The 72,089-nt window shown below is 44.8% G+C and overlaps 2 protein-coding genes across 3 annotated transcripts in view; one reads left to right on the top strand and one right to left on the bottom strand.

Annotated features, from left to right (window-relative positions):
- Positions 1-974, bottom strand: part of LOC110498312 (homeobox protein not2-like) — a 1,325-nt gene extending 351 nt beyond the window's left edge. Inside the window, exons 1-3 of the mRNA XM_021574945.3 lie at positions 512-974; positions 217-395; positions 1-62 (exon numbers count right to left, since the gene is read on the bottom strand). The exon at positions 1-62 is cut by the window's left edge and continues 351 nt beyond it. Of these exons, the coding sequence (XP_021430620.1) occupies positions 1-62; positions 217-395; positions 512-893 (623 nt within the window). The 5' untranslated portion in view covers positions 894-974. The remainder of the gene's footprint in view (positions 63-216; positions 396-511) is intronic.
- Positions 975-25,284: 24,310 nt separating this feature from the next.
- LOC110498311 (M-phase inducer phosphatase 2) lies at positions 25,285-52,822 on the top strand. 2 transcript variants are annotated; one of them, XM_036955435.2, is made up of 10 exons: positions 25,285-27,042; positions 27,704-27,789; positions 28,199-28,250; positions 30,986-31,027; positions 31,189-31,498; positions 31,669-31,860; positions 36,816-36,998; positions 39,643-39,804; positions 41,859-42,203; positions 51,757-52,822. In XM_036955435.2, exons 1-10 carry the CDS (start codon positions 26,837-26,839, stop codon positions 51,895-51,897), a joined length of 1,719 nt encoding a protein of 572 aa, XP_036811330.2. In that variant the 5' UTR covers positions 25,285-26,836; the 3' UTR covers positions 51,898-52,822. The 2 variants fall into 2 exon arrangements, with proteins under 2 accessions (XP_036811330.2, XP_090065802.1); XM_090209676.1 differs by lacking the exon at positions 36,816-36,998 and having other exon boundaries at positions 26,499-27,042.
- Positions 52,823-72,089: the final 19,267 nt, after the last annotated feature.

The following is a 72,089-nucleotide window of genomic DNA, read 5'->3' as shown; positions in this document are numbered from 1 at the left end:
TGCTGTTGCTCCAGACTCTGCTTGCGCCATTTGATGCGTCGATTCTGGAACCACACTTTAACCTGAAAATAAGAAAAGGAATTTTGGTTTTAAGGATTTTTTTTACGTTATAAACGTCAGTGCCAATCCTATTATCATTCTTTAAAAAACTATTAAATTGGGGCTTTGCTTTAGTTCAAAGAAAGTTTGCAGTTTGAGTTGGAATCTGGTTTGTACCTGAGCCTCTGTGAGCTGCAGACCCGACGCCAGAAGGAACCTCTCCGAGCCGACCATGTACTGCTGCCGGGAGAACTCCTTCTCCAGACGGTCCAACTGCTCGTTGGTGAAGCTGGTGCGCATCCGCTTGGATTTCCCTTCCTTGTGTTTGAATGAGTGGGACATTGATAGACCTGTTTCTGTGAAGGAAATAGATGGACAACAGTTTAAAACCCATGTCGGACTTTTCTTTAGGCCATTGTGTTTAGTTTGGATCATTGAATAAGTTAGAATGGCACGTTAGATTGACATTTACCGTGTGCGTAAAAGGCCCCATGGCATGAGAACGGCGGACAGCAGTAGACAGAGTATCCGGGTTGTGTGTGACTGTGCACCGGCGTGTGCAGCATGTTGGGCGAGTAGAGGTACTGTGGCAGCGCTGAGCTCATCTGGGTCTGGAAAGGATGTAGTGGCGCTGTCGGTTGGTATTTGAGTCTACAGTGAATGGGACTCGTTCGGTCTATGTGTGTCTCCGACGGCTTGGCGAGCAGGGCGTCAATGGTGAAAGATTTCCCGCTGGCAGGCTTGGTCGCCGCTGCGCACTGGCTACTGTTGCGCTGTGGATAGAGCGAAGCGTAATGGCGCATGGCGGAGTACCCGTACGCTCCCACTCCTGTTGGTCTGTTCGGTACTTGCATGCTGTCAGTCGTGATGGAAAAAAGAAAAGCGAGGAAAACAAAGTTAATGTATGTCCAACGTAGGCTGTTTCTCCTGGTGCAGTGAGGAGAGTAGTACTGCTCTCAACTGAAACAGGTCCCTCTTTATACCCTCCCCGGACCTCGAGGTGTCAACAGCCCCCCCAGCGGGTCTTTGTCTTTCTAAGTAGCAGATGAGAGGAACGAGCATCCCTACAACCTATCCAATTCATTGATGGTGTAGTACAAGCTGGGCCTGTCAAATACCCTAATAGGACAAGATTCTGGGAGCTCGAGCTCTGTGGGGGTGGGTAGGGGATCTCAGAGGGTTTAGTGGGATACAAATTCTTGCGTGGATCTGAGCTCCGAATGTAATCATTACCGCTGGGAAGGCCTTGATGTCACCAAATCATCTTATTTGGTCTCTTCTAAATCAAAGCTAGCCGACAGATGCTGCAAGCAGCGGAACAAATAGCTTCACAATTGGAGGGCGACTTTAAAAAAATGTGTAACGTTAAAATCACATTGTAGACAAGTCTGCTGCTCAATAGGAATTATAGGTAACAATGTCAGGACTTTATTCAGGGCTTCGTTTTGATTGAAGGAAATTACGTTTTTCCTAAAAGTTTGGAGAAAATGATCCGTTTAATTGTGTAGGTGCATTATATAGTTGTGTGATTTAGCCAATCACGTGTCTTTGTGCATGTACAGGCCTATGATGAGCAGTGGACTGAATCAAACAAAGGCCTACTAAAATAAAGAATAATTGACTTTTTTATAGCTATTTTCCTGAAACTATTCACTCTCTCTCTTTTTTTAAAAAGCTATTTTCCTGATAGTATTCAATCGCTCTCCTGAAACTAATTATAATTACATAAAGACTGGTCGCTGTCCAAAGTGTGTCTTTTTACAGTTGTGGTGTCACCCTAAAATGGAATAACTAGTGGGGTATTGCACCGGGGGCGACAGATTCAGCAGGTCGGGTGCGCTGACCGAGAGCCGCTGCTGGTTTACTTACACCTACGTCACTAATCGCGGTCAGTGCGTTAATCCACCACTTGATATCTTCATTAAAACACACACCGGTGACAGAGGGTTTCCCTGCGTTGTGCGTAATAACCGTTTAACTTGTATATAACAGTTACCACACAATAAAAAATATTCACTCTCATAACTTCTTTATTACATCTTTCTAAATGCATTGTAGTGATGACAAAATCCGTTATAGCCCACAATTTTAGATGACACATTTGGGCTGGGTTGACAGGAAATGCGCAAAGAGAGCAGCTCCCCATTATTGGTTCTTCATTAGAGACTTAAAAAGCCTAATGAAAAGCATCGCGGCTTCTTTAAAAGTACGTGATTTTCTTTCTTACACTACTTTAGGACAAAGCCTCCTCTTTCAACCCTGGATTATGACCCGCTCGGCAAACTCCAACAGATCGCTTCCATCGTTTGGAAGCAGCGGAGAGCGTCACTGTGAGCTTTACACAACAGTTAAAACACATTTGAACAGTGAAGAGAACCGTTAGTCACTTTGACTTCAGAGCCATTGTATTAATTCTATGTAGCTGACACTATGATGCCTAATGAACAAGGCAAACAGCGGGGTTTGTCAACTCGGCCTGAACAATGACGGGCAGACCACCCACCCCAGCGTAGTTTTCACACTAGTAGAGCCCAAAACATCTGGATCAATGTTTACTTAACCTTCATGGGCCTGAGAAAGTAGCATCAACTCCTCACACAGGCTTGTATCACAAATCACAATGATGTCAATGTCACTCAACTTCAGAATTGATCTTTAGTTGGACAGAGTAGACAGGCAGTCCTGTCCACTCAACTCACGGGCAACTATAATCCCTCCAGTGGGGAATCTGAGTCAGGACAGTGATGATAACAGTTTGGGATTAGTATGGTCAAATTAAGATAATATATGATGTTGTTTGATGTAAAATTAGTAATGGTTCCTATAGGCTACTGCCAATTCAGGGAGGAGCTACCGAAGTAGTGATCATAGTGTATTGGAGCCAGACAGGAAATACACTCTGGCCCATTGTTCAAGAGACCTCTTTTCATAGTCATGGCCAGGGGACGGCCTTAACCACCCAAACTCTGACTCCCTTAACCTCCTAAACTCTGACGCCCTTAACCACCTAAACTTTGACGCCCTTAACCACCTAAACTCTGACTCCCTTAATAAACTCTGACACCCTTAACCTCCTAAACTCTGACGCCCTTAATAAACTCTGACACCCTTAACCTCCTAAACTCTGATGCCCTTAACCACCTAAACTCTACGCCCCTAACCACCTAAACTCTGATGCCCTTAAGCACCTAAACTCTGACACCCTTAAGCACCTAAACTCTGACACCCTTAACCACCTAAACTCTGATGCCCATAACCACCTAAACTCTGACACCCTTAACCACCTAAACTCTGATGCCCCTAACCACCTAAACTCTGACACCCTTAAGCACCTAAACTCTGACACCCTTAAGCACCTAAACTCTGACACCCTTAACCACTTAAACTCTGATGCCCATAACCACCTAAACTCTGACAACCACCTAAACTCTGACACCTCTGATGCCCATAACCACCTAAACTCTGACACCCATAACCACCTAAACTTTGATGCCCATAACCACCTAAACTCTGACACCCTTAACCACCTAAACTCTGACACCCTTAATAAACTCTGACACCCTTAAGCACCTAAACTCTGATGCCCATAACCACCTAAACTCTGACACCCTTAAGCACCTAAACTCTGACAACCACCTAAACTCTGACACCTCTGATGCCCATAACCACCTAAACTCTGACACCCATAACCACCTAAACTCTGACACCCTTAACCACCTAAACTCTGACACCCATAACCACCTAAACTCTGATGCCCATAACCACCTAAACTCTGACACCCTTAACCACCTAAACTCTGACACCCTTAACCACCTAAACTCTGACACCCTTAACCACCTAAACTCTGCAACCACCTAAACTCTGACACCCTTAACCACCTAAACTCTGACACCCTTAATAAACTCTGACACCCTTAACCACCTAAACTCTGACACCCTTAACCACCTAAACTCTGACACCCTTAATAAACTCTGACACCCTTAACCACCTAAACTCTGACACCCTTAACCACCTAAACTCTGACACCCTTAACCACCTAAACTCTGACACCCTTAACCACCTAAACTCTGACGCCCTTTGTGTCTTTTTCAAAACACCAAAATGCAGCACATTATCTATGTAACTGTTTCCATCACCTTTTATGGCGTTTGTGTATTGTGGACTATATTTCTCTTTCAACTGCTCAGGTGAAAAGCAGCTGGAGACAGGTGGTATGACAACTAGTAGGATCCTCCCCAATTGACACGTGATGTAACGAGAAAGCCCAGAGAGGCACTCTGAAGAGAAAGCCCAGAGAGGCACTCTGAAGAGACAGCCCAGAGAGGCACTCTGAAGGGAAAGCCCAGGAAGGCACTCTGAAGAGAAAGCCCAGAGAGGCACTCTGAAGAGAAAGCCCAGAGAGGCACTCTGAAGAGAAAGCCCAGAGAGGCACTCTGAAGAGAAAGCCCAGAGAGGCACTCTGAAGAGAAAGCCCAGAGAGGCACTCTAAAGAGAAAGCCCAGAGAGGCACTCTGAAGAGAAAGCCCAGGAAGGCACTCTGGAGCACTGTCATCATTATTATCACGGTGCTGTAAGGGGCTGCTTTTGGCGCCTGATGGACACATTTAGCAGCCACTGTGACCAGGCCCTTTCTTGTCCATCCACACCTATCACTAACCATCACTAATGAGTTTATGAAGCCATTATAGAATGCCTCAGTGTCCAGCCTCTGTCACCTTACTGCTACTGTGGCCACTGGGTCGTTGTGCTGGGACAATAAGGAGCAATGGGCCTCAGGATTAAACTTGACTATGAATGGGCAGGTACGGTCCGTCTGGCTCCAATACACAACTGAACCCAGGCCCTGGCTCAACAGCTTTCAATTCTATTGAATACATTGGAAATCTTCTCTCCTCTCCACTGTTAGCTTTGATAGGACTTGATTTGAGGGTAAGCCATGATGCCAACATAAGGTTGTTGTTAACATGTGATATGTCATGACAGTTTATCACAACTGTTGTCGTATTGCTGGTCTGCACCATAAAGATTTTTTACAAAGCACGATAAAACTGAAACCTTATAAAGTGAAATTCTACACCCTTTTCCATCCGTCATGCTGGCTGTGTGGTTCAACCAGCTAGGTGATGTAAGTTGTAAAAAACTGGAATTACATTTTTTGGTGACGACAAAATGCTCCGTGTTTCACTTTGTGGAACTGTGAACTGTGAACTGTGAACTGTGAACTGTGGCTAGATTTTATTTTTGTTGCATGTTTGGACACGTAGCCACTGCCTACATAATTGTCCAAGCCCGAAGAACACTAATGGTATTTGACTTTTGTATGTTAGTGATACAAACATGTTCTAACATGCCAAGGTCACAGCGATAGATACAGGGAGTATGTAAGACAGGTAGTTATGAGGCATGGCAGAGGTCGGGTTTAAGGTTAGCCATGCTAGTATATTCAACCAGCTTTATCAAGGTGAGGCTAAATGGGATATGGTTAACATATTAAACCAGGTTTATCAAGGTGTAGCTAAATGGGATATGGTTAACATATTAAACCAGGTTTATCAAGATGTAGCTAAATGGGATATGGTTAACATATTAAACCAGGTTTATCAAGGTGTAGCTAAATGGGATATGGTTAACATATTAAACCAGGTTTATCAAGATGTAGCTAAATGGGATATGGTTAACATATTAAACCAGGTTTATCAAGGTGTAGCTAAATGGGATATGGTTAACATATTAAACCAGGTTTATCAAGATGTAGCTAAATGGGATATGGTTAACATATTAAACCAGGTTTATCAAGGTGTAGCTAAATGGGATATGGTTAACATATTAAACCAGGTTTATCAAGGTGTAGCTAAATGGGATATGGTTAACATATTTAACCAGGTTTATCAAGGTGTAGCTAAATGGGATATGGTTAACATATTAAACCAGGTTTATCAAGGTGTAGCTAAATGGGATATGGTTAACATATTAAACCAGGTTTATCAAGGTGTAGCTAAATGGGATATGGTTAACATATTAATTAAACCAGGTTTATCAAGGTGTAGCTAAATGGGATATGGTTAACATATTAAACCAGGTTTATCAAGGTGTAGCTAAATGGGATATGGTTAACATATTAAACCAGGTTTATCAAGGTGTAGCTAAATGGGATATGGTTAACATATTAAACCAGGTTTATCAAGGTGTAGCTAAATGGGATATGGTTAACATATTAAACCAGGTTTATCAAGGTGTAGCTAAATGGGATATGGTTAACATATTAAACCAGGTTTATCAAGGTGTAGCTAAATGGGATATGGTTAACATATTAAACCAGGTTTATCAAGGTGTAGCTAAATGGGATATGGTTAACATATTAATTAAACCAGGTTTATCAAGGTGTAGCTAAATGGGATATGGTTAACATATTAAACCAGGTTTATCAAGATGTAGCTAAATGGGATATGGTTAACATATTAAACCAGGTTTATCAAGGTGTAGCTAAATGGGATATGGTTAACATATTAATTAAACCAGGTTTATCAAGGTGTAGCTAAATGGGATATGGTTAACATATTAAACCAGGTTTATCAAGGTGTAGCTAAATGGGATATGGTTAACATATTAAACCAGGTTTATCAAGGTGTAGCTAAATGGGATATGGTTAACATATTAAACCAGGTTTATCAAGGTGTAGCTAAATGGGATATGGTTAACATATTAATTAAACCAGGTTTATCAAGATGTAGCTAAATGGGATATGGTTAACATATTAAACCAGGTTTATCAAGGTGTAGCTAAATGGGATATGGTTAACATATTAAACCAGGTTTATCAAGGTGTAGCTAAATGGGATATGGTTAACATATTAAACCAGGTTTATCAAGGTGTAGCTAAATGGGATATGGTTAACATATTAATTAAACCAGGTTTATCAAGATGTAGCTAAATGGGATATGGTTAACGTATTAAACCAGGTTTATCAAGGTGTAGCTAAATGGGATATGGTTAACATATTTAATCAGGTTTATCAAGGTGTAGCTAAATGGGATATGGTTAACATGAGCTGGTCTTTGGTTAGGTGACAGTGGTAGATTATGTATTTGGGTTACCTGAACTAGTTCACCTGAGGTTACCTGTACTAGTTCACCTGAGGTTACCTGTACTAGTTCACCTGGGTTACATTAACTAGTTCACCTGGGGTTACCTGTACTAGTTCACCTGAGGTTACCTGTACTAGTTCACCTGAGGTTACCTGCACTAGTTCACCTGAGGTTACCTGAACTAGTTCACCTGAGGTTACCTGAACTAGTTCACCTGAGGTTACCTGAACTAGTTCACCTGAGGTTACCTGAATTAGTTCACCTGAGGTTACCTGAACTAGTTCACCTGAGGTTACCTGAACTAGTGCACCTGTGGTTACCTGAACTAGTTCACCTAAGGTTACCTGTACTAGTTCACCTGAGGTTACCTGAACTAGTTCACCTGAGGTTACCTATAGGCCTGCTAGTTTGTCTGTTAGTGGGAGAGTTTGTAACATACAACATATAGTGTATTTTGGGGTCAGAGTTGGGCCATGCCCTGAGTTTCAGATCATCCCTGAGTCTCTGTCCTTAGTTGTATTGGTATTAGCATTAGGGGTACTCCCATTGCTGGCCACATCATTACCAAGTCAATGAGGGGTTATTCTCTCTATCTGAACAGTACCTGCCCCCAAGGACTTCCAATCACACAGTCTCCACTGGCGTTGTGTATTGGACCAGGGGGAAGATTAGTGATGTACTCCCAGTGTCTGAAACTTCATGGACCTCACCCTGCCTGCTAAGCATTGTGGGAAAGAGAACAACTGTGTCATTCATTTATCTGACATACACCAGAAAACCTTGTCATACTCTTCCAGCTATTCTCCCTGCTATTCTCCCTGCTATTCTCCCTGCTCTTCTCCCTGCTCTTCTCCCTGCTATTCTCCCTACTCTTCTCCCAGCTATTCTCCCTGCTATTCTCCCTGCTATTCTCCCTGCTCTTCTCCCTGCTATTCTCCCAGCTATTCTCCCTACACTTCTCCCTGCTATTCTTCCTGCTATTCTCCCTGCACTTCTCCCTGCTATTCTCCCTGCTATTCTCCCTACTCTTCTCCCAGCTATTCTCCCTGCTCTTCTCCCTGCTATTCTCCCTGCTATTCTCCCTGCTATTCTCCCTGATCTTCTCCCTGCTATTCTCCCTGCTATTCTCCCTACTCTTCTCCCAGCTATTCTCCCTGCTTTTCTCCCTGCTATTCTCCCTGCTCTTCTCCCTGCAATTCTCCCTGCTATTCTCCCTGCTATTCACCATGCCATTCTCCCTGCTATTCACCCTGCTATTCACCATGCTATTCTCCCTGCTATTATCCCTGCTATTCTCCCTACTCATCTCCCTGTTATTCTCCCTGCTTTTCTCCCTGCTATTCTCCCTGCTCTTCTCCCTGCTATTCACCCTGCTATTCTCCCTGCTATTCTCCCTGCTCTTCTCCCTGCTTTTCTCCCTGCTCTTCTTCCTGCTCTTCTCCCTGCTATTCACCCTGCTATTCACCATGCTAATCACCATGCTATTCTCCCTGCTATTCTCCCTGCTATTCACCATGCTATTCTCCCTGCTATTCACCATGCCATTCTCCCTGCTATTCTCCCTGCTATTCTCCCTGCTATTCTCCCTGCTATTCACCATGCCATTCTCCCTGCTATTCTCCATGCTATTCACCATGCTATTCTCACAACCATTCACCATGCTATTCACCATGCTATTCTCCCTGCTATTCACCCTGCTATTCACCATGCTATTTCCCTGCTATTCTCCCTGCTATTCTCCCTGCTATTCACCATGCTATTCTCCCTGCTATTCTCCCTGCTATTCACCATGCTATTCTCCCTGCTATTCACCATGCCATTCTCCCTGCTATTCTCCCTGCTATTCTCCCTGCTATTCTCCATGCTATTCACCATGCTATTCTCACTACCATTCACCATGCTATTCACCATGCTATTCTCCCTGCTATTCACCCTGCTATTCACCATGCTATTTCCCTGCTATTCTCCCTGCTATTCTCCCTGCTATTCACCATGCTATTCTCCCTGCTATTCACCATGCTATTCACCATGCTATTCACCCTGCTATTCACCATGCTATTCTCCCTGCTATTCACCATGCTATTCTCCCTGCTATTCTCCCTGCTATTCACCATGCTATTCTCCCTGCTATTCACCATGCTATTCTCCCTGCTATTGACCATGCTATTCTCCCTGCTATTCACCATGCTATTCTCCCTGCTATTCACCCTGCTATCCTCCCTACTATTCGCCCTGCTATTCATCATGCTATTGTAACCGATGTGAAATGGCTAGCTAGTTAGCGGTGGTGCGCGCTAATAGCGTTTCAATTGGGTGACGTCACTTGCTCTGAGACCTGAAGTAGTTGTTCCCTTGCTCTGCAAAGGCCATGGCTTTTGTGGCGTGATCAGGGTGCCTGACCCTAATCTCATAAGAGACAGTAGCAGCAACATTACGTACAAAACAAGTTACAAACAACACGGTTAAGAGCCAATACTTGTATTTTATTTAACTAGGCAAGTCAGTTAAGAACAAATTCGTATTTCAATGACAGCCTAGGAACAGTGGCTGTCGTGTTCAGTGGTAGAAGGACATATTATTTTTTTTACCTTGTCAGCTCAGGGATTTGATCTTGCAACTTTTCGGTTACTAGTGCAATCCTCTAACCACTAGGCTACCTGCCACCCCAATACTCTAACCACTAGGCTACCTGCCACCCCAATACTCTAACCACTAGGCTACCTGCCACCCCAATACTCTAACCACTAGGCTACCTGCCACCCCAATCCTCTAACCACTAGGCTACCTGCCACCCCAATACTCTAACCACTAGGCTACCTGCCACCCCAATACTCTAACCACTAGGCTACCTGCCACCCCAATCCTCTAACCACTAGGCTACCTGCCACCCCAATACTCTAACCACTAGGCTACCTGCCACCCCAATACTCTAACCACTAGGCTACCTGCCACCCCAATACTCTAACCACTAGGCTACCTGCCACCCCAATACTCTAACCACTAGGCTACCTGCCACCCCAATACTCTAACCACTAGGCTACCTGCCACCCCAATCCTCTAACCACTAGGCTACCTGCCACCCCAATACTCTAACCACTAGGCTACCTGCCGCCCCAATACTCTAACCACTAGGCTACCTGCCACCCCAATACTCTAACCACTAGGCTACCTGCCACCCCAATACTCTAACCACTAGGCTACCTGCCACCCCAATACTCTAACCACTAGGCTACCTGCCACCCCAATCCTCTAACCACTAGGCTACCTGCCACCCCAATACTCTAACCACTAGGCTACCTGCCACCCCAATACTCTAACCACTAGGCTACCTGCCACCCCATTAAACGGCAGCCCTCCCCTCCGGTGCCATTTTAATTTAATTTGGTATTAAATATACTTTAGTATCAAAAGTAAATGTAATTGCAAAAATATACTTAAGTATACAAAAGTAAAAGTATACACCATTTTATGCACAATTTTCTTGTTTTTATTTTATTTACAGATAGCCAGGGGCACACTCCAACACTCAGACATTCATTTACAAACAAAGCATTTGTGATTAGTGGGTCAGTGGGGATGACCAGGGATGTTCTCTTGACAAGTAGGTGAATTGGACCATTTTCCTGTCAAAATGTAATGAGTACTTTTGGGTGTCAGAAAAAATGTATGAAGTAAAAAGTATATTATTTTCTTTAGGAATGTAGTGAAGTAAAAGTAAAAGTTGCCAAAAGGATAAATAGTAAAGTACAGATACCCCAAAAAACTACTTAAGTGTTACTTTAAAGTATTTTAATGAAGTACTTTACACCACTGAATAAGTTCAGACTATCCCTAAGAAGTTTTTTAAACACTCAGTGGAATTCACTGTTTTTGAACGCCCTGAAGGGATCATAACGCCTGGGGTTCCCATCACGGTCCATAACTGGGATCATAACGCCTGGGGTTCCCATCACGGTCGATAACTGGGATCATAAGGCCTGGGGTTCCCATCACGGTCGATAACTGGGATCATAAGGCCTGGGGTTCCCATCACGGTCGATAACTGGGATCATAACGCCTGGGGTTCCCATCACGGTCCATAACTGGGATCATAACGCCTGGGGTTCCCATCACGGTCCATAACTGGGATCATAACGCCTGGGGTTCCCATCACGGTCGATAACTGGGATCATAACGCCTGGGGTTCCCATCACGGTCGATAACTGGGATCATAAGGCCTGGGGTTCCCATCACGGTCGATAACTGGGATCATAACGCCTGGGGTTCCCATCACGGTCGATAACTGGGATCATAAGGCCTGGGATTCCCATCACTGTCGATAACTGGGATCATAACGCCTGGGGTTCCCATCACGGTCGATAACTGGGATCATATGGCCTGGGGTTCCCATCACGGTCGATAACTGGGATCATAACGCCTGGGGTTCCCATCACGGTCGATAACTGGGATCATAAGGCCTGGGGTTCCCATCACGGTCGATAACTGGGATCATAACGCCTGGGGTTCCCATCACGGTCGATAACTGGGATCATAAGGCCTGGGGTTCCCATCACAGTCGATAACTGGGATCATAACACCTGGGGTTCCCATCACTGTTGATAACTGGGATCATAACGCCTGGGGTTCCCATCACGGTCGATAACTGGGATCATAACGCCTGGGGTTCCCATCACGGTCGATAACTGGGATCATAACGCCTGGGGTTCCCATCACGGTCGATAACTGGGATCATAACGCCTGGGGTTCCCATCACGGTCGATAACTGGACAGGTAATATAAACTGTTAGTGATGGGACTATTGATACAGAAGCTTTGACGTTCTCGAAGCAGTTTTCAAAACATTACTGATCCGACACAATGTACTGACACTCGTTTCAAGTAACAGGATCAATAACATCTGAAGCTTTGACGTTCTCGAAGCAGTTTTCAAAACATTACTGATCCGACACAATGTACTGACACTCGTTTCAAGTAACAGGATCAATAACATCTGAAGCTTTGTTCGATCATGTGGTTTTTCAAACCATGTGTTGAAAAATGTGAGATCCCACTGATTCCGCAGTGATTCCGGTAGATTCTTCGATTCCAAGTTGCTTTCAAACACCGACCTCTACTGGGAACAGTACTTACAATATTGTCAGGATGTTTTCATGCAGCATCACCTGTACAGTCGTGGCTAAAAGTCTTGAGAATGACACAAATATTAATTTTCACAAAGACTGCTGCCTCAGTTTGTATGATGGCAATTTTCATATACTCCAGAATGTTATGAAGAGTGATCAGATGATTTGCAATTCATTGAAAAGTCCTTATTTTCCATGCAAATGAACGGAATACCAAAAAAACTTTTTCACTGCATTTCAGCCCTGCCACAAAAGGACCAGCTGACATCATGTCAGTGATTCTCTCGTTAACACAGGTGTGAGTGTTGATGAGGACAACGCTGGAGATCACTCTGTCATGCTGATTGAGTTTGAATAACAGACTGGAAGCTTCAAAAGGAGGGTGGTGCTTGGAATCATTGTTCTTCCTCTGCCAACCATGGTTACCTGCAAGGAAACACGTGCTGTCATCATTGCTTTGAACAAAAAGGGCTTCACAGGCAAAGATATTGCTGCCAGTAAGATTGCACCTAAATCAACCATTTATCGGATCATCAAGAACTTCAAGGAGAGCGGTTCAATTGTTGTGAAGAAGGCTTCAGGGTGCCCAAAGAAAGTCCAGCAAGTGCCAGGACCGTCTCCTAAAGTTGATTCAGCTGCGGGATCGGGGCACCACCAGTACAGAGCTTGCTCAGGAATGGCAGCAGGCAGGTGTGAGTGCATCTGCATGCACAGTGAGGCAAAGACTTTTGGAGGATGGCCTGGTGTCAAGAAGGGTAGCAAAGAAGCCACTTCGCTCCAGGAAAAACATCAGGGACAGACTGATATTCCGCAAAAGGTACAGGGATTGGACTGCTGAAGACTGGGGTAAAGTCATTTTCTCTGATGAATCCCCTTTCTGATTGTTTGGGGCATCCGGAAAAAAGCTTGTCCGGAGAAGACCAGGTGAGCGCTACCATCAGTCCTGTGTCATGCCAACAGTAAAGCATCCTGAGACCATTCATGTGTGGGGTTGCTTCTCATTCGAGGGAGTGGGCTCACTCACAATTTTGCCTAAGAACACAGCCATGAATAAAGAATGGTACCAACACATCCTCCGAGAGCAACTTCTCCCAACCATCCAGGAACAGTTTGGTGACAAACAATGCCTTTTCCAGCATGATGGAGCACCTTGCCATAAGGCAAAAGTGATAACTATGTGGCTCTGGGAACAAAACATCGATATTTTGGGTCCACGGCCGGGAAACTCCCCAGACCTTAATCCCATTGAGAACTTGTGGTCAATCCTCAAGAGGCAGGTGGACAAACAAAAACCCACAAATTCTGACAAACTCCAAGCATTGATTATGCAAGAATGGGCTGCCATCAGTCAGGATGTGGCCCAAAAGTTAATTGAAAGCATGCCACGGTGGATTGCAGAGGTCTTGAAAAAGAAGGGTCAACACTGCAAATATTGACTCTGCATCAACTTCATGTAATTGTCAATAAAAGCCTTTGACACTTATGAAATGCTTGTAATTATACTTCAGTATTCCATAGTAACATCTGACAAAAATATCTAAAGACACTGAAGCAGCAAATTTTGTGGAAATTAATATTTGTGTCATTCTCAAAACTTTTGGCCATGACTGTATCTATTAATACATACACTGAGTATACAAAACATTAGGAACACCCTCCTAATATTTAGTTGCTTCCCGTTTCCCCTCAGAACAGCCTCAATTCGTCGGGACATGGACTCTACAAGGTGTTGAACGCGTTCCACAGGGATGCTGGTCCATGTTGACTCTACAAAGTGTCTAAAACGTTCCACAGGGATGCTGGTCCATGTTGACTCTACAAGGTGTTGAAAGTGTTCCACAGGGATGCTGGTCCATGTTGACTCTACAAGGTGTTAGGCGTTCCACAGGGATGCTGGTCCATGTTGACTCTACAAGGTGTTGAAAGCGTTCCACAGGGATGCTGGTCCATGTTGACTCTACAAGGTGTTGAAAGCGTTCCACAGGGATACTGGTCCATGTTGACTCTACAAGGTGTCTAAAGCGTTCCACAGGGATGCTGGCCCATGTGGACTCTACAAGGTGTCTAAAGCGTTCCACAGGGATGCTGGCCCATGTGGACTCTACAAGGTGTCTAAAGCGTTCCACAGGGATGCTGGCCCATGTTGACTCTACAAGGTGTCTAAAGTGTTCCACAGGGATGCTGGCCCATGTTGACTCTACAAGGTGTCTAAAGCGTTCCACAGGGATGCTGGCCCATGTGGACTCTACAAGGTGTCTAAAGCGTTCCACAGGGATGCTGGTCCATGTTGACTCTACAAGGTGTTGAAAGCGTTCCACAGGGATGCTGGTCCATGTTGACTCTACAAGGTGTCTAAAGTGTTCCACAGGGATGCTGGTCCATGTTGACTCCAATGCTTCCCACAGTTGTGTCAAGTTGGCTGGATATCCTTTGGCTGGTGGACCATTCTTGACACACACAGGAAACTGTTCAGCGTGAAAAACCCAGCAGCGTTGCAGTTCTTGACACAAACTGGTCTACCTGGTACCTACTACCATACCCCGTTCAAAGACACTTAAATATTTTGTCTTGCAAATTCACCCTCTGAATGGCACACATACACAATACATGTCTCAATTGCCTCAAGACTTAAAAATCCTTCTTTAATGTGTCTCCTCCCCTTCATCTACACTGATTGAAGTGGATTTAACAAGTGACATCAATAATGAATCATAGCTTTCACCTGGATTCACCTGGTCAGTGTTTCATGGAAATGAGGTGTTCTTAATGTTTTTTCCTCTCTGTACATCACAATAAACATTCAGTTATATAATATATCAATATATTACTAAATACATACACACTTTAATCGATAGTGTAGAACCCTGCATACAACAGAATTGGACCGGGTAACAACCCAGTAACTAAGTTGGGTAGACCGAACATAGTACATTTAAATCCGAGACACTCCAATTTAGTAATGCTATGTTTCGTGTGGTATATGTTACAAATTACAATTCCTACAATACTGTATGTTACGAATTTCAATTTGTAAAATATGTTACTGATTTTCAAAACATATGATATGTCACAAATTCCAATTGGTTGGGTCTAATGTTGGCTAGGTGGCCACCCATCCTACCTGCCTCCATTCCGTCCTCCCTATTGTCGTAAGTAACCTGTCTTATATAACCATACCAAATGTAACACATGAACCCATCTCCGATTCCCGAGATTAGGTTTACTATGTTACGTCTAGTCTATGAGACCAGGCTGCAGTAACACGGGATAAATCGAGCTTCAAAGACCACAGGCCTGGTTTCAACACCCCTCCTGATACAGTACAACAGGAAGAAATATTTCACCTATTCAAGTGACGAGGTTGTCATGTAGATCTGACCACATTGAGAATCATGTAGATCTGACCACATTGAGAATCATCTATATCTGACCACATTGAGAATCATCTATATCTGACCACATTGAGTCATCTAGATCTGACCACATTGAGAATCATGTAGATCTGACCACATTGAGAATCATCTATATCTGACCACATTGAGTCATCTAGATCTGACCACATTGAGAATCATGTAGATCTAACCACATTGAGAATCATGTAGATCTGACCACATTGAGAATCATGTAGATCTAACCACATTGAGAATCATGTAGATCTGACCACATTGAGAATCATCCAGATCTGACCACATTGAGAATCATCTAGATCTGACCACATTGAGAATCATGTAGATCTGACCACATTGAGAATCATCCAGATCTGACCACATTGAGAATCATCTAGATCTGACCACATTGAGAATCATGTAGATCTGACCACATTGAGAATCATCCAGATCTGACCACATTGAGAATCATCTAGATCTGACCACATTGAGAATCATGTAGATCTGACCACATTGAGAATCATCCAGATCTGACCACATTGAGAATCATCCAGCTCTGACCATATTGAGAATAATGTAGATCTGACCACATTGAGAATCATCCAGATCTGACCACATTGAGAATCATCTAGATCTGACCACATTGAGAATAATGTAGATCTGACCACATTGAGAATCATCCAGATCTGACCACATTGAGAATCATCTAGATCTGACCACATTGAGAATAATGTAGATCTGACCACATTGAGAATCATCTATAGAATTGGAGAGCGCTTGATTTTTAAAAAAATGGTTCCAAACAAGACAGTTTAGTAGAAATATTGACAGTAGAAATATTGCTCAAAATTCAAAATGAGAACGTTTAATAGGTTTTGCTCTAAATTCAAACTTTCAATCATCTGGTTTACATCTTGACCCTAATTGGACCAACTCTAGTATATAATGACATGCTGTGGTAACCTGTTAGTGAATGAGACTCTGTGGTAACCTGTTAGTGAATGGGATTCTGTGGTAACCTGTTAGTGAATGAGACTCTGTGGTAACCTGTTAGTGAATGGGACTCTGTGGTAACCTGTTAGTGAATGGGACTCTGTGGTAACCTGTTAGTGAATGGGACTCTGTGGTAACCTGTTAGTGAATGGGACTCTGTGGTAACCTGTTAGTGAATGGGACTCTGTGGTAACCTGTTAGTGAATGGGACTCTGTGGTAACCTGTTAGTGAATGGGATTCTGTGGTAACCTGTTAGTGAATGAGACTCTGTGGTAACCTGTTAGTGAATGGGACTCTGTGGTAACCTGTTAGTGAATGGGACTCTGTGGTAACCTGTTAGTGAATGAGACTCTGTGGTAACCTGTTAGTGAATGAGACTGTGGTAAACTGTCATGACAGCCTCCTCCCAGGTGGTCTGGGGGTTCTACATATAAACAGCATTTAATGGAGGTGAGAATTGGAGGGCTGGACTTTAACACCACACTTGTGTTGACACTTCCTGTGTGAGCCAAATGGCCCCTATTACCTTCATACTGCACTCATTTTGAGCAGGGCCCATTAGTGAACTACTGTATATAGGGAATAGGATTCCATTTGGGATACACCCTGTCTACTAACTGTCCAAGCCTCCTGTAGGGCTCTGTAGTGAAAGGACAGAGGCATCACCCTGGAGATGAGAGCTGAATGCTCTGTCCTTCTCTAACTAGGATTATACTGGAAGGCCATTTCCTCCCTTCACATTCTCTGTCTGCTTATATTATATCCACACGTCACTTCCTGTCTCTCTTTCCCCTGTTTGGGTTTATAGTGAAATAAGGCTTCTGCATTATTCAGCATGGATAACAGATTACATTATGGTCATCATGTCAACCTTTTCATTATTCAACATGGATAACAGATTACATTACGGTCATCAAATCAAATCAAATCAAATCAAATTTTATTTGTCACATACACATGGTTAGCAGATGTTAGTGCGAGTGTAGCGAAATGCTTGTGCTTCTAGTTCCGACAATGCAGTAATAACAAGTAATCTAACTAACAATTCCAAAACTACTGTCTTGTACACAGTGTAAGGGGATAAAGAATATGTACATAAGGATATATGAATGAGTGATGGTACAGAGCAGCATAGGCAAGATACAGTAGATGGTATCGAGTACAGTATGTACAAATGAGATGAGTATGTAAACAAAGTGGCATAGTATAGTATAAAGTGGCTAGTGATACATGTATTACATAAGGATACCGTCGATGATATAGAGTACAGTATATACGTATGCATATGAGATTAATAATGTAGGGTAAGTAACATTTATATAAGGTAGCATTGTTTAAAGTGGCTAGTGATATATTTACGTCATTTCCCATCAATTCCCATTATTAAAGTGGCTGGAGTTGAGTCAGTGTCAGTGTTAGTGGTGGCTGTTTAACAGTCTGATGGCCTTGAGATAGAAGCTGTTTTTCAGTCTCTCGGTCCCAGCTTTGATGCACCTGTACTGACCTCGCCTTCTGGATGATAGCGGGGTGAACAGGCAGTGGCTCGGGTGGTTGATGTCCTTGATGATCTTTATGGCCTTCCTGTGACATCGGGTGGTGTAGGTGTCCTGGAGGGCAGGTAGTTTGCCCCCGGTGATGCGTTGTGCAGACCTCACTACCCTCTGGAGAGCCTTACGGTTGAGGGCGGTGCAGTTGCCATACCAGGCGGTGATACAACCCGCCAGGATGCTCTCGATTGTGCATCTGTAGAAGTTTGTGAGTGCTTTTGGTGACAAGCCGAATTTCTTCAGCCTCCTGAGGTTGAAGAGGCGCTGCTGCGCCTTCTTCACGATGCTGTCTGTGCGAGTGGACCAATTCAGTTTGTCTGTGATGTGTATGCCGAGGAACTTAAAACTTGCTACCCTCTCCACTACTGTTCCATCGATGTGGATAGGGGGGTGTTCCCTCTGCTGTTTCCTGATGTCAACCTTTTCATTATTCAGCTCCATGGAACATAAAGCAAATATATTTTCACCAGAAATCGAGATGGAAACGTCATTATAGATTTAATATAGAGTTCCCTATTGGATATTGGCCTTGGATAAGAATGAGTTGAACGATGATCAGATCTTGGCGTTAATAACCAGATATACCCTGATATAAGTGGACACCTGCGAGACTTACGATTGTGTGAGGGAGAATGAATCTCTCTCTCTCTCGCTCTCTCTCTCCGTCTCTCTCTTTCACAGGCATGCATGCACACACGCACACCTGATTGAAAGACACCTGTCCTGTGTAAAGGGTGAGGAGGTGGAGGGTGAGGAGGTGCAGGAGGTGGTGGAGGGTGAGGAGGTGGAGGAGGTGGTGAAGGGTGAGGAGGTGGAGGTGGAGGGTGAGGAGGTGGAGGAGGTGGAGGAGGAGGTGGAGGCTGAGGAGGTGGTGGATTGTGAGGAGGTGGAGGAGGTGGTGAAGGGTGAGGAGGTGGAGGAGGAGGTGGAGGGTGAGGAGGTGGAGGGGGTAGTGAAGGGTGAGGAGGTGGAGGGTGAGGAGGTGGAGGAGGTGGTGGAGTGTGAGGAGGTGGAGGGTGAGGAGGTGGAGGAGTTGGTGGAGGAGGAGGTGGAAGGTGAGGAGGTGGTGAAGGGTGAGGAGGTGGAGGAGGGGGTGGAGGGTGAGGAGGTGGAGGAGGTGGTGGAGTGTGAGGAGGTGGAGGGTGAGGAGGTGGAGGAGGAGGTGGAGGGTGAGGAGGTGGAGGGTGAGGAGGTGGAGGAGGTGGTGGAGTGTGAGGAGGTGGAGGAGGTGGTGGAGTGTGAGGAGGTGGAGGGGGTAGTGAAGGGTGAGGAGGTGGAGGAGGAGGTGGAGGGTGATGAGGTGGAGGAGGGGGTGGAGGTGGAGGGTGAGGAGGTGGAGGGTGAGGATGTGGAGGGTGAGGAGGTGGAGGAGGTGGTGGAGTGTGAGGAGGTGGAGTGTGAGGAGGTGGAGGAGTTGGTGGAGGAGGAGGTGGAAGGTGAGGAGGTGGTGAAGGGTGAGGAGGTGGAAGAGGGGGTGGAGGGTGAGGAGGTGGAGGAGGTGGTGGAGTGTGAGGAGGTGGAGGGTGAGGAGGAGGTGGTGGAGGAGGAAGTGGAGGGTGAGGAGGTGGTGAAGGGTGAGGAGGTGGAGGAGGTGGTGGAGGGTGAGGAGGTGGTGAAGGGTGAGGAGGTGGAGGAGGTGGTGGAGGGTGAGGAGGTGGAGGAGGTGGTGGAGGGTGAGGAGGTGGAGGAGGAGGTGGAGAGTGAGGAGGTGGAGGGTGAGGAGGAGGTGGAGGGTGAGGTGGAGGAGGACGTGGAGGTGGCAGGCAGGAGGAGGTGGAGGGTGACGTGTTACATGATGGGTGATGTTACACTAATCCATTGAAAGTGACAGAATACTGATAGAATTAAAAGAAGAGAACACAGATGTGACCCTGCTCATTGTGGTTCTGAAAAGATTTCATAGATGCATATCAAGTTGCACTTGGCATTCACAGAAATGTGTGAACGATCTCAATGAGCATTGTCTTTCCATAGACCCCAGTCTCAGTCCATAGCTAACTATCTTTAGGTGCACATAAACCACTGCATCCTGCTGAGAGACCAAGGTGTTCCTTTGATCCAATCAGGACACTAGGAAGATCAAATACCCTGTATCCATGGAGAAAACTGCTACATTCCGCTGAGACAAAGGTGTCCCTTTGAGCCAATCAGGACACTAGGAAGATCAAATAACCTGTATCCATGGAGACAGACTGAAATTAATGTTCTATCATGAACAGGCTGACAATGATAGGTGACTACTAGCCAGTCTGTCGTCAACACAGACAAGACAACAGGCCTGATAACAGGCCTCACAACAGGTCTCATTATGTTGCTGGACCCCAGGAAGAGTAGCTGCTGCCATGACAGGAACTAATGGGAATCCATAATAAACCCCAGGAAGAGTAGCTGCTGCCTTGGCAGGAACTAATGGGAATACATAATAAACCCCAGGAAGAGTAGCTGCTGCCTTGGCAGGAACTAATGGGGATCCATAATAAACCCCAGGAAGAGTAGCTGCTGCCTTGACAGGAACTAATGGGGATCCATAATAAACCCCAGGAAGAGTAGCTGCTGTCTTGGCAGGAACTAATGGGGATCCATAATAAACCCCAGGAAGAGTAGCTGCTGTCTTGGCAGGAACTAATGTGGATCCATAATAAACACAAATACCAGAGGCCATTAGAAAGGGACAATGGCTAATGAGTATTTAGGAGGAAGATGGTGGTCACTAGTTTGACATTAAACAGGACCACACATGCTGAGCTGGCTAAAGGACCTGCTTTTAGATATCTAGTGACATCTACTGGCCACTGTAAGAGAAGACGGGAAAGTCCAGGGTGCATCTCCTACTCTTCATCCTAATGCTCTAGAAGTCCTTCCCACACATTTCTAAGTATTGGATTGATGTAACTCTGGACTGGAGAGAGTTTCTCCATATCTCTTACACCACTTCTTCCCACACTTTGGGAGAGAGCATTTCCAGAGTGGTAGAGCTGAAGCGAGAGGTTTCACCTTTGGGACAGCGATAAGCCCTATTGTTAGGGAGGAGACATGAGCAACTCATCATTATATACAGATCTCTGGTGGTATCGGGTTGCACGGCAACAGTGGCTTCCTTTCCTGCCTCCATCAGGCCTCTAGGGATATCTAGTGGTCATAGTAGGAGACGACTGGCAAAGCCACACTAGACAAGGGAGCATCTCTATAGTCTACAGTGGCTTCCTCTCCTTGTCCCCTTGTCTCCTTTCCTCCATTGGGACTGAGATTAAATGCAGATTCCTGGTACCATCCACCATATTGCTTTCACCTACTCAGTGTTTTTTTTCAGATGAGCAAAATGTTGAAGTCCTGCAACCAGTGAGGTCTGACCTCCTGAGAACCTACCCACTCGACCCCATCCTCTCCTCCCTTCTCCAGACCATCTCTGGACACCTTCTCCCATTCCTCACTTCCCTCATCAATGCCATTGAACTTTGTTTGAACTTTGAAATTGTTACACTGGTGAAAGGTCATCCTTACCCCATGCAATCACTACCCAGTCCTCAGCCTGTGGAGAATATAAGGAGGTGCATCGAAACAAATTTAATTGAACTTTGAGTGCTTAAAATGACCAGTAAGTGGCGCCAGACAACGTGACATTGATTCTAACTATTCTGACCTGTCATAGAAGTGACATTGATTCTAACTATTCTGACCAGTCATAGCAGTGACATTGATTCTAACTATTCTGACCTGTCATAGAAGTGACATTGATTCTAATTATTCTGACCAGTCATAGCAGTGACATTGATTCTAATTATTCTGACCTGTCATAGCAGTGACATTGATTCTAATTATTCTGACCTGTCATATCAGTGACATTAATTCTAACTATTCTGACCTGTCATAGCAGTGACATTGATTCTAACTATTCTGACCTGCCATAGCAGTGACATTAACATAAATAACATGAGCATGTCTACTTCTGCTAAGCTTCCCAGTAAAGCAATGAAAACAAACCATAATAAAGCGCTACTCTGCCTTTTTACCAACACTATAAACAAGGCAGGTCCCAGAGGTCCTAGTTTCTACCTTTTTACCAACACTATAAACAAGGCAGGTCCTACAGGTCCTAGTTTCGACCTTTTTACCAACACTATAAACAAGGCAGGTCCTACAGGTCCTAGTTTCTACCTTTTTACCAACACTATAAACAAGGCAGGTCCTACAGGTCCTAGTTTCTACCTTTTTACCAACACTATAAACAAGGCATGTCCTACAGGTCCTAGTTTCGACCTTTTTACCAACACTATAAACAAGGCAGGTCCTACAGGTCCTAGTTTCGACCTTTTTACCAACACTATAAACAAGGCAGGTCCTACAGGTCCTAGTTTCTACCTTTTTACCAACACTATAAACAAGGCAGGTCCTATAGGCTCTAGTTGTGTTGCACCTGGACTACTGTCCAGTCGTGTGGCCACGTGCCACAAAGAGGGACCTCGGAAAATTACAATTGGCTCAGAACAGGGCAGCACGGCTGGCCCTTGGATGTACACAGAGAGCTAATATTAATAATATGCATGTCAATCTCTCCTGGCTCAAAGTGGAGGAGAGATTGACTTCATCACTACTTTTATTTATGAGAGGTATTTTCATGTTGAATGGACCGAGCTGTTTGTCTAAACTACTGGCACACAGCTCGGACACCCATGCATACCCCACAAGAAATGTCACCAGCGGTCTCTTCACAATCCTCAAGTCCAGAACAGACTATAGGAGGCACACAGTACTACATAGAGCCATGACTACATGGAACTTTATTCCACATCAGGTAACTGATACAAGCAGTAAAATTAGATTTAAAAAACAGAAAAATACACCTTATGGAACAGCGGGGACTGTGAAGAGACACACACAGACACACATCAAATCAAATGTATTTATACAGCCCTTCGTACATCAGCTGATATCTCAAAGTGCTGTACAGAAACCCAGCCTAAAACCCCAAACAGCAAGCAATGCAGATGTAGAAGCACGATGCCATACACATGATATGACACACACTTTACATACATGGACATGGACACGTGGATGTTGTATTGTAAATATGTGATAGTGGAGTAGTGGCCTGAGGGAACACACTTAATGTGTTGTGAAAAATGTTATGAAATGTCATGTAATATTTTAAATTGGATGTAACTTCCTTAATGTTGCCGGACCCAAGGAAGAGTAGCTGCTGCTTTGGCAGGAACTAATGGCGATCCATAATAAACCCCAGGAAGAGTAGCTGCTGCCTTGGCAGGAACTAATGGGGATCCATAATAAACCCCAGGAAGAGTAGCTGCTGCCTTGGCAGGAACTAATGGCGATCCATAATAAACCCCAGGAAGAGTAGCTGCTGCCTTGGCAGGAACTAATGGGGATCCATAATAAACCCCAGGAAGAGTAGCTGCTGCTTTGGCAGGAACTAATGGGGATCCATAATAAACCCCAGGAAGAGTAGCTGCTGCCTTGGCAGGAACTAATGGCGATCCATAATAAACCCCAGGAAGAGTAGCTGCTGCCTTGGCATGAACTAATGGGGATCCATAATAAACCCCAGGAAGAGTAGCTGCTGCCTTGGCAGGAACTAATGGGGATCCATAATAAACCCCAGGAAGAGTAGCTGCTGCCTTGGCAGGAACTAATGGGGATCCATGTTAAACCCCAGGAAGAGTAGCTGCTGCCTTGGCAGGAACTAATGGGGATCCATAATAAACCCCAGGAAGAGTAGCTGCTGCCTTGGCAGGAACTAATGGCGATCCATAATAAACCCCAGGAAGAGTAGCTGCTGCCTTGGCAGGAACTAATGGGGATCCATAATAAACCCCAGGAAGAGTAGCTGCTGCCTTGGCAGGAACTAATGGGGATCCATGTTAAACCCCAGGAAGAGTAGCTGCTGCCTTGGCAGGAACTAATGGGGATCCATAATAAACCCCAGGAAGAGTAGCTGCTGCCTTGGCAGGAACTAATGGCGATCCATAATAAACCCCAGGAAGAGTAGCTGCTGCCTTGGCAGGAACTAATATGGATCCATAATAAACCCCAGGAAGAGTAGCTGCTGCCTTGGCAGGAACTAATGGGGATCCATAATAAATCCCAGGAAGAGTAGCTGCTGCCTTGGCAGGAACTAATGGGGATCCATAATAAACCCCAGGAAGAGTAGCTGCTGCCTTGGCAGGACCTAATGGGGATCCCTAATAAATACTAATACATAACAACTGGTATTGTACCATCCATCAAACAAAACAACTGGTATTGGCTTGGCATTAGCTAATGGGGATCCTTAATAAATACAAATAAAATGATGGGGTATTCTGTGTAGATGGGTGAGAAAAATAGTCAATTTAATCAATTTTGAATTCAGGCTGTAACACAACAAAATGTGGTTTATAAGTCAACGGGTATGAATATTTTCTTTCTGAAGACACTGTGTTTTGTTTTACTGGATGTCTAGGCCACATTTTCCGTACTTGACTCACATGTTATTTGCTTTCCAACTACCTAAAAGCTAGCTAGTTGGAGTCTGTGTGTACTTCCGTTTGTGTACCACCATACGATGAAGCAATGCACGAGTTGAAAGTATTGAACGCACCGCAGCCAAGTGCGGCACTTCCAACTAGCGTTGTGGACTGCTCCATTGGCAATTAATGACTTCCTCCGGAACCACTGCATCTGGTGGACATGAGGCTTCATCTCAATATCTGCAGTGCTGCTCGTGGCAAACGTCATTTCGCTGAATACCTTTAACACACAGAGTATGATTACTGTGGCTAGTCAGATTAATATAATAGTTTGATTAAAATGTTTACATGCTTTGCAAGATGAACGATTTCCCTAATAATCCTGTTTACATGGACACATCTGCAATCAGACTACCTAAACGGCACTCTGATAAATACGGGAAATCGCCTATCAAAATAAACGTTTTACTACAGTGACCATGTTATTTTAGGGAAGAATATTTTATTTCTGAGTTCGGGCATATAGTTTGTCTGTGAAAACGACTCTTAACGCCTCATGTCCACCAGATACATCAAACTCTTTGCATTCCGGAGGAAGTCATTCATTGTCAATGGAGCAGTCCGGAACGCTAGTTGGTGCGTTATATGCGGTGCGTTATATGTACCACATGCGTCAATATTTTCAACTGGTGTGTTTCTTTACGGTGAGGTGGTACAAATGGAGGTGCAGACATGGATATTCTTCTAAAATGCATATTTGTGTTCAATCAAGCGTATAGCGAGAACGGAAGTCAACTGTCATTTTTCCAAGTGCGATTCCAAACATAAGAATGTGAAAAGTTGTTAATGTACTAAGTTTACCGGAAGTCCTATAATCATACTTGCGAGGTCTTGAAAACAAAGCACGCTATATCAAACTCTGTGCCTATAGTTGTTTCTTCGCCATATGAATGTTTTTTTTTCTGTGTGATTGGCTGTGTTGGTCATGTGGTTATTCTCCAACTGGCGCTTCAAATCTTCCGCGGGAAGAATGCGTTTATTATAGGCGAAGAGGAAGAGAGAGGCTCAACTCCGTGGAAAATCTGTCTCCCTTCAGCAGGTGGCGCTTTTTCGTTGTTTCGCCCACCAGTTTTTCTATGCAGATCAGTGGGTGTCGAATTTGGTCCCCCCTCCCAAAAAAACATATTTGCTACTTGAAGTTTATTTGTTCGAATATAAGTTTCGTAATGCTTAATTTGTCACGAATGAATAAGTAGGACGGGTGACAAACACTTGATATATAGGAGTTGTCTAGAGATACCCATGCTTATTCATGTAAGAGACTCGTAGTAAAGCGTCTCTCTCCGTTGAATAAAGGCGGTTGAAGTTAACAACCCTCAATTCATATTCTAAAATGCTTATCATTGGCTACCTGTCATGACTACGCTGCTGTCATGAATTTGATTGGTTCGTAGACGAGTATGTCATGGCAATGACATCCCATATTCATGATGAAAAGTCTCAACTGAATCCTTGGGACCTCCTAACTCCTACGTCACCCCATTAAAGTTGAAATTTAAAACGGTTAAGGTTATGATTGAAGGTTACGATTGATGTTAGGGTAAGGGTTAAGGTTATTGTATGAACGTCCCAATGATCCCAAATAGCACTAGCGATGTTCCTGCCAGACAACCTCGCAGAAAGGGAAACGCCTCTGATTGGACATGCAAGGATGTAACGACGTCTCTGATTGGACGTGCAAGGATGTAACGACGTCTCTGATTTGCACGTGCAACGATGTAACATCGTCTTTGATTGGACGGGCAAGGATGTAACGTCGTCTCTGATTGGCTGAAAGCATTGTGAGCATGTGAGCTTCTATTTTGAACGTAAATACAGTCAGCTGCATTTCCTTCCTCAGAGCTTGAGTGGTGCCTTGTCAGGGAGAGTACACAGCTGTGCAGCTCTCTGACAGAATATAAAATATGTACTTTTATTAGGACAAGATGTTGTTGTAAGTTTAGGTTTTTCCAAGACGGGGTCTGCAAACAACTTGCCGTGGTTGTTTTGTCTTTAGTACTCATTCTACAAAGTTTCCTAATTTGGTTAGTTAGCTTGATTTTTCGGCCTGTGTATATTCACCGATATTTTGGCCTTTCTAAACAGGCATCTAAATGTAATTCCATTCAAGGAACTATCATTGGATTTACCTTGTAAGGATGGATTTGGAAAACGTTACTAAAGATTTCGGTCCAGTCACCAGTCGCTTGACCAGCAGACCCGACAGAGTCCCGGGCCTTTCCTCCATGTCGGACACGGTGATGACCTCGCCTTGCATCAACCTCTTCTCTCCTGGACCCACACATCTACTGTCTCCCGTCACTAATCTGGCCCTAAACATGAACAATCTAGCTGGACTTGGGAGGTAAGAGTGTAATACAGTGTATGTTGCTATGCTATGTTGTTTTCAGCTCACCGTGCTTCTTCTACATCTGCATTGTTTGCTGTTTGGGGGTTTAGGCTGAGTTTCTGTACAGCACTTTGAGACATCAGCTGATGTACGAAATGCTTCATTTGATTTTGATTTGTGAAAGCTGCAGGACAACTACAATTGTGACATAACATCGGGAGTCTGTGTGTTTGCATTGTTCTGGTGGTTTGCGAGAGAAAGTAACCCCACCACCATATAGGCAGTTTCACCGCAAAAAAACGCTTCCTGTCAACAAAGGCATATATATATATATCTGTAGAAACGTAATCTTTATGATTCCTAACTAACTACAGTATTTACCAGGTGTGTGGGGGGGGGGGGGGGTGAATCCGGTTGTATTGTGGTAGGGTTATTTTATAACCACTAGTCCAGACCCGATCATTGGTCCAACCAGTCTCGCAACTAAACTAAAATAGCACAAATACAGGTAGGTCCCTCATTCGCTCCAGTTTAAGAAGCGTTTTGCAACAGAATCGGCATAATGAATACTCCCCAGCTAGCTTGGTAGTTAGCTAACTATTTCAAGCTAATGGTAATTGCTAGTTTGGCTGGTTGTTAGAAAAGTTAAGTGATTATGTAACCCGTTCCTTTACAGCCAACAGTGTGATACTCCAAAGCGGAAACAACGTCTTCCCCTTCTGAAGATTCCTTCCGTCGCCTCTGACTGCTCCTCTGATGCAGGTAAGACCACATCATAAGACGGCTGCAAATGTTTCACCCCAATAAGTGTCGATCAAATGCTGGCATTAGGAACTTGGCTTGCTATTTTAAAAGGTCAAATATATTTTAACCAGGTGTGTAGCCCTATAGGCCTTTATATTTTGTCCCATTTTATAATTCTGCTCTTTTCACTTGTGCAGTTTGACCACCTTGAATAACTGTAGGATATTTTACTTTTTTACCAGTACAGGACAATACATTAATCAGATGTTTAGTTATTAACAGGGCAGGAAAAAAGCCAAAATGTACATGATTAAATATTATCTCCTGTGTCACCGTGTAGACCTGTGGGGTAAATGTGTTCTGATTTTAACTAGTCAACTGTTTACGATCAGATGACCTGACGAGACGTTTCTCCATCTTCCTCCAGGTCTTGGTATGGATTCCCCCAGCCCCATGGACCCCATCCATGTTGAGGAGACGTAAGCAATAGGCCTCTTGTCTGTCCCAATCTTTCTCTCTGTTTCAGCAATGCTTACCCTCCCTTCCTCTGTACTAATCCCTCCTCTTCCTCATCCCAATGGAACACGGTTAGTGTCATCTGCTCAGCTGTGTTCTGGGATTAGGCGTTAGTAAAGATTCATTCATTTTCATAAAGCAGATTTACAGACAAGATGTTCTTATACTATAGAACTTTCCCTAGTAGAAGGATGGGCTCATTGGAGATGTTGAACACCACTGGGAAGTCCGTCCTAAGTCATTTATCACCCTAGTAGAAGGATGGGCTCATTGGAGATGTTGAACACCACTGGGAAGTCCGTCCTAAGTCATTTATCACCCTAGTAGAAGGATGGGCTCATTGGAGATGTTGAACACCACTGGGAAGTCCGTCCTAAGTCATTTATCACCCTAGTAGAAGGATGGGCTCATTGGAGATGTTGAACACCACTGGGAAGTCCGTCCTAAGTCATTTATCACCCTAGTAGAAGGATGGGCTCATTGGAGATGTTGAACACCACTGGGAAGTCCGTCCTAAGTCATTTATCACCCTAGTAGAAGGATGGGCTCATTGGAGATGTTGAACACCACTGGGAAGTCCGTCCTAAGTCATTTATCACCCTAGTAGAAGGATGGGCTCATTGGAGATGTTGAACACCACTGGGAAGTCCGTCCTAAGTCATTTATCACCCTAGTAGAAGGATGGGCTCATTGGAGATGTTGAACACCACTGGGAAGTCCGTCCTAAGTCATTTATCACCCTAGTAGAAGGATGGGCTCATTGGAGATGTTGAACACCACTGGGAAGTCCGTCCTAAGTCATTTATCACCCTAGTAGAAGGATGGGCTCATTGGAGATGTTGAACACCACTGGGAAGTCCGTCCTAAGTCATTTATCACCCTAGTAGAAGGATGGGCTCATTGGAGATGTTGAACACCACTGGGAAGTCCGTCCTAAGTCATTTATCACCCTAGTAGAAGGATGGGCTTATGGGAGATGTTGAACCCATGATGCACCATTCCCCTTGCTCGGATATAGAAGCAAACAGTTATAGGGGTGTTACGGATGGATATTTATACCTGACTTTTTTTCTTATAGAAGTGTTATACAGTTTCTAAAATGTTAATAAATTATTGTGGGAGGCATTATCTCCTAGCAGTGGGCTTCAGAGGAGTAATGGGAAAGTCATTCTGCTTTGAAAGTTGATAAACTTGTAACCTCACTTTTGAGAAAATGGCCTTTGAATGTTTTGGTACTACTACTGGAGAGCTGTTCTTTGTCTACCCCCATTCAGCATTATTTATACCGTCTTAACCCTTAAAGAGATGGGTGGGGCTAACCTGTGAGGCCATGTGCTAAACAGAGTGAGTAGTGTAGTAAACAACAAAATATTTAATGGTTAAAAGTGGGGAAAGTAGTAGCCTACAATAAGGGATAAACTCCAGGTAAAAATACACTATCTAGTCTTTGGCCTTTATCATAATCTGACTTTGGTGCAGGTCATGTTCCTCACATTACAGTCTCTGGTAAACACACACTATATCAAATCAAATCTATGTTTATTTGTCACATGCACAGGATACAGAAGGTGTAAACGGTTCGGTGAAGTGGTTATTTGCGTAATAGCTAATTCTACGGCACTTTTATTCTTGTTTTTCAATGAAAATGTTTTTTTCGGATTAGACTAGTATTACTACACAGATCATACAAGTAATAGAGAGCCAGTAAGCTAACGTTCGCTAGCTAGGTAACAGTACGCTTTAACTTGCAATGAAAATTACTTTCTGACCATGATGAATGAGTCACAGCAGAATGGAACCATTTAACACTGTTTTGTTTGAAGCTACATCTTGTTTGGCCAGCGGTGTGTCAAGTCACTGGTTCACACTGACTGTGGCCTGTGCAGAAAGTAGCCCATCACTTTTTCCTACTGATCTGTCGATGGCGACTGCCAAATTCAGGGCATCAATGTTGTAGAAAAAAGTAGCACAATTTTTGTAGTTCTCGAAGGCTAACGTTATGTTTAAAAAAAATTAAATAAAAAAGCCGTGGTAGAAAGCATTACCTACACATACTGAGCATCTCAGGTTATAGACAGAAGTATGCTACATGGCAGGGTTAGGCTAACCCAAACTCCTCTCCCGACAGTGTCCAGCCCGTCAATTATCTCAGCCAATCATGGCTAGCGGGAAGTTTCATGTCTTTCTCTGTAGCTACACTCATAATTTAACAATTCTTATTTGTGTTTACAGATGGAATAGAAGTGTGTTTTATTAAGGCACATGAGAGTTCACATGCACCAGAAGGAATTTCAAAATACAAAATGTTTGATAAACATGTCGAAGAGGTTCAAATGCCTCTCCGGTGAGGTAGTGACGTGCGATATACTTCTAGCTTCCTGAAACTAGTCACTTATTAGCAGCCCCCGCCCCCGTCGTCGTTCTCCTCTTGTCTCTTTCTGTCTGTGTACTCTCATCTCTTCCCCTCACTGCTTATTTAGCATACAGGCTCTGCTCTGTTGTACAGTGATAAGGAGAGACCACCTCTTGCCCCTCTCTGTCCTCTTCTTCAGTAGAGGCCTGTCCTGAGAAGGTCATTTAGTTGCAGACCTCTTCTGGCCTAGTTAGTGGCGAAGGCTTCCTGGGTCCTTTTTGCTGTGTAGGTCAGGGATCTCAATAAATTGGTGTGTCGCTGAATGTAAATGTTTCTCTCTGGCAGGTTTGAGAAGGCCGTTCTCCAGTCTGGAAGAGTTGTCAATGAGTAAGTGCTTAGTCCCTGGTGCTCAATGAATATCTTTTTAATATCCTTTTTTCTGGGGAGTCGTTTCCTCTTTTCAATGTTCATGATCCAAACTCCATATTGATTTAGTGACTGGCTCATCCGTGTTTACTGACGGTGTTGATCCTCTTCCCCACTTACAGAAACATGCCAATCCGAAGAATCAACTCTCTGCCACTGCAGCTGCTGGACTTCAGCCCGGCTCTGAATGGTCCGGTCCCAGGGAGCCAGAGTCAGCAGCGCCATGGGACCTTTGGACGGCTCGGTTCAGCCCAAGATACAGCCACCTCCTCTGGTCACGGTGGACAGGGAAACAAGGAGAACCAGGAGAGCTTTGAGTTTAAGAAGCCCACCAAGCCCATGTCACCCTGCCGTATGAGGTCCTTCCATAGTGAGGGAGAGGAGAACAAGGACTTTGCCCCCTGGCCCAAGGACTTTGGCCCAGCGCTCGTGGTGGGTAGCCCGGACACACACACACACACACACACACACACACACACACACACACACACACTTACTGACACTCCCACGTCATCAATATGTGACGGTGGACCAGAGGTTGTGTTGACGTTCAGACGACATCAAAGTTAACCCTTCCGTTGCTCCTGCTTTTCTTCCTGTAGCTATCTCCGTCCCAGCGCCTCAGCTCATTGGATGACAGAAGACCCATCTTCCCGCATCGCTGCTCCCTTGACGACGACGGTTTCCTTGACGTTCTGGATGACTGTGAGGAGGAGTGTGACATGCCCATGGGGATGTCCAGCCTGCTGACCGCTCCGCTTGTGAGGGACCGCACCACGCCAGGAGATGACTCGGTATGGATGTTTGGCCACCAGATGTCTGGTTTTAGTCTGGTTCTGATTTCTTAAAAGAAAGACAGGCAGTCATTTTACTTTTGAGTAATTTTTAAAGGAAGTTTACACCAAAATACAGTAATTCCAAAGTGATTCCTTACATTGAAACTCAGTTCAGTGGAATTTGTCGCCTCTCTCTCCCTGTAGTGCTGTACTGAAACTGCTTAAAAAATGGGTCATGTGACATTGCTAGATGCAAGCCTCTCTGCTCCTTTGCCTGTGAATTCATTATTCAGAAATCCCCGAAGTGTGAACATTAGTTGTTTTTATTGAAATCGTACAGAATAAAGTGCTCTCGGTTTTGAGTGAGGAAATGTGTACTTTTCCACATAAACCATTAACCACAGAAGGGGAGATGGGTAAGGGCTGCACATGTGCTCCCCTGTGGGGGAAACACTGCTATGTAGAACCGTCACCATACGCCCGTTACTGTAGTTCAGTGACCGGATCTGGAGCGCCCGTTACTGTAGTTCAGTGACTAGATCTGGAGCGCCCGTTACTGTAGTTCAGTGTCCGGATCTGGAGCGCCCGTTACTGTAGTTCAGTGTCCGGATCTGGAGCGCCCGTTACTGTAGTTCAGTGACCGGATCTGGAGCGCCCGTTACTGTAGTTCAGTGTCCGGATCTGGAGCGCCCGTTACTGTAGTTCAGTGACCGGATCTGGAGCGCCCGTTACTGTAGTTCAGTGACCGGATCTGGAGCGCCCGTTACTGTAGTTCAGTGACCGGATCTGGAGCGCCCGTTACTGTAGTTCAGTGTCCGGATCTGGAGCGCCCGTTACTGTAGTTCAGTGTCCGGATCTGGAGCGCCCGTTACTGTAGTTCAGTGTCCGGATCTGGAGCGCCCGTTACTGTAGTTCAGTGTCCGGATCTGGAGCGCCCGTTACTGTAGTTCAGTGACCGGATCTGGAGCGCCCGTTACTGTAGTTCAGTGACCGGATCTGGAGCGCCCGTTACTGTAGTTCAGTGACCGGATCTGGAGCGCCCGTTACTGTAGTTCAGTGACCGGATCTGGAGCGCCCGTTACTGTAGTTCAGTGACCGGATCTGGAGCGCCCGTTACTGTAGTTCAGTGACCGGATCTGGAGCGCCCATTACTGTAGTTCAGTGTCCGGATCTGGAGCGCCAATTACTGTAGTTCAGTGTCCGGATCTGGAGCGCCCGTTACTGTAGTTCAGTGACCGGATCTGGAGCGCCCGTTACTGTAGTTCAGTGACCGGATCTGGAGCGCCCATTACTGTAGTTCAGTGACCAGATCTGGAGCGCCAATTACTGTAGTTCAGTGTCCGGATCTGGAGCGCCCGTTACTGTAGTTCAGTGTCCGGATCTGGAGCGCCCGTTACTGTAGTTCAGTGACCGGATCTGGAGCGCCCGTTACTGTAGTTCAGTGACCGGATCTGGAGCGCCCGTTACTGTAGTTCAGTGACCGGATCTGGAGCGCCCGTTACTGTAGTTCAGTGTCCGGATCTGGAGCGCCCGTTACTGTAGTTCAGTGACCGGATCTGGAGCGCCCGTTACTGTAGTTCAGTGACCGGATCTGGAGCGCCCGTTACTGTAGTTCAGTGACCGGATCTGGAGCGCCCGTTACTGTAGTTCAGTGACCGGATCTGGAGCGCCCGTTACTGTAGTTCAGTGACCGGATCTGGAGCGCCCGTTACTGTAGTTCAGTGTCCGGATCTGGAGCGCCCGTTACTGTAGTTCAGTGACCCGATCTGGAGCGCCCGTTACTGTAGTTCAGTGACCAGATCTGGAGCGCCCGTTACTGTAGTTCAGTGTCCGGATCTGGAGCGCCCGTTACTGTAGTTCAGTGTCCGGATCTGGAGCGCCCGTTACTGTAGTTCTGTGTCCGGATCTGGAGCGCCCGTTACTGTAGTTCAGTGACCGGATCTGGAGCGCCCGTTACTGTAGTTCAGTGACCGGATCTGGAGCGCCCGTTACTGTAGTTCAGTGACCAGATCTGGAGCGCCCATTACTGTAGTTCAGTGTCCGGATCTGGAGCGCCCGTTACTGTAGTTCAGTGACCAGATCTGGAGCGCCCATTACTGTAGTTCAGTGTTTGTCCATCTGCAGCACCAGTCTGTGTTGAACCAGGGATGTGTTTGTCCATCTGCAGCACCAGTCTGTTGAACCAGGGATGTGATGGTCCATCTGCAGCACCAGTCTGTGTTGAACCAGGGATGTGTTGGTCCATCTGCAGCACCAGTCTGTTGAACCAGGGATGTGTTGGTCCATCTGCAGCACCAGCCTGTTGAACCAGGGATGTATTGGTCCATCTGCAGCACCAGTCTGTGTTGAACCAGGGATGTGTTTGTCCATCTGCAGCACCAGTCTGTTGAACCAGGGATGTATTGGTCCATCTGCAGCACCAGTCTGTGTTGAACCAGGGATGTGTTGGTCCATCTGCAGCACCAGTCTGTGTTGAACCAGGGATGTGTTGGTCCATCTGCAGCACCAGTCTGTGTTGAACCAGGGATGTGTTGGTCCATCTGTGTTTCCTGGGCTAGAGTGGTGGGGGCCACCTGTGTTTCACTTCCCTGCTGAAAGCCCCCTCGTCTGTGAATAAGGGCGTAACGTGACGTTTGTCCGTAACAAGGATTCCCCAGAGAGTGGTTACTCATCTCTACTGCTGTGGCAGTCGGCTACATAACAAGGATTCCCCAGAGAGTGGTTACTCATCTCTACTGCTGTGGCAGTCGGCTACATAACAAGGATTCCCCAGAGAGTGGTTACATAACAAGGATTCCCCAGAGAGTGGTTACTCATCTCTACTGCTGTGGCAGTCGGCTACATAACAAGGATTCCCCAGAGAGTGGTTACTCATCTCTACTGCTGTGGCAGTCGGCTACATAACAAGGATTCCCCAGAGAGTGGTTACTCATCTCTACTGCTGTGGCAGTCGGCTACATAACAAGGATTCCCCAGAGAGTGGTTACTCATCTCTACTGCTGTGGCAGTCGGCTACATAACAAGGATTCCCCAGAGAGTGGTTACTCATCTCTACTGCTGTGGCAGTCGGCTACATAACAAGGATTCCCCAGAGAGTGGTTACTCATCTCTACTGCTGTGGCAGTCGGCTACATAACAAGGATTCCCCAGAGAGTGGTTACATAACAAGGATTCCCCAGAGAGTGGTTTCTCATCTCTTCTGCTGTGGCAGTCGGCTACATAACAAGGATTCCCCAGAGAGTGGTTACTCATCTCTACTGCTGTGGCAGTCGGCTACATAACAAGGATTCCCCAGAGAGTGGTTACTCATCTCTACTGCTGTGGCAGTCGGCTACATAACAAGGATTCCCCAGAGAGTGGTTACTCATCTCTACTGCTGTGGCAGTCGGCTACATAACAAGGATTCCCCAGAGAGTGGTTACTCATCTCCACTGCTGTGGCAGTCGGCTACATAACAAGGATTCCCCAGAGAGTGGTTACTCATCTCTACTGCTGTGGCAGTCGGCTACATAACAAGGATTCCCCAGAGAGTGGTTACTCATCTCCACTGCTCTGGCAGTCGGCTACATAACAAGGATTCCCCAGAGAGTGGTTACTCATCTCCACTGCTGTGGCAGTCGGCTACATAACAAGGATTCCCCAGAGAGTGGTTACTCATCTCCACTGCTCTGGCAGTCGGCTACATAACAAGGATTCCCCAGAGAGTGGTTACTCATCTCTACTGCTGTGGCAGTCGGCTACATAACAAGGATTCCCCAGAGAGTGGTTACTCATCTCTACTGCTGTGGCAGTCGGCTACATAACAAGGATTCCCCAGAGAGTGGTTACATAACAAGGATTCCCCAGAGAGTGGTTACTCATCTCTACTGCTGTGGCAGTCGGCTACATAACAAGGATTCCCCAGAGAGTGGTTACTCATCTCTACTGCTGTGGCAGTCGGCTACATAACAAGGATTCCCCAGAGAGTGGTTACTCATCTCCACTGCTGTGGCAGTCGGCTACATAACAAGGATTCCCCAGAGAGTGGTTACTCATCTCTACTGCTGTGGCAGTCGGCTACATAACAAGGATTCCCCAGAGAGTGGTTACTCATCTCCACTGCTGTGGCAGTCGGCTACATAACAAGGATTCCCCAGAGAGTGGTTACTCATCTCTACTGCTGTGGCAGTCGGCTACATAACAAGGATTCCCCAGAGAGTGGTTACTCATCTCTACTGCTGTGGCAGTCGGCTACATAACAAGGATTCCCCAGAGAGTGGTTACTCATCTCCACTGCTGTGGCAGTCGGCTACATAACAAGGATTCCCCAGAGAGTGGTTACTCATCTCTACTGCTGTGGCAGTCGGCTACATAACAAGGATTCCCCAGAGAGTGGTTACTCATCTCCACTGCTGTGGCAGTCGGCTACATAACAAGGATTCCCCAGAGAGTGGTTACTCATCTCCACTGCTGTGGCAGTCGGCTACATAACAAGGATTCCCCAGAGAGTGGTTACTCATCTCCACTGCTGTGGCAGTCGGCTACGTAACAAGGATTCCCCAGAGAGTGGTTTCGATTTCTGAATCATGAATTCACTGACAATGGAGCAGAGGCCTGCATCCAGCAACGTCATGAGTTACGTGACCATTTGACACGTGACCCGTTGACACGTGACCCAGTAACACGTGACCCAGTAACACGTGACCCAGTAACACGTGACCTGTTGACACGTGACCCTTTTTTTACAGTTGTGTCAGTACACTAATACAGGGGGGAGAGGGCGAACTCCACGAAACAAATGTTCAATGTATGGAATCACTTGGTAGTTACTGGATTCTAGGTAAACTTCTCCTTTAACTGTGGCTCTTATCCAGTGCAACACTGTCTGGTGTTCAGTAGGAACAACTACACTCTCAGCACAGTCCGTGCTAGGATGAAAACAGCAAGTGTTCACGGTAGCATCAAACTAACTTCGTCTTTGTCCTCTTCCTCAGCCGGTGGTTCGTTGTCGGCCTCGGGGTCTATTCCGCTCGCCCTCCATGCCCAGCCAGGCGAACCGCACACCTCTGAAGCGCCCCCAGGACGAGAACACGCCGGTCAGAGTGAAGAGACGACGCAGCCTGGCGGAAACTCATGGCACCACCATGGACCAGGACGACAGCTCTCCCAGCAAGATGGTACGTACCTGCTCATAGTACTTCCTGCTTAATGTCTTCACCCCCCTAGTCAACTGGTCCTGGTACTTCCTGCTTAATGTCTCCACCCCCTAGTCAACTGGTCCTGGTACTTCCTGCTTAATGTCTCCACCCCCTAGTCAACTGGTCCTGGTACTTCCTGCTTAATGTCTCCACCCCCTAGTCAACTGGTCCTGGTACTTCCTGCTTAATGTCTCCACCCCCTAGTCAACTGGTCCTGGTACTTCCTGATCAATGTCTCCACCCCCTAGTCAACTGGTCCTGGTACTTCCTGCTTAATGTCTCCACCCCCTAGTCAACTGGTCCTGGTACTTCCTGCTTAATGTCTCCACCCCCTAGTCAACTGGTCCTGGTACTTCCTGCTTAATGTCTCCACCCCCTAGTCAACTGGTCCTGGTACTTCCTGCTTAATGTCTCCACCCCCTAGTCAACTGGTCCTGGTACTTCCTGCTTAATGTCTCCACCCCCTAGTCAACTGGTCCTGGTACTTCCTGCTTAATGTCTTTTTTTTTTGAGGGGATTGATTTGAGCGAGGAGAACCACAGATTCACTAATCTTGATGACAAAATGATTTGTTATTTAGACTGTGTAAAGTGATTTTATAGATCAGTGTTTTTTGCCTAGTCTGACTGCAATGTTTTGGATTTGTTAACTTCAGGTCCTTCAGAAAGTTTTCACACCCCTCGACCTTTTCCACATTTTGTTACAAATTACGATTTTAAGTCGATTTTTTTTTTCCATCACTGACCAACACACAATACCCCATAATGTCAGGGGTATTATGATTTTCAAAATTGTTACAAATTAATAAAAAATGAAAAGCTGAAGTATTCAGCCCCTTTGTTATGGCAAGTCTACAATCAGGAGTTAACATTTGTTTAACAAGTCACATAATAAGTTGAATGGACTCACACTGTGTGCAATAATAGTGTTTAACATGATTTGTGAATGACTACCTCATCTCTGTACCCCACACATACACTCATCTGTAAGTGAATTTCAACCACAAAGACCAGGGAGGTTTTCCACAGCCTCGCAAAGAAGGGCCCCTATTGGTAGATGGGTAAAAATAAAAAAGCAGACATTGAATATCCCTTTGAGAATGTTATTAATTACACATTAGATGGTGTATCAATACACCCAGTCACTACAAAGATGCAGGCGTCCTTCCTAACTTAATTGCCGGAGTGGAAATGGCTTCATTTCACCAGGAGAGGAAATGGCTTCATTTCACCAGGAGAGGAAATGGCTTCATTTCACCAGGAGAGGAAATGGCTTCATTTCACCAGGAGAGGAAATGGCTTCATTTCACCAGGAGAGGAAATGGCTTCATTTCACCAGGAGAGGAAATGGCTTCATTTCACCAGGAGAGGAAATGGCTTCATTTCACCAGGAGAGGAAATGGCTTCATTTCACCAGGAGAGGAAATGGCTTCATTTCACCAGGAGAGGAAATGGCTTCATTTCACCAGGAGAGGAAATGGCTTCATTTCACCAGGAGAGGAAATGGCTTCATTTCACCAGGAGAGGAAATGGCTTCATTTCACCAGGAGAGGAAATGGCTTCATTTCACCAGGAGAGGAAATGGCTTCATTTCACCAGGAGAGGAAATGGCTTCATTTCACCAGGAGAGGAAATGGCTTCATTTCACCAGGAGAGGAAATGGCCTCATTTCACCAGGAGAGGAAATGGCCTCATTTCACCAGGAGAGGTGAAATGAGCCCAGGTGTGTCCCAGTTGGCTGATGACCCACCCGGCTTCGCCCACTGACATCCTATTAAGGAAAACGAGCAAACAGAGAATTCGTCAGACAGAGTAGGAGGGTCATGACCACCTAGGACCCCGGAACACCACACCAACCAAACACAAACAATACTGCTCTGGGAAACGCTACCCAACTGCCCCAGCCAACCTCGTCCTCCCCAGACCTCAGCAACCTTTGCTCACAGGATGCAACATTTTTAATAGGGAAAGAAAAAAAACTAGGACAGCAGGGAACAGAAGACTGGAGTGACTGGACAACACAAAACAAACAGTGGACGACACACACACCCTTGGGGACAACGTGTATAAGAACGTGTGTCCACCGATCAACGCGTTCAGGAACAGCGCACACAAGAGAGCGCGTCAGCAATGACATTATCAGTTCCCCTGATGTGCCGAACATCGACATGGAATGCCTGTAAAAACAAACACCATCTCATTATCCTCTGGTTAGGACACATCATAGTCCTCAAGAAGGTGAGAGGGTGTAGACCGCAATAGGTACTACTCCCGCCCAACATGCACTGCGATGTGTCGTAGCGCCCATGGGTGCTAGGGCTTCTTTTTCCACAACTGAGTAGTTCAACTGATAAGGGTTAAACATTTTGGAAAAGAAACTAACAGGCCTCTCAACAATCAATACAATCAAACTGGGAAATGTCTAGGGGTGTGAATACAATCAAACTGTGGGAAATGTCTAGGGGTGTGAATACAATCAAACTGGACAATGTCTAGGGGTGTGAATACAATCAAACTGGGGGAAATGTCTAGGGGTGTGAATACAAACTCCGGCTGTTATTCTACATGAGCCCCTGAAATAACCACACCACCCCCTCTCTCTCTCCCTCCCTCCCTCCATCCAGGTATGTTCTGAGCGCCACATACAGCGCTCCAAATCATTCTGTAACCACACAGAGATTGAGAAGCTGCTGGACAAGGAGCTGATAGGAGATTTCACCAAATCCTTCGCCCTGTCTACCGTGGAGGGAAAACACCAGGACCTCAAATACATCACTCCTGAGATGGTGAGGAACAGTCACCCTTTCATTTCTTCACCAGCTTGTTCTGTCCCTTTACCTGAGTTGGTGAGGAACAGTGTTTAGCTGTAGCCACCCCCCCCCCCCCCGAAAAATGAAACATGATAACATTTTACATTGTATCAGCCACAGGAGGTTGGTGGCACCTTTTTAATTGGGAGGACGGGCTCGTGGTAATTGCTTGAGCGGAAGCCCCTTTGTTTAGATGAGCCAAAATTATGTTCAGGAGTCAAATGTGGCATCTTCAATGATAGGGGTTGACATGTCTTTTTTTTGAATGACCACTCCTTCCTCTGTCCCCCACACATACATACATACATACATACATACATACATACATCTGTAATGTCCCTCAGTCTAGTAGTGAATGACTACTCCTTCCTCTGTCCACCATACATACATACATACGTAACGTCCCTCAGTCAAGTATTGCATTTCATGCACAGATTTAACGCTAAAGACCAGGGAGCTTTTGAAAAGCCTCAGAAGTGCAGTGATTTGGTAGATGGGTAACAAATCAGACAGTGACTATCTCTTTATGGTCAAGTATTGTATTAAACCACCCAGACACCAAGATAGTCGAGCTTATGAACTGCAGAACAGGAAGGACACTGTTCAGGGAGCCAGCAGGCCATTGGTGATTGTTAAAACATAGTTTGATGGCTGTGATGGAAGAACTGAGGACGGATCAACAACATTGTACTGATAGTGACTCAGCTGACGGTGTCTAAATGTCACCAATGGCCTCATGTTTCCCTGAGTACAAATATACAGAATAATAATCTTGCATACAACAAGGTACTAAACTAATACTGCAAAAAACACAGCAAAGGAATATACTTTTTGGCCTGAAGTCAAAGCCTTTTATGTTTGGGGTAAAAAAATAGATTAAATATAATTTATTTTCTATCTACACACACTACCCCATAATGACAAAGAGAAAAACTGTTTTTTATAAATTTTTTCTAAATGTTTTTTTTTTTTTTTAGAGAAAAAAAATATCTTATAAAATCCTTTTTTCCACCATAATTTGCAAATAAATTAATAAAAAATCCTACAATGTGATTTTCTGGATTTTTTTATCTCATTTTGTCTGTCATAGTTGAAGTGTACCTATGATGAAAATTACAGGCCTCTCATCTTTTTAAGTGGGAGAACTTGCACAATTGGTGGCTGACTAAATACTTTGTTACCCCACTGTATATGGCTCATCAGGCATCAGGCTTGAATGTTCATGCTGCTTAAATCAAATCCTGACGTATTAATATGCTTTAGATTGACCTCTTGTCGAGAGGATCTATAACCTGGGACTAACCTGTCTGTCTATTCCTCAGATGGTGTCCTCTCTGAGCGGCCAGCTGGATCCTCTATAACCTGGGACTAACCTGTCTGTCTATTCCTCAGATGGTGTTCTCTCTGAGCGGCCAGCTGGATCCTCTATAACCTGGGACTAACCTGTGTCTGTTCCTCAGATGGTGTCTGCTCTGAGCGGCCAGCTGGATCCTCTATAACCTGGGACTAACCTGTCTGTCTGTTCCTCAGATGGTGTCTGTCTGTTCCTCAGATGGTGTCTGTCTGTTCCTCAGATGGTGTCTGCTCTGAGCGGCCAGCTGGATCCTCTATAACCTGGGACTAACCTGTCTGACTGTTCCTCAGATGGTGTCTGTCTGTTCTGCAGATGGTGTCTGCTCTGAGCGGCCAGCTGGATCCTCTATAACCTGGGACTAACCTGTCTGACTGTTCCTCAGATGGTGTCTGTCTGTTCTGCAGATGGTGTCCGCTCTGAGCGGCCAGCTGGATCCTCTATAACCTGGGACCAACCTGTCTGTCTGTTCCTCAGATGGTGTCTGTCTGTTCCTCAGATGGTGTCTGTCTGTTCCTCAGATGGTGTCTGTCTGTTCCTCAGATGGTGTCTGTCTGTTCCTCAGATGGTGTCTGTCTGTTCCTCAGATGGTGTCTGTCTGTTTCTCAGATGGTGTCCGCTCTGAGCGGCCAGCTGGATCCTCTATAACCTGGGACTAACCTGTCTGTCTGTTCCTCAGATGGTGTTCGCTCTGAGCGGCCAGCTGCATCATGTTGTCGAGAGGATCGTGGTGATTGACTGTCGCTACCCGTATGAGTTTGAGGGGGGCCACATTAAAGGAGCCCTGAACCTCTACCAGGAGGAGCAGGTAGAGGAGTACCTCCTACGCACCCCCATCGCCCCCCTCTCCCCTGACCACAGGGTCCTCCTCGTCTTCCACTGTGAGTTCTCCTCGGAGCGAGGGCCCGGGATGTGTCGTTTCGTACGTCGGAGGGACAGGGCGATGAACGAGTACCCTAACCTGCAGTACCCAGAACTCTACGTCCTCAAGGGAGGCTACCAAGAGTTCTTCCATCACTTCCGGGTAAAACACAATCGTGGATGACAAAAAGTTTTGATCTCTAGAATCAGAGGTGTGCTCATTGAAATGATCGTTACCATGCAGCCATGTCATATTTATTTCTATAACAAAAGACACGTAGTTAGGTTACAGCGTCGACCGGGGGCCTCAGCGTTGACGGGGGCCTCAGCGTTGACGGGGGCCTCGGCGTTGACGGGGGCCTCAGCGTCGACCGGGGGCCTCAGCGTCGACCGGGGGCCTCAGCGTCGACCGGGGGCCTCAGCGTCGACCGGGGGCCTCAGCGTCGACCGGGGGCCTCAGCGTCGACCGGGGGCCTCAGCGTTGACGGGGGCCTCAGCGTTGACGGGGGCCTCGGCGTTGACGGTGGCCTCGGCGTCGACCGGGGGCCTCGGCGTCGACCGGGGGCCTCGGCGTCGACCGGGGGCCTCGGCGTCGACCGGGGGCCTCGGCGTCGACCGGGGGCCTCAGCGTTGACGGGGGCCTCAGCGTTGACGGGGGCCTCGGCGTTGACCGGGGGCCTCGGCGTCGACCGGGGGCCTCGGCGTCGACCGGGGGCCTCAGCGTTGACGGGGGCCTCGGCGTTGACCGGGGGCCTCAGCGTCGACCGGGGGCCACAGCGTTGACGGGGGCCTCAGCGTTGACATCTACTCACGCGTGTTCAATGTATTTGCGTCAATGGTGTCAAAGCAACGATGTATAAAGTAAAAAAATAATAAATACAAAAAATGTAAGAGTAACAACCATAAATGGTAACAGTCAACAGTGGGATATAATATAAATAACTGTCATCCTCACCATTACATCTACTACAGCTGCCATCATTAGTAGTAACTCTTTACTCTGCTGACGTTAGTGTTCTGTGTCCCTCACCATTACATCTACTACAGCTGCATCATTAGTAGTAACTCTTTACTCTGCTGACGTTAGTGTTCTGTGTCCCTCACCATTACATCTACTACAGCTGCATCATTAGTAGTAACTCTTTACTCTGCTGACGTTAGTGTTCTGTGTCCCTCACCATTACATCTACTACAGCTGCATCATTAGTAGTAACTCTTTACTCTGCTGACGTTAGTGTTCTGTGTCCCTCACCATTACATCTACTACAGCTGCCATCATTAGTAGTAACTCTTTACTCTGCTGACGTTAGTGTTCTGTGTCCCTCACCATTACATCTACTACAGCGGCATCATTAGTAGTAACTCTTTACTCTGCTGACGTTAGTGTTCTGTGTCCCTCACCATTACATCTACTACAGCGGCATCATTAGTAGTAACTCTTTACTCTGCTGACGTTAGTGTTCTGTGTCCCTCACCATTACATCTACTACAGCTGCATCATTAGTAGTAACTCTTTACTCTGCTGACGTTAGTGTTCTGTGTCCCTCACCATTACATCTACTACAGCTGCATCATTAGTAGTAACTCTTTACTCTGCTGACGTTAGTGTTCTGTGTCCCTCACCATTACATCTACTACAGCTGCCATCATTAGTAGTAACTCTTTACTCTGCTGACGTTAGTGTTCTGTGTCCCTCACCATTACATCTACTACAGCTGCCATCATTAGTAGTAACTCTTTACTCTGCTGACGTTAGTGTTCTGTGTCCCTCACCATTACATCTACTACAGCGGCATCATTAGTAGTAACTCTTTACTCTGCTGACGTTAGTGTTCTGTGTCCCTCACCATTACATCTACTACAGCTGCCATCATTAGTAGTAACTCTTTACTCTGCTGATGTTAGTGTTCTGTGTCCCTCACCATTACATCTACTACAGCTGCATCATTAGTAGTAACTCTTTACTCTGCTGACGTTAGTGTTCTGTGTCCCTCACCATTACATCTACTACAGCTGCCATCATTAGTAGTAACTCTTTACTCTGCTGACGTTAGTGTTCTGTGTCCCTCACCATTACATCTACTACAGCTGCCATCATTAGTAGTAACTCTTTACTGTTCTGTGTCCCTCACCATTACATCTACTACAGCTGCATCATTAGTAGTAACTCTTTACTCTGCTGACGTTAGTGTTCTGTGTCCCTCACCATTACATCTACTACAGCTGCCATCATTAGTAGTAACTCTTTACTCTGCTGACGTTAGTGTTCTGTGTCCCTCACCATTACATCTACTACAGCTGCCATCATTAGTAGTAACTCTTTACTCTGCTGACGTTAGTGTTCTGTGTCCCTCACCATTACATCTACTACAGCTGCCATCATTAGTAGTAACTCTTTACTCTGCTGACGTTAGTGTTCTGTGTCCCTCACCATTACATCTACTACAGCTGCCATCATTAGTAGTAACTCTTTACTCTGCTGACGTTAGTGTTCTGTGTCCCTCACCATTACATCTACTACAGCTGCATCATTAGTAGTAACTCTTTACTCTGCTGACGTTAGTGTTCTGTGTCCCTCACCATTACATCTACTACAGCGCCATCATTAGTAGTAACTCTTTACTCTGCTGTGTCCCTCACCATTACATCTACTACAGCGGCATCATTAGTAGTAACTCTTTACTCTGCTGTGTCCCTCACCATTACATCTACTACAGCGGCATCATTAGTAGTAACTCTTTACTCTGCTGTGTCCCTCACCATTACATCTACTACAGCGGCATCATTAGTAGTAACTCTTTACTCTGCTGACGTTACTGTTCTGTGTCCCTCACCATTACATCTACTACAGCTGCATCATTAGTAGTAACTCTTTACTCTGCTGACGTTAGTGTTCTGTGTCCCTCACCATTACATCTACTACAGCTGCATCATTAGTAGTAACTCTTTACTCTGCTGACGTTAGTGTTCTGTGTCCCTCACCATTACATCTACTACAGCTGCCATCATTAGTAGTAACTCTTTACTCTGCTGACGTTAGTGTTCTGTGTCCCTCACCATTACATCTACTACAGCTGCATCATTAGTAGTAACTCTTTACTCTGCTGACGTTAGTGTTCTGTGTCCCTCACCATTACATCTACTACAGCTGCATCATTAGTAGTAACTCTTTACTCTGCTGACGTTAGTGTTCTGTGTCCCTCACCATTACATCTACTACAGCTGCATCATTAGTAGTAACTCTTTACTCTGCTGACGTTAGTGTTCTGTGTCCCTCACCATTACATCTACTACAGCGGCATCATTAGTAGTAACTCTTTACTCTGCTGACGTTAGTGTTCTGTGTCCCTCACCATTACATCTACTACAGCTGCATCATTAGTAGTAACTCTTTACTCTGCTGACGTTAGTGTTCTGTGTCCCTCACCATTACATCTACTACAGCGGCATCATTAGTAGTAACTCTTTACTCTGCTGACGTTAGTGTTCTGTGTCCCTCACCATTACATCTACTACAGCTGCATCATTAGTAGTAACTCTTTACTCTGCTGACGTTAGTGTTCTGTGTCCCTCACCATTACATCTACTACAGCGGCATCATTAGTAGTAACTCTTTACTCTGCTGACGTTAGTGTTCTGTGTCCCTCACCATTACATCTACTACAGCTGCCATCATTAGTAGTAACTCTTTACTCTGCTGACGTTAGTGTTCTGTGTCCCTCACCATTACATCTACTACAGCTGCCATCATTAGTAGTAACTCTTTACTCTGCTGACGTTAGTGTTCTGTGTCCCTCACCATTACATCTACTACAGCTGCCATCATTAGTAGTAACTCTTTACTCTGCTGTGTCCCTCAGGCTGTGGCAGGCAAATACATAGCCCAGAGACTGTCCTCTCTGGGCAGCCAGGTCTGTCTGTGACGACCGGTCTCTATAGCCCAGAGACTGTCCTCTCTGGGCAGCCAGGTCTGTCTGTGACGACCGGTTTCTATAGCCCAGAGACTGGCCTCTCTGGGCAGCCAGGTCTGTCTGTGACGACCGGTTTCTATAGCCCAGAGACTGTCCTCTCTGGGCAGCCAGGTCTGTCTGTGACGACCGGTCTCTATAGCCAGACTGTCCTCTCTGGGCAGCCAGGTCTGTCTGTGACGACCGGTCTCTATAGCCGAGACTGTCCTCTCTGGGCAGCCAGGTCTGTCTGTGACGACCGGTCTCTATAGCCGAGACTGTCCTCTCTGGGCAGCCAGGTCTGTCTGTGACGACCGGTCTCTATAGCCCAGAGACTGTCCTCTCTGGTCAGCCAGGTCTGTCTGTGACGACCGGTCTCTATAGCCCAGACTGTCCTCTCTGGGCAGCCAGGTCTGTCTGTGACGACCGGTCTCTATAGCCGAGACTGTCCTCTCTGGGCAGCCAGGTCTGTCTGTGACGACCGGTCTCTATAGCCCAGAGACTGTCCTCTCTGGGCAGCCAGGTCTGTCTGTGACGACCGGTCTCTATAGCCAGACTGTCCTCTCTGGGCAGCCAGGTCTGTCTGTGACGACCGGTCTCTATAGCCGAGACTGTCCTCTCTGGGCAGCCAGGTCTGTCTGTGACGACCGGTCTCTATAGCCAGACTGTCCTCTCTGGGTTTGTCTGTGACGACCGGTCTCTATAGCCAGACTGTCCTCTCTGGGTTTGTCTGTGACGACCTGTCTCTATAGCCAGACTGTCCTCTCTGGGTTTGTCTGTGACGACCTGTCTCTATAGCCAGACTGTCCTCTCTGGGTTTGTCTGTGACGACCTGTCTCTATAGCCAGACTGTCCTCTCTGGGTTTGTCTGTGACGACCTGTCTCTATAGCCAGACTGTCCTCTCTGGGTTTGTCTGTGACGACCGGTCTCTATAGCCAGACTGTCCTCTCAGGGTTTGTCTGTGACGACCTGTCTCTATAGCCAGACTGTCCTCTCTGGGTTTGTCTGTGACGACCGGTCTCTATAGCCAGACTGTCCTCTCTGGGTTTGTCTGTGACGACCGGTCTCTATAGCCAGACTGTCCTCTCTGGGTTTGTCTGTGACGACCTGTCTCTATAGCCAGACTGTCCTCTCTGGGTTTGTCTGTGACGACCTGTCTCTATAGCCAGACTGTCCTCTCTGGGTTTGTCTGTGACGACCGGTCTCTATAGCCAGACTGTCCTCTCAGGGTTTGTCTGTGACGACCTGTCTCTATAGCCAGACTGTCCTCTCTGGGTTTGTCTGTGACGACCGGTCTCTATAGCCAGACTGTCCTCTCTGGGTTTGTCTGTGACGACCGGTCTCTATAGCCAGACTGTCCTCTCTGGGTTTGTCTGTGACGACCGGTCTCTATAGGCAGACTGTCCTCTCTGGGTTTGTCTGTGACGACCTGTCTCTATAGCCAGACTGTCCTCTCTGGGTTTGTCTGTGACGACCGGTCTCTATAGCCAGACTGTCCTCTCTGGGTTTGTCTGTGACGACCGGTCTCTATAGCCAGACTGTCCTCTCTGGGTTTGTCTGTGACGACCGGTCTCTATAGCCAGACTGTCCTCTCTGGGTTTGTCTGTGACGACCGGTCTCTATAGCCAGACTGTCCTCTCTGGGTTTGTCTGTGACGACCGGTCTCTATAGCCAGACTGTCCTCTCTGGGTTTGTCTGTGACGACCGGTCTCTATATAGCCAGACTGTCCTCTCTGGGTTTGTCTGTGATGACCGGTCTCTATAGCCAGACTGTCCTCTCTGGGTTTGTCTGTGATGACCGGTCTCTATAGCCAGACTGTCCTCTCTGGGTTTGTCTGTGACGACCGGTCTCTATAGCCAGACTGTCCTCTCTGGGTTTGTCTGTGACGACCGGTCTCTATAGCCAGACTGTCCTCTCTGGGTTTGTCTGTGACGACCGGTCTCTATATAGCCAGACTGTCCTCTCTGGGTTTGTCTGTGACGACCGGTCTCTATATAGCCAGACTGTCCTCTCTGGGTTTGTCTGTGACGACCGGTCTCTATATAGCCAGACTGTCCTCTCTGGGTTTGTCTGTGACGACCGGTCTCTATAGCCAGACTGTCCTCTCTGGGTTTGTCTGTGACGACCGGTCTCTATAGCCAGACTGTTTACCTTTTTGTGGTGTCTTTCCAACAGGTGATTTTATTTTAGTTTTGTGATGATTTGGTTGGGCCAGATTTTCTGAGTGCTGTCCTGAGGCTCTATGAGGTTGGTTTGGGTTGGTGAACTGAGCCTCAGAACCAGCTGGCTGAGTGCTGTCCTGAGGCTCTATGAGGTTGGTTTGGGTTAGTGAACTGAGCCTCAGAACCAGCTGGCTGAGTGCTGTCCTGAGGCTCTATGAGGTTGGTTTGGGTTAGTGAACTGAGCCTCAGAACCAGCTGGCTGAGTGCTGTCCTGAGGCTCTATGAGGTTGGTTTGGGTTGGTGAACTGAGCCTCAGAACCAGCTGGCTGAGTGTTGTCCTGAGGCTCTATGAGGTTGGTTTGGGTTGGTGAACTGAGCCTCAGAACCAGCTGGCTGAGGGGACTCTTCTCTGGTTTCATCTCTTGACATTGTAGAGCTGTGTGATGGAACCACCAGGTCATCTGCGTACAGCAAACACTTGATTTCAGTGTTGTGTAGGGTGATACCAGGTGCTGCCGATTCTTCTAATGTTTTGGCCAATTCATTAATGTAGATGTTAAATAGTGTTGGACTTATTGGACAGCCCTGTTTCACTCCACGTCCCTGAGAGAAGTTTGCCTGTTGCCAATTTTTACTGCACATTTGTTTTCAGTGTACATTGATTTAATAACATGTTTCCCTCCAATACCACTTTCTATTAGTTTATAGAACATTTAAAAAAAAATGTGCCTAAATGAATCAAATAACATTTTATTTGTCACATGCTCCGAATGCAACAGGTTTTTACCTTACCGTGAAATGCTTACTTACAAGCCCTTAACCAACAATGTAGTTCAAGAAAGAGTTAAGAGTTAATATTTACTAAATAAACTGTAGTGAAATGTAAATAAAAAGTAACACAATAAAAATAACAACAACGAGCCTATATACATGGGGAACCGAGTCAATGTGTGGGGGCACAAGTTAGTCAAGTTATTTTGTACATGTAGGTTAGGGCTAAAGTGACTATGCATAGATAATAAGTTAAACAATTTAAAGGCAATGCTACCAAATACTAATTGAGTGTATGTAAATTTCTGACCCACTGGGAATGTGATGAAAGAAATACAAGCTGAAATAAATCATTCTCTCTAATATTATTCTGACATTTCACATTCTTAAAATCAAGTGGTGATCCTAACTGACCTAAAACAGGGAATTTTTACTAGGATTAAATGTCAGGAATTGTGAAACTGAGTTTTTAAATGTATTTGGCTAAGGTGTATGTAAACTTCCGACTTCAACTGTACTTATGGTGCTGCCTACTCTTGATTAGTTTTTCAAATCCTATGAGCAAAAAAATATTTAGCTTTATCTGGGACGCTAAATCAGACAAAATAAAATGAGCCTATCTATATAATAATAGGCTCGTTTTATCCAAGAGTACAACCAATTGATTACAGCATTGCCCCAAAACTGGAGGAGGCAGGTGGCAGCGGGAGGAGGTAGGGAATTGGTCTGTCTGCCCAATATAAAGGATCAAAACTGGAGGAGGCAGGTGGCAGCGGGAGGAGGTAGGGAATTGGTCTGTCTGCCCAATATAAAGGATCAAACCTGGAGGAGGCAGGGGGAGGAGGTAGGGAATTGGTCTGTCTGCCCAATATAAAGGATCAAACCTGGAGCAGGCAGGGAACTGGTCTGTCTGCCCCATATAAAGGATCAAACCTGGAGGAGGCAGGGGGAGGAGGTAGGGAATTGGTTTGTCTGCCCCATATGAAGGATCAGAACTGGAGGAGGAATAAAAATAGCATAAATAGGAAAGTCTACCAGTTTCATTTGAGGACCAGGATGTTGACAGCTGGGCCATACAGATTGCAAAATAGTTGGGAAGAGATTTTTGATGCACCGATTCCATGGTACAGGGTGTGCATTGTTTTATATATCAACGTAAGATTCAAGACTTCGTGCTTTTAAGCTAAAATGATTTTATAGAATTCTTGCCACCAACAAAATGTTGAATATTTGGGTCATAAAATCATCGAAGCTCTGCGGATTTTGTTGTGAGGATGCAGAATCAATAGACCGTTTATTTTGGTATTGCCCTCAGGTAGCCTGTTTCTGGTCTCAGGTTCAGGAATGGCTGAAAATGCATAACATTGATCTAAAATTCACCCTAGAAATAGTACTGTTAGGAGATCTGGAGAGACCGGGTCAGTGAATTACTAGAATACTAATACTCTTAGTAAAAGTATTTATCTTCAACAGGCAATCTGTAGATTCTATTCGATAGATTGGCAGGTTGATTGGTCTGTCAGTCTCTGTCCCTCAACTTATGGCAGGCAGCAATGTAGTGCGCTGCCAACCCACAGCTCTCTGCGTCCTCCCCCAACAGGACGGGTAGCCTGTCCCTCCCCCAACAGGGCGGGTAGCCTATCCTCATCAGAGAGGTCTTTGAAACCTCTAATAAGGGTTTCACATTTGGGGAAATGACACTCTCTAATTGTAAATTTGACATTTTGTCAGGAAATGCAGCTCCGTCTCAAGTTCTGCTGTGGTGCAGTGGTTGCACGCCCTTTCCTTTACAGGAAGTCAGGTTTTCATGTGTCTACCCTTCTCGATGGAAAGCCTTTGCTCACTGAGTCTGTAATCACTAATCATGGTCAAATAGTTTGCCACGGTGTACTGTCAATTTAGGGCCAGATAGCACTGCATTTTGCTTTGTGCTTGTGTTTCCCAATAAGTAATGTAGTTTTGTTTTGACTGTGTTGTAATTTGGCTTATCCTGATTGATTGGATGTTCTGGTCCTGAGGCTTCAGTGTGTTAGTAGAACAGGTTAGTGAACTCAGCCCCAGGACCAGCTGGATGAGGGGACTGAGGCTTCAGTGTGTTAGTAGAACAGGTTTGTGAACTCAGCCTCAGGACCAGCTGGATGAGGGGACTGAGGCTTCAGTGTGTTAGTAGAACAGGTTTGTGAACTCAGGACCAGCTGGATGAGGGGACTGAGGCTTCAGTGTGTTAGTAGAACAGGTTTGTGAACTCAGCCCCAGGACCAGCTGGATGAGGGGACTGAGGCTTCAGTGTGTTAGTAGAACAGGTTTGTGAACTCAGCCCCAGGACCAGCTGGATGAGGGGACTGAGGCTTCAGTGTGTTAGTAGAACAGGTTAGTGAACTCAGCCCCAGGTCCAGCTGGATGAGGGGACTTTGCTCAGCTCTTGGCATTGCATGGTTGGGGAATGATAAGTGAGGTGGTCACTGTATTTGAGATGTTTTTATTATCCGTGGATATTGGCCTAATTCTGCCCTGCAGGGTTTCAATTGGGTGAAATCTTGTTTTGTAAGTGGACCCCACACCTCACTGCCATAATGTGCAATTGGTCCAATAACGCATTCAATTAGTTTTAGACAAATTGTAATAGGTATTTCAATTCGAATGTGTTTTTTAATTGCTTAGAATGCCCCGCGTGCTTCCTTTCTCTGTTCATTCACTGCCTCATTAAGGTGTCCAGTTAGACTAAATGAGTTTCTCAATCCACTTCACTTTATTGGCCTGATATAACAATGTACATATTGCCAAAGCTGGCTGGCTGTATGTATGTTGTAACTGGTCTCTCTCTCTGTGTGTAGATGCAGTGTGAGCCCCAGGGATACCGGCCCATGCACCACCAGGACTTTAAAGAGGACCTGAGGAAGTTCAGACTGAAGAGCAGTACCTGGGCCGGGGAGCGCAGCAAGAGAGACCAGTACAGCAGACTGAAGAAGCTGTAACCCTACTGCCCCCCCTGTAACCCTACTGCCCCCCCTGTAACCCTACTGCCCCCCCTGTAACCCTACTGCCCCCCCTGTAACCCTACTGCCCCCCCCTGTAACCCTACTGCCCCCCCCTGTAACCCTACTGCCCCCCCCTGTAACCCTACTGCCCCCCCCTGTAACCCTACTGCCCCCCCCTGTAACCCTACTGCCCCCCCTGTAACCCTACTGCCCCCCTGTAACCCTACTGCCCCCCTGTAACCCTACTGCCCCCCCTGTAACCCTACTGCCCCCCCTGTAACCCTACTGCCCCCCCTGTAACCCTGTAACCCTACTGCCCCCCCTGTAACCCTACTGACCTCCTGTAACCCTACTGCCCCCCCTGTAACCCTACTGCCCCCCCCCCCCCTGTAACCCTACTGCCCCCCCTGTAACCCCCTGTAACCCTACTGCCCCCCCTGTAACCCTACTGCCCCCCCTGTAACCCTACTGCCCCCCCTGTAACCCTACTGCCCCCCCTGTAACCCTACTGCCCCCCCTGTAACCCTACTGCCCCCCCTGTAACCCTACTGCCCCCCCTGTAACCCTACTGCCCCCCCCTGTAACCCTACTGCCCCCCCCTGTAACCCTACTGCCCCCCCCTGTAACCCTACTGCCCCCCCCCTGTAACCCTACTGCCCCCCCCCTGTAACCCTACTGCCCCCCCCTGTAACCCTACTGCCCCCCCCCTGTAAACCTACTGCCCCCCCCTGTAACCCTACTGCCCGGGGGGGTTGTGAGCGATATATATATATATAGATATAGTAGGGTTATATGCACCACAGCTAAGGGAAGATATAGAAATGTATTCACGTCTACATTTGTTTTTATTCTATCAGACAACTTGATGCATTTCAATTATATTATTTGCGCTAAACATATATAAATAAAAACATTAAGAATACTCTTTTGAAAGTTCATTACTGGCCCCAATACAACAAAAACACTACTTAAATACTGTTATTTTGTCTGTGAAATATTTAATTGAAGTATTGTGGAATTGCATTCATTCCCATGGAGGTTTGCTCCTGCTGGGGACTGCCAATGTGGCCGACTGCTGACTTCAAAGCCTCTCAATGGCCAATACTTGGCGTCAGCAATCCAGGGTTTTTATATAATGATCCATACCCTCCTCTAGATATAAACCCACCACCACTCTACCTCCTCTAGATATCAACCAACCACCACTATACCTCCTCTAGATATAAACCCACCACCGCTATACCTCCTCTAGATATAAACCCACCACTATACCTCCTCTAGATATAAACCCACCACTATACCTCCTCTAGATATAAACCCACCACTATACCTCCTCTAGATATAAACCCACCACTATACCTCCTCTAGATATAAACCCACCACTATACCTCCTCTAGATATAAACCCACCACTATACCTCCTCTAGATATAAACCCACTATACCTCCTCTAGATATCAACCCACCACCACTATACCTCCTCTAGATATCAACCCACCACCGCTATACCTCCTCTAGATATAAACCCACCACTATACCTCCTCTAGATATAAACCCACCACTATACCTCCTCTAGATATAAACCCACCACTATACCTCCTCTAGATATCAACCCACCACCACTCTACCTCCTCTAGATATCAACCCACCACCGCTATACCTCCTCTAGTTATAAACCCACCACTATACCTCCTCTAGATATAAACCCACCACTATACCTCCTCTAGATATAAACCCACCACCACTATACCTCCTCTGGATATAAACCCACCGCTATACCTCCTCTAGATATAAACCCACCACTATACCTCCTCTAGATATCAACCCACCACTATACCTCCTCTAGATATCAACCCACCACCACTATACCTCCTCTGGATATAAACCCACCACTATACCTCCTCTAGATATAAACCCACCACTATACCTCCTCTATATATAAACCCACCTCTATACCTCCTCTAGATATAAACCCACCACCACTATACCTCCTCTGGATATAAACCCACCACTATACCTCCTCTAGATATAAACCCACCACTATACCTCCTCTAGATATAAACCCACCACTATACCTCCTCTAGATATAAACCCACCATACCACCACTATACCTCTAGATATAAACCCACCATACCACCACTATACCTCCTCTAGATATAAACCCACCACCACTATACCTCCTCTAGATATAAACCCACCACTATACCTCCTCTAGATATCAACCCACCACTATACCTCCTCTAGATATAAACCCACCACTATACCTCCTCTAGATATAAACCCACCACTATACCTCCTCTAGATATAAACCCACCACTATACCTCCTCTAGATATAAACCCACCACTATACCTCCTCTAGATATAAACCCACCACTATACCTCCTCTAGATATAAACCCACTATACCTCCTCTAGATATCAACCCACCACCACTCTACCTCCTCTAGATATCAACCCACCACCGCTATACCTCCTCTAGTTATAAACCCACCACTATACCTCCTCTAGATATAAACCCACCACTATACCTCCTCTAGATATAAACCCACCACCACTATACCTCCTCTGGATATAAACCCACCGCTATACCTCCTCTAGATATAAACCCACCACTATACCTCCTCTAGATATAAACCCACCACTATACCTCCTCTAGATATCAACCCACCACCACTATACCTCCTCTGGATATAAACCCACCACTATACCTCCTCTAGATATAAACCCACCACTATACCTCCTCTAGATATCAACCCACCACCACTATACCTCCTCTGGATATAAACCCACCACTATACCTCCTCTAGATATAAACCCACCACTATTCCTCCTCTAGATATAAACTCACCACTATACCTCCTCTAGATATCAACCCACCACCACTCTACCTCCTCTAGATATAAACCCACCACTATACCTCCTCTTTATATAAACCCACCACTATACCTCCTCTATATATAAACCCTCTATACCTCCTCTATATATAAACCCACCACCACTATACCTTCTCTAGATATAAACCCACCACTATACCTCCTCTATATATAAACCCACTATACCACCTCTATGCCTCCTCTAGATATAAACCCACCATACCACCACTATACCTCTAGATATAAACCCACTACAATACCTCCTCTAGATATAAACCCACTATACCACCACTATACCTTCTCAAGATATAAACCCACCATACCACCACTATACCTCTAGATATAAACCCACTATACCTCCACTATACCTCTATATATAAACCCACCACTATACCTCTATATATAAACCCACCACTATACCTCCTCTATATATAAACCCACTATACCTCCTCTAGATATAAACCCACCACTATACCTCCTCTAGATATAAACCCACCACCACTATACCTCCTCTAGATATAAACCCACTATACCTCCTCTAGATATAAACCCACCACCACTATACCTCCTCTAGATATAAACCCACCACCACTATACCTCCTCTAGATATAAACCCACCACTATACCTCCTCTAGATATAAACCCACTATACCTCCTCTAGATATAAACCCACCACTATACCTCCTCTAGATATAAACCCACTATACATCCTCTAGATTTAAACCCACTATACCTCCTCTATACCTCCTGTAGATATAAACCCACCACTATACCTCCTCTAGATATAAACCCACCACTATACCTCCTCTAGATATAAACCCACTATACCTCCACTATACCTCCTCTAGATATAAACCCACCACTATACCTCCTCTATATATAAACCCACTATACCTCCTCTATATATAAACCCACCACTATACCTCCTTTAGATATAAACCCACTATACCTCCTCTAGATATAAACCCACCATACCACCACTATACCTCCTCTATATATAAACACACCACTATACCTCCTCTAGATATAAACCCACTATACCTCCACTATACCTCCTCTAGATATAAACCCACCACTATACCTCCTCTATATATAAACCCACCACTATACCTCCTCTAGATATAAACCCACTATACCTCCTCTAGATATAAACCCACTATACCTCCTCTAGATTTAAACCCACTATACCGCCTCTATACCTCCTCTAGATATAAACCCACTATACCGCCTCTATACCTCCTCTAGATATAAACCCACTATACCACCTCTATGCCTCCTCTAGATATAAACCCACCATACCACCACTATACCTCTAGATATAAACCCACTACAATACCTCCTCTAGATATAAACCCACTATACCACCACTATACCTTCTCAAGATATAAACCCACTATACCTCCACTATACCTCTATATATAAACCCACCACTATACCTCCTCTATATATAAACCCACTATACCTCCTCTAGATATAAACCCACCACTATACCTCCTCTAGATATAAACCCACCACCACTATACCTCCTCTAGATATAAACCCACTATACCTCCTCTAGATATAAACCCACCACCACTATACCTCCTCTAGATATAAACCCACCACCACTATACCTCCTCTAGATATAAACCCACCACTATACCTCCTCTAGATATAAACCCACTATACCTCTAGATATAAACCCACCACTATACCTCCTCTAGATATAAACCCACTATACATCCTCTAGATTTAAACCCACTATACCTCCTCTATACCTCCTGTAGATATAAACCCACCACTATACCTCCTCTAGATATAAACCCACCACTATACCTCCTCTAGATATAAACCCACTATACCTCCACTATACCTCCTCTAGATATAAACCCACCACTATACCTCCTCTATATATAAACCCACTATACCTCCTCTAGATATAAACCCACCACTATACCTCCTCTAGATATAAACCCACCACTATACCTCCTCTATATATAAACCCACCACTATACCTCCTTTAGATATAAACCCACTATACCTCCTCTAGATATAAACCCACTATACCTCCACTATACCTCCTCTAGATATAAACCCACCACTATACCTCCTCTATATATAAACCCACCACTATACCTCCTCTAGATATAAACCCACTATACCTCCTCTAGATATAAACCCACTATACCTCCTCTAGATATAAACCCACTATACCACCTCTATACCTCCTCTAGATATAAACCCACTATACCTCCTCTAGATATAAACCCACCATACCACCACTATACCTCTAGATATAAACCCACCACTATACCTCCTCTAGATATAAACCCACCACTATACCTCCTCTAGATATAAACCCACTATACCACCTCTATACCTCCTCTAGATATAAACCCACTATACCTCCTCTAGATATAAACCCACCATACCACCACTATACCTCTAGATATAAACCCACCACTATACCTCCTCTATATATAAACCCACCACTATACCTCCTCTAGATATAAACCCACTATACTTCCTCTAGATATAAACCCACTATACCTCCTCTAGATATAAACCTACCATACCACCACTATACCTCCTCTAGATATAAACCCACCACTATACCTCCTCTAGATATAAACCCACTATACCTCCACTATACCTTCTCTAGATATAAACCCACTATACCTCCACTATACCTCCTCTAGATATAAACCCACCATACCACCACTATACCTCTAGATATAAACCCACTATACCTCCACTATACCCCCTATAGATATAAACCCACCACTATACCTCCTCTAGATATAAACCCACCACTATACCTCCTCTATATATAAACCCACCACTATACCTCCTCTAGATATAAACCCAGTAGACCTCCTCTAGATATAAACCCACTATACCTCCTCTAGATATAAACCCACCATACCACCACTATACCTTCTGTAGATATAAACCCACCATACCACCACTATACCTCCTCTAGATATATACCCACTATACCTCCTACAGATATAAACCCACTATACCTCCTCTAGATATAAACCCACCATACCACCACTATACCTCCTCTAGATATAAACCCACTATACCGCCTCTATACCTCCTCTAGATATAAACCCACTATACCACCTCTATGCCTCCTCTAGATATAAACCCACCATACCACCACTATACCTCTAGATATAAACCCACTACTATACCTCCTCTAGATATAAACCCACTATACCACCACTATACCTTCTCTAGATATAAACCCACCATACCACCACTATACCTCTAGATATAAACCCACTATACCTCCACTATACCTCCTCTAGATATAAACCCACCATACCACCACTATACTTCCTCTAGATATAAACCCACCACTATACCTCCTCTAGATATAAACCCACCACTATACCTCTAGATATAAACCCACCACTATACCTCCTCTAGATATAAACCCACCATACCACCACTATACTTCCTTTAGATATAAACCCACTATACCTCCTCTAGATATAAACCCACCACTATACCTCCTCTAGATATAAACCCACCACTATACCTCCTCTAGATATAAACCCACCATACCACCACTATACCTCCTCTAGATATAAACCCACCTCTATACCTCCTCTAGATATAAACCCACGATATCACCTCTATACCTTCTCTAGATATAAACCCACTATACCTCCTCTAGATATAAACCCACCACTATACCTCCTCTAGATATAAACCCACCACTATACCTCCTCTAGATATAAACCCACCATACCACCACTATACCTCTAGATATAAACCCACTATACCTCCACTATACCCCCTCTAGATATAAACCCACCACTATACCTCCTCTAGATATAAACCCACCACTATACCTCCTCTATATATAAACCCACCACTATACCTCCTCTAGATATAAACCCAGTAGACCTCCTCTAGATATAAACCCACTATACCTCCTCTAGATATAAACCCACCACTATACCTCCTCTAGATATAAACCCACCACTATACCCCCTCTAGATATAAACCCACCATACCACCACTATTCCTCTAGATATAAACCCACTATACCTCCACTATACCTCCTCTAGATATAAACCCACCATACCGCCACTATACCTCTATATATAAACCCACCATACCGCCACTATACCTCTATATATAAACCCACCACTATACCTCCTCTAGATATAAACCCACTATACCTCCTCTATACCTCCTGTAGATATAAACCCACCTCTATACCTCCTCTAGATATAAACCCACTATACCACCTCTATACCTCCTGTAGATATAAACCCACCTCTATACCTCCTGTAGATATAAACCCACCACTATACCTCCTCTAGATATAAACCCACTATACCTCCACTATACCTCCTCTAGATATAAACCCACCACTATACCCCCTCTAGATATAAACCCACCATACCACCACTATACCTCTATATATAAACCCACTATACCTCCACTATACCTCCTCTAGATATAAACCCACCATACCTCCACTATACCTCTATATATAAACCCACCATACCACCACTATACCTCTATATATAAACCCACCATACCGCCACTATACCTCTATATATAAACCCACCATATACTGCAGGGCAGTATAATAACAGAAGGCTGGGGGGTATAATAACAGAAGGCTGGGGGTATAATAACAGATGGCTGGGGGTATAATAACAGATGGCTGGGGGTATAATAACAGATGGCTGGGGGTATAATAACAGATGGCTGGGGGTATAATAACAGAAGGCTGGGGGTATAATAACAGAAGGCTGGGAGCATAATAACAGAAGGCTGGGGTATAATAACAGATGGCTGGGGGTATAATAACAGATGGCTGGGGTATAATAACAGAAAGCTGGGGGCATAATAACAGAAGGCTGGGAGCATAATAACAGAAGGCTGGGGGTATAATAACAGATGGCTGGGGGTATAATAACAGAAGGCTGGGAGCATAATAACAGAAGGCTGGGGGTATAATAACAGAAGGCTGGGGGTATAATAACAGAAGGCTGGGGGTATAATAACAGAAGGCTGGGAGCATAATAACAGAAGGCTGGGGGTATAATAACAGATGGCTGGGGGTATAATAACAGAAGGCTGGGAGCATAATAACTAAAGGCTGGGGGCATAGTAACTAAAGGCTGGGGGTATAATAACTAAAGGCTGAGAGCATAACTAAAGGCTGCCTCTCCATGCCTCTTGGTCCCCTCAGGTTATCTGACAGGCTATTCCAGAGGGTGGGGGCATAATAACATAAGGCTGGGGGCATAATAACAGAAGGCTGGGGGCATAGTATCTAAAGGCTGGGGGCATAATAACTACAGGCTGGGGGCATAATAACTACAGGCTGGGGGCATAGTAACAGAAGGCTGGGGGTATAATAACAGAAGGCTGGGGGTATAATAACTAAAGGCTGGGAGCATAATAACTAAAGGCTGCCTCTCCATGCCTCTTGGTCCCCCTCAGGTTCTCTGGCTGGGAGCATAATAACTAAAGGCTGGGGGCATAGTAACTAAAGGCTGGGGGCATAGTAACTAAAGGCTGGGGGCATAATAACTACAGGCTGGGGGCATAGTAACAGAAGGCTGGGGGTATAATAACAGAAGGTTGCCTCTCCATACTTGGTCTTGGGCTTTGGGGTAGTTAAAAGGCCAGAGGATCTGAGGGACCTACTGGGTACATAACTTAAAGCATGTCTTTTATGTATTCAGGATAGTTAAAAGGCAGAGGACCTGAGGGTACATAACTTAAAGTAGGTCTGATATGTATTGAGGTGCACTATCATGGATTGATTTAAAAAACCAATTGAAGAATATTATAATGTATTCTAAAACTGACAGGCAGCCAGTACAGAGATGTTAAAACTGGTGTAATGTCTGTTCTCCGTCTGGTCTTGATCAGTACCCGTGCTGCAGCATTCTGTATGTTATGCAGTTGACCAATGGCTTTGTTGGGAAGACCAGACAGGAGAGCATTGCAGTAGTCAAGCTGGCTTGTAATGGATGAGTCTCTCTGTATCAGCCTGAGAGAGAAACAGCTGCACCTTGGCAATGTTCCTCAGGTGGTAAACATCTATTTTGGTCACATTCCTAATGTGTGATGCACAATTGAGTTCAGAATCTAAATTAACACCTAGGTTTCTGACCATGTGTTTTATCTTTATTGCCTGTGAATTAAAATGTGTGGCCAGATTCTCTCTGTGCTTTGGCTCCAATAACAAGTACCCTGGTCTTATCTTGATTTAGCTGGAGGAAGTTGTGAGCCATCAAAGTATCTAAATCTCTAATACAGTCTCGTAATTTATCCGTGAAGCTAAAAATCCTCTGTTGACGCAGAAATGTAAAGTTGTGTATCGTCTGAATAGCAATAAAAATCAATGCTGTTCCTTCTGATAATGCTGCTAAAAAGTAACATATGCACACGGACCCAAAATCAAACCTTGTGAAACGGCACATGTGATATGCATTTTCCCTGAGTTATGTTCACCAAGGGTGACAAACTCTCCTCTCTCTCTCTCTCTCTCTCTCTCTCCTCTCTCTCCTCTCTCATCTCTCATCTCTCCTCTCTCCTCTCTCCTCTCTCCTCTCTCTCTCTCTCTCTCTCTCTCTCTCTCTCTCTCTCTCTCTCTCTCTCTCTCCCTCTCTCCTCTCTCCTCTCTCTCTCTCCTCTCTCCTCTCTCTCTCGCGCTCTCTATCCTCTCTCTCTCTCTCTACCACAACACATCCTGTTATTCTGACTCTCGGCTCCAGACGAGGTCTGTCTTCACGCTAGCTGCTTAAGAGGAACCATGACTCATGTACTGCAGGTCAGAAATATGGAAGAGCTCAAACTCCAAGTTGGCTGTGTGGATCACATTTAAGGAGGTTTGGTCACGCCAGACCTGGGTTCAAATACTATTTGAACCCTAATATTTAGTGTTTCCTTTCAACCTGGTCTCAGAGCATTTCGTATTATTCTCTATGTAAATCTGAGACACTCTGTTTAGTATGATATTGTAAGAATTTGATAAATTAATGATATGTCATGAATTCTAGCTAGGTGGCTGATGTTAGCTAGCTGGCTAACGTTAGCTAGGCTAGGTGTTACGGTTAAAGTTAGGGAAATGTTTAGGAGTTATGTTAAAGGGTTAGGGGAAAGGTTAGCTAACATCCTAAGTAGTTGCAAAGTAGCAAAAAAGTAGAAAGTAATTGAAAAGCCAGTTAGATAAAATGCTAAAGTTCCATGATGAGGTTTGACCTCTCAGCCTTTGGGTTGCTAGACGTTCGCATTATACGCCCGACCAACCACCCTACTTTCATTTTTGCTTTAAGTAACCATCTATCTTATGTAACCATACCAAAAGTAACATATCATGCTAATTTCAGTGTTTCGGATTTACATCTACTATCTTACGTCTAGTCTATGAGACCAGGTTGTTCCTTTAGCCTGCCTGGAGTGCCAGGGGGGCGGGGTTTGCACTTTAACTGTGCTTGATTGAGTTTGCCTGATGCAACGAAACAAATAGAAAAATACAATGATTTGAAATAGTACCCAGGTCTGGGTCACACCTAAAGCAACTGAAAAGCATGTGTCATGAAATTGGTCTTTGTCATTGGTTGCTTTTCACAGATTTGAAGATGTTGATATGTACATAGTCTGATGTTCCTAGCAACATGTTTGTTAAAGAGGAAGGAAACAGTCTCAGCAGATTCCGTTCCTTTTATGGCAGACACAGATATACTAATTTTGTTTGACCAGTTTCTCACAGCAGGAAAATAACCCGGCACCAACAGAAAATGTGAATTATTATGTGGACATTTCTATAAGGTCATGTACATCTGTTAGTGTGGAAGAAGGGGAAAGGGGGGAGGAAATGGGGAATGAGCGTGTTCTTTCTCTCCTGTGTTTCTCCAGAGGTGGTTTGGGGCCCTCTGGCCTGGGAACTAAAGAAGTGTGGGCAGCAGCTGTTGAGTTACAGCTGTCTTTGTGTCTGAGAATGTCTCCCAAATGGCCCCCTATTCCCTATAAAGTGCACTACTTTAGACCAGGGCCCATAGGGGTAGTGCACTACTTTAGACCAGGGACCATAGGGGTAGTGCACTACTTTAGACCAGGGACCATAGGGGTAGTGCACTACTTTAGACCAGGGACCATAGGGGTAGTGCACTACTTTAGACCAGGACCCATAGGGGTAGTGCACTACTTTAGACCAGGGACCATAGGGGTAGTGCACTACTTTAGACCAGGGACCATAGGGGTAGTGCACAACTTTAGACCAGGGCAGTGCACTACTTTAGACCATGGCCCATAGGGGTAGTGCACTACTTTAGACCAGGGACCATAGGGGTAGTGCACTACTTTAGACCAGGGCCCATAGGGGTAGTGCACTACTTTAGACCAGGGACCATAGGGGTAGTGCACTACTTTAGACCAGGGCAGTGCACTACTTTAGACCAGGGCCCATAGGGGTAGTGCACTACTTTAGACCAGGGTCCATAGGGGTAGTGCACTACTTTAGACCAGGGACCGTAGGGGTACTGCACTACTTTAGACCAGGGCCCATAGGGGTAGTGCACTACTTTAGACCAGGGCCCACAGGGGTAGTGCACTACTTTAGACAAGGGCCCATAGGGGTAGTGCACTACTTTAAACCAGGGACCATAGGGGTAGTGCACTACTTTAGACCAGGGCCCATAGGGGTAGTGCACTACTTTAGACCAGGGCCCATAGGGGTAGTGCACTACTTTAGACCAGGGCCCATAGGGGTAGTGCACTACTTTAGACCAGGGACCATAGGGGTAGTGCACTACTTTAGACCAGGGACCATAGGGGTAGGGCACTACTTTAGACCAGGACCCACAGGGGGGAATAGGGCGTAGGGAATAGGCTACCATTTGGGAGACATCTCTGTCTGAGGCAATTCAAACTCTGCAACTAAATACATACAGATTATGACATAAAACGTTTCCGGAAAATAAAAAACAAGTACAACTCTGATAGATACAATTCTAAATGCCCCACTTCTCTAATTTTCTCTCTTCTCTATCACTTTCTCTCTTCTCTGTCTCTCTCTCTGTCTCTGTCTCTCCCTGTCTCTCTGTCTCTGTCTCTGTCTGTCTCTCTCACTTTATCTCTTCTCTCTCTTCTCCCTCTGCCTCTCTCTTCTCCCTCTGTCTCTCTTCTCCGTCTGTCTGTCTGTCTGTCTGTCTCTCTCTTCTCCCTCGTCTCCCTCGTCTCTCTCTCTCTCTCGTCTCTCTCTCTCTCTCTCTCTCTCTCTCTCTCTCTCTCTCTCTCTCTCAATTAAATTCAATTCAAGGGGCTTTATTGGCATGGGAAACATGTGTTAACATTGCCAAAGCAAGTGAGGTAGATAATATACAAAAGTGAAATAAAGAATAACAATTAACAGTAAACATTACATATACAGCAGTTTCAAAACAATAAAGACATTACCAATGTCATATTATATATATATACAGTGTTGTAACGATGTACAAATGGTTAAAGGACACAAGATAAAATAAATAAGCATAAATATGGGTTGTATTTACAATGGTTTGTGTTCTTCACTGGTTGCCCTTTTCTCGTGGCAACAGGTCACACATCTTGCTGCTGTGACGGCACACTGTGGAATTTCACCCAGTAGATATGGGAGTTTGTCAAAATTGGGTTTGTTTTCAAATTCTTTGTGGATCTGTGTAATCTGAGGGAAATATGTCTCTCTAATATGGTCATACATTGAGCAGGAGGTTAGGAAGTGCAGCTCAGTTTCCACCTCATTTTGTGGGCAGTGAGCACATAGCCTGTCTTCTCTTGAGAGCCATGTCTGCCTACGGCGGCCTTTCTCAATAGCAAGGCTGTAGGTGATGGCTTTGTTATGGAAGGTTTGGGAATTGCTTCCTTTTAGGTGGTTGAAGAATTTAATGGCTCTTTTCTGGATTTTGATAATTAGTGGGTATCGGCCTAATTCTGCTCTGCATCATTTGGTGTTCTACGTTGTACACGGAGGATATTATTTGCAGAATTCTGCATGCAGAGTCACAATTTGGTGTTTGTCCCATTTTGTGAAATCTTGGTTGGTGAGCGGACCCAGACCTCACAACCATAAAGGGCAATGTGTTTTATAACAGATTCAAGTATTGTTACCCAGATCCTAATTGGTATGAGAGATTTTATGTTCTTTTTCAAGGGCGTAGAAGGCCCTTGCCATGTCTCTCAGATCGTTCACAGCTTTGTGGAAGTTACCTGTGGCGCTGATGTTGAGCCCGAGGCATGTATATTTTATTTGTGTGCTCTAGGGAAACGGTGTCCCGATGGAATTTGTATTTGTGGTCCTGGCAACTGGACCTTTTTGTGGAACATCATTATTTTTGTGTTTCTGAGATTTACTGTCAGGGCCCAGGTCTGACAGCATCTGTGCATAAGATCTAGGTGCTGCTGTAGGCTCTCCTTGGTTGGGGACAGAAGCACCAGATCATCAGCAAACAGTAGACATTTGACTTTAGATTCCAGTAGGGTGAAGCCAGGTGCTGCAAACTGTTCTAGTGCCCAGTTTCTTGCCAATTTCTTGCATGGAATAGCATTAATTTCTCTGAACAAGAATAGACTGACGAGTTTCAGAAGAAACTTATTTGTTTCTGGGCATTTTGAGCCTGTAATCGAACCCACAAATGCTGATGCTTCAGTTACTCAACTAGTCTAACGAAGGCAAGTTTTATTGCTTCTTTAATCACTTGGATTAGCTAACACAACGTGTCATTGGAACACAGGATCGATGGTTGCTGATAACGATCATCTATACGCCTATGTAGATATTCCATTATAAAAAATATGCAGTTTCCAGCTACAACAGTCATTTACAGCATTAACAATGTCTACACTATATTTCTGATCAATTTGATGTTATTTTAATGGACCAAAAATTAGCTTTTCTTTCAAAAACAAGAACATTTCTAAGTGACCCCAAACTTTTGAGCGGTAGTGTATATATTCAAATATCTTAATTAAATCTTAATTTCCATCATTAACGATTAATATGCGTAATAATGTTGGCAGTTTGTGCAAAGGATTGTTACTGTACCTCTATCCAGGATTGTTACCTCTATCCAGGATTGTTACCTAGAACCAGGATTGTTACCTCTATCCAGGATTGTTACCTAGAACCAGGATTGTTACCTCTATCCAGGATTGTTACCTAGAACCAGGATTGTTACCTCTAACCAGGATTGTTACCTCTATCCAGGATTGTTACCTCTATCCAGGACTGTTACCTCTATCCAGGATTGTTACCTCTATCCAGGACTGTTACCTCTAACCAGGATTGTTACCTCTACCCAGGATTGTTACCTCTAACCAGGATTGTTACCTCTAACCAGGATTGTTACCTCTATCCAGGATTGTTACCTCTATCCAGGACTGTTACCTCTATCCAGGATTGTTACCTCTATCCAGGACTGTTACCTCTAACCAGGATTGTTACCTCTACCCAGGATTGTTACCTAGAACCAGGAATGTTATCTAGAACCGGGATTGTTACCTATAACCAGGATTGTTACCTATGACCAGGATTGTTACCCATGACCAGGATTGTTACCCCTAACCAGGATTGTTACCTATAACCAGGATTGTTATCTATAACCAGGATTGTTATCTATAACCAGGATTGTTACCTATAACCAGGATTGTTACCTAGAACCAGGAATGTTATCTAGAACCGGGATTGTTACCTAGAACCAGGATTGTTATCTAGAACCAGGATTGTTACCTAGAACCAGGATTGTTACCTAGAACCAGGATTGCTACCTATAACCAGGATTGTTACCTATAACCAGGATTGTTACCTCTAACCAGGATTGTTATCTATAACCAGGATTGTTACCTCTATCCAGGATTGATACCTTTAACCAGGATTGTTACCCATAACCAGGATTGTTAGCTCTATCCAGGATTGTTATCTAGAATCAGGATTGTTACCTCTAACCAGGATTGTTACCTCTAACCAGGATTGTTATCTATAACCAGGATTGTTACCAAGAACCAGGATTGTTACCTTTAACCAGGATTGTTACCCTTAACCAGGATTGTTACCTATAACCAGGATTGTTACCTATAACCAGGATTGTTTTCTATAACCAGGACTGTTATCTATAACCAGGATTGTTACCTCTAACCAGGATTGTTACCTCTAACCAGGATTGTTACCTACAACCAGGATTGTTACCTCTAACCAGGATTGTTACCTATAACCAGGATTGTTACCCATAACCAGGATTGTTACCTCTAACCAGGATTGTTACCTCTAACCAGGATTGTTACCCATAACCCGTATTGTTACCTCTAACCAGGAGTGTTACCTCTAACCAGGATTGTTACCCATAACCCGTATTGTTACCTCTAACCAGGAGTGTTACCTATAACCAGGATTGTTACCCATAACCAGGATTGTTACCTCTAACCAGGATTGTTACCTAGAACCAGGATTGTTACCCATAACCAGGATTGTTACCTCTAACCAGGATTGTTACCTATAACCAGGATTGTTACCTATAACCAGGATTGTTACCTCTAACCAGGATTGTTATCTATAACCAGGATTGTTACCTATAACCAGGATTGTTACCTCTAACCAGGATTGTTACCTCTATCCAGGATTGATACCTTTAACCAGGATTCTTACCCATAACCAGGATTGTTACCTCTATCCAGGATTGTTATCTAGAACCAGGATTGTTACCTCTAACCAGGATTGTTACCTATAACCAGGATTGTTATCTATAACTAGGATTGTTACCCTTAACCAGGATTGTTACCTATAACCAGGATTTTTTTCTATAACCAGGATTGTTTTCTATAACCAGGATTGTTATATATAACCAGGATTGTTATCTATAACCAGGATTGTTACCTATAACCAGGATTGTGTCCTCTAACCAGGATTGTTACCCATAACCAGGATTGTTACCTCTAACCAGGAGTGTTACCTATAACCAGGATTGTTACCCATAACCAGGATTGTTACCTCTAACCAGGATTGTTACCCATAACCAGGATTGTTACCCATAACCAGGATTGTTACCTCTAACCAGGATTGTTACCTATAACCAGGATTGTTACCTCTAACCAGGATTGTTATCTATAACCAGGATTGTTACCTCTATCCAGGATTGATACCCATAACCAGGATTACTATCTAGAACCAGGATTGTTACCTAGAACCAGGATTGTTACCTAGAACCAGGATTGTTACCTATAACCAGGATTGTTACCTCTAACCAGGATTGTTACCTCTATCCAGGATTGATACCTTTAACCAGGATTGTTACCCATAACCAGGATTGTTACCTCTATCCAGGATTGTTATCTAGAACCAGGATTGTTACCTCTAACCAGGATTGTTACCTATAACCAGGATTGCTATCTATAACTAGGATTGTTACCCTTAACCAGGATTGTTACCTATAACCAGGATTGTTTTCTATAACCAGGATTGTTTTCTATAACCAGGATTGTTATCTATAACCAGGATTGTTATCTATAACCAGGATTGTTACCTATAACCAGGATTGTTACCTCTAACCAGGATTGTTACCTCTAACCAGGATTGTTACCTATAACCAGGATTGTTACCTCTAACCAGGATTGTTACCTATAACCAGGATTGTTACCCATAACCAGGATTGTTACCTCTAACCAGGATTGTTACCTCTAACCAGGATTGTTACCCATAACCCGGATTGTTACCTCTAACCAGGAGTGTTACCTATAACCAGGATTGTTACCTCTAACCAGGATTGTTACCTATAACCAGGATTGTTACCCATAACCAGGATTGTTACCTATAACCAGGATTGTTACCTCTAACCAGGATTGTTACCTATAACCAGGATTGTTACCTATAACCAGGATTGTTACCTCTAACCAGGATTGTTATCTATAACCAGGATTGTTACCTCTATCCAGGATTGATACCCATAACCAGGATTATTATCTATAACCAGGATTGTTACCTAGAACCAGGATTGTTACCTATAACCAGGATTGTTACCCTTAACCAGGATTGTTACCTATAACCAGGATTGTTTTCTATAACCAGGATTGTTTTCTATAACCAGGATTGTTATCTATAACCAGGATTGTTATCTATAACCAGGATTGTTACCTATAACCAGGATTGTTACCTCTAACCAGGATTGTTACCTCTAACCAGGATTGTTACCTATAACCAGGATTGTTACCTCTAACCAGGATTGTTACCCATAACCAGGATTGTTACCTCTAACCAGGATTGTTACCTCTAACCAGGATTGTTACCTCTAACCAGGATTGTTACCCATAACCCGGATTGTTACCTCTAACCAGGAGTGTTACCTATAACCAGGATTGTTACCCATAACCAGGATTGTTACCTCTAACCAGGATTGTTACCTATAACCAGGATTGTTACCCATAACCAGGATTGTTACCTATAACCAGGATTGTTACCTCTAACCAGGATTGTTACCTATAACCAGGATTGTTACCTATAACCAGGATTGTTACCTCTAACCAGGATTGTTATCTATAACCAGGATTGTTACCTCTATCCAGGATTGATACCCATAACCAGGATTATTATCTATAACCAGGATTGTTACCTAGAACCAGGATTGTTACCTATAACCAGGATTGTTACCTCTAACCAGGATTGTTACCTATAACCAGGATTGTTACCTCTAACCAGGATTGTTACCTCTAACCAGGATTGTTACCTCTAACCAGGATTGTTACCTATAACCAGGATTGTTATCTATAACCAGGATTGTTATCTATAACCAGGATTGTTATCTATAACCAGGATTGTTACCTATAACCAGGATTGTTACCTCTAACCAGGATTGTTACCTCTAACCAGGATTGTTACCTATAACCAGGATTGTTACCTATAACCAGGATTGTTACCTCTAACCAGGATTGTTACCTATAACCAGGATTGTTACCCATAACCAGGATTGTTACCTCTAACCAGGATTGTTACCTCTAACCAGGATTGTTACCTATAACCAGGATTGTTACCCATAACCAGGATTGTTACCTCTAACCAGGATTGTTACCTATAACTAGGATTGTTACCCATAACCAGGATTGTTACCCATAACCAGGATTGTTACCTATAACCAGGATTGTTACCTATAACCAGGATTGTTATCTAGAACCAGTTTTGTTACCCATAACCAGGATTGTTACCTCTAACCAGGAGTGTTACCTATAACCAGGATTGTTACCCATAACCAGGATTGTTACCTCTAACCAGGATTGTTACCCATAACCAGGATTGTTACCCATAACCAGGATTGTTACCTCTAACCAGGATTGTTACCTATAACCAGGATTGTTACCTCTAACCAGGATTGTTATCTATAACCAGGATTGTTACCTCTATCCAGGATTGATACCCATAACCAGGATTACTATCTAGAACCAGGATTGTTACCTAGAACCAGGATTGTTACCTATAACCAGGATTGTTACCTCTAACCAGGATTGTTACCTCTATCCAGGATTGATACCTTTAACCAGGATTGTTACCCATAACCAGGATTGTTACCTCTATCCAGGATTGTTATCTAGAACCAGGATTGTTACCTCTAACCAGGATTGTTACCTATAACCAGGATTGCTATCTATAACTAGGATTGTTACCCTTAACCAGGATTGTTACCTATAACCAGGATTGTTTTCTATAACCAGGATTGTTTTCTATAACCAGGATTGTTATCTATAACCAGGATTGTTATCTATAACCAGGATTGTTACCTATAACCAGGATTGTTACCTCTAACCAGGATTGTTACCTCTAACCAGGATTTTTACCTATAACCAGGATTGTTACCTCTAACCAGGATTGTTACCTATAACCAGGATTGTTACCCATAACCAGGATTGTTACCTCTAACCAGGATTGTTACCTCTAACCAGGATTGTTACCCATAACCCGGATTGTTACCTCTAACCAGGAGTGTTACCTATAACCAGGATTGTTACCTCTAACCAGGATTGTTACCTATAACCAGGATTGTTACCCATAACCAGGATTGTTACCTATAACCAGGATTGTTACCTCTAACCAGGATTGTTACCTATAACCAGGATTGTTACCTATAACCAGGATTGTTACCTCTAACCAGGATTGTTATCTATAACCAGGATTGTTACCTCTATCCAGGATTGATACCCATAACCAGGATTATTATCTATAACCAGGATTGTTACCTAGAACCAGGATTGTTACCTATAACCAGGATTGTTACCCTTAACCAGGATTGTTACCTATAACCAGGATTGTTTTCTATAACCAGGATTGTTTTCTATAACCAGGATTGTTATCTATAACCAGGATTGTTATCTATAACCAGGATTGTTACCTATAACCAGGATTGTTACCTCTAACCAGGATTGTTACCTCTAACCAGGATTGTTACCTATAACCAGGATTGTTACCTCTAACCAGGATTGTTACCCATAACCAGGATTGTTACCTCTAACCAGGATTGTTACCTCTAACCAGGATTGTTACCCATAACCCGGATTGTTACCTCTAACCAGGAGTGTTACCTATAACCAGGATTGTTACCCATAACCAGGATTGTTACCTCTAACCAGGATTGTTACCTATAACCAGGATTGTTACCTATAACCAGGATTGTTACCTCTAACCAGGATTGTTATCTATAACCAGGATTGTTACCTCTATCCAGGATTGATACCCATAACCAGGATTATTATCTATAACCAGGATTGTTACCTAGAACCAGGATTGTTACCTATAACCAGGATTGTTACCTCTAACCAGGATTGTTACCTATAACCAGGATTGTTACCTCTAACCAGGATTGTTACCTCTAACCAGGATTGTTACCTCTAACCAGGATTGTTACCTATAACCAGGATTGTTTTCTATAACCAGGATTGTTATCTATAACCAGGATTGTTATCTATAACCAGGATTGTTATCTATAACCAGGATTGTTACCTATAACCAGGATTGTTACCTCTAACCAGGATTGTTACCTCTAACCAGGATTGTTACCTATAACCAGGATTGTTACCTATAACCAGGATTGTTACCTCTAACCAGGATTGTTACCTATAACCAGGATTGTTACCCATAACCAGGATTGTTACCTCTAACCAGGATTGTTACCTCTAACCAGGATTGTTACCTATAACCAGGATTGTTACCCATAACCAGGATTGTTACCTCTAACCAGGATTGTTACCTATAACTAGGATTGTTACCCATAACCAGGATTGTTACCCATAACCAGGATTGTTACCTATAACCAGGATTGTTACCTATAACCAGGATTGT

The sequence above is a fragment of the Oncorhynchus mykiss genome, chromosome 19 (assembly GCF_057628025.1).
Source record: "Oncorhynchus mykiss isolate SJ-2025 chromosome 19, ASM5762802v1, whole genome shotgun sequence".
Taxonomy (NCBI): domain Eukaryota; kingdom Metazoa; phylum Chordata; class Actinopteri; order Salmoniformes; family Salmonidae; genus Oncorhynchus; species Oncorhynchus mykiss.
Note: the sequence above shows the minus strand (reverse complement) of the source record. Positions and strands in the feature narration are given on the sequence as shown.

Bases quoted from the DNA above. Each gene is read 5' to 3' on its own strand.
- LOC110498311 (XM_036955435.2), top strand. From the start codon at position 26,837: ATGGATTTGGAAAACGTTACTAAAGATTTCGGTCCAGTCACCAGTCGC. The intron at 31,499-31,668 runs GTGGGTAGCCCG...TTCTTCCTGTAG, and splicing joins ACTTTGGCCCAGCGCTCGTG to CTATCTCCGTCCCAGCGCCT. The intron at 42,204-51,756 runs GTAAAACACAAT...CTCTGTGTGTAG, and splicing joins AGTTCTTCCATCACTTCCGG to ATGCAGTGTGAGCCCCAGGG.